This window comes from Saimiri boliviensis, chromosome 13 (genome assembly GCF_048565385.1).
Source record: "Saimiri boliviensis isolate mSaiBol1 chromosome 13, mSaiBol1.pri, whole genome shotgun sequence".
Taxonomy (NCBI): Eukaryota; Metazoa; Chordata; class Mammalia; order Primates; family Cebidae; genus Saimiri; species Saimiri boliviensis.
The window spans coordinates 46480940-46537610 of record NC_133461.1 but is presented as its reverse complement, the minus strand read 5'-3'; the positions used below and the strand labels follow the sequence as shown (position 1 = coordinate 46537610).

General features: G+C 36.6%; 1 protein-coding gene across 1 annotated transcript; it reads left to right on the top strand.

Moving 5' to 3' along the window:
- Positions 1-19385: 19385 nt before the first annotated feature.
- DSG4 (desmoglein 4) lies at positions 19386-55447 on the top strand. The gene is made up of 16 exons (XM_003924758.4): positions 19386-19433; positions 27595-27630; positions 29113-29244; positions 30801-30956; positions 31305-31449; positions 33079-33245; positions 33491-33625; positions 34495-34680; positions 39294-39565; positions 40944-41083; positions 43449-43667; positions 45982-46278; positions 49249-49388; positions 49539-49602; positions 51164-51372; positions 53043-55447. Exons 1-16 carry the CDS (start codon positions 19386-19388, stop codon positions 53808-53810), a joined length of 3114 nt encoding a protein of 1037 aa, XP_003924807.2. The 3' UTR covers positions 53811-55447.
- Positions 55448-56671: the final 1224 nt, after the last annotated feature.

Here is a 56671-nt window from a genome sequence, read left to right as displayed (position 1 = left end):
AGATCATATATATCATGTCATAGACTGAGAAGAGATATGCAAATCATTTTATAAGTGATTGCTACAATTAGAATTCAAGCTGAGTTTCAGATCAGCTTGCTCTCAACAAAAGGAAGAAAGAGATAATAATTTAATGCTCTGTATGTATGGTTTGAAAACAAATCATAATGTTTATAAAATATCTATCTGACTTTCTAGAGGTAGTCTTTAGGGGCAAAAATTAGTGCATTATAAATACTTTACCATTTAATATCAACTAAAATACTGTCTCAAGCTAATTTAGACACTGAATTCCAGATATACCTGCTATGTATTATTTACCTCTAAGCATGTTGCCTGATGTAATTGCATTTGCACTGAAAAATTAAAAGAAAACGTATATTATGAGTTATTTATATATCTTCATCTAGACATCTGTTCTATATTTGTGTATAAAGTTTTTAGCATCATAATTTTTATTCAAGAAAATGTTCTGACAAAATTTTAATTATATGTCCTCAAATTTTACATTTTTACTCTAGTAAATAGATGTTTTTAGTTATCTATGCAATTTATTTCTAAATTCATACCAATATTCGATTGTCATGGTACAAAATATATGACACCCTTTGACTTTTGCTGGAGTTTAAAGGGTGTTATAATCTTTAGCATAAATGCTCATGACTATTTTGGAAAGACATTTAAAACCCAAAACAAACTTTTAAAAGTACTTGCCACATTTTCCCATGCCTATTTCATAAATTCCAACTTTTTCAATGATTTTTGGCATTTTTAAGATCCGTTTCACATTGCACTGGAACACTGCAGTCCACAGTAGACTGCAACTCTTCATGAAATCTAATCTGTCTTCCACTTCCAGATTATTCCACTAAGTTAGGACAAAATTTGAACAGATCAACCTATTATCTATCCATCAGATAATTTTAAAACAATGTATAATCTTGTTTAATTGTCTACATTCTCTCCCCAATTTAGCTGTATGTGACTTACTAAACACTTGATCATCAGACGGAACCTCGTCTAACTTATTTTTCTTTTGCTGTCTTTTTTACAAGCTTTTTAAATATTTATCTCTGGTGGTGTTTGAAACAAGGTAGTCTTCTTCAAGTTTCAATATAAAAGTTTTTGGATCATTTGGGTGCTAGTTTCTTGCTTGGTCATCTGTTGTTTTTCTTTTTTTAAGTTGATTTGTAATTTCCAAATAGTTATGCATACAGCAATAAAATGATTAATATGCCTCCCTTATCTTTTCTGAATTGTGAGCAAGGGGGAGGTTTTAGACTGTAAGAAATAATTCCAAGTTATCAAATCTAGTTATTATTATCCTGTATTGGAGGAGATATCATTCTTTTATTTTCACAATGTTAAAATATGTTTTCATTCTCCATTTCTTAGATATCTTTTTAAATGTGTACTGAGGAAGCTACTCTCTGGACCACTACTTACAGATGCTAGAGCCCAGGCTTGACCAGGTGGTTAGCCCCACATGAATGAATGGATGATAAAAAGTTCGCATTTTTAGTTTTCATTTGATACTTGTAGCCTCTATATACTTTTACCTTTCTTTCTTTCATACTCTGCATTTTTATTTTTGCCTATACCCTCATTTGATTTCCTTTAAAATGGCTTTTCTTCTTTTTTGCCTTTAAAATCATACCCTTTGAGCTTTACTGGGCTGCTTCTCCTTTTGTTCTCCAGTGCCACTTCCAGACTATTATCAACTTCATCTTACGCAAAATCTTTCCTCATTCAGACTCATATGATCCCTTCCCTCTCTTCTCTTCTTTATAGTGTCTCTACTTTTAATGAAGACTCCAATATTTTGGCCTAAACTCTTTTGTGACTTTCCCAGCTTCTGAGAGTGTTCATAGTGACTTAAACCTCCACATGGATGGACCACCCAAGGCCCAGATTCTCATTTCTAGAGCCCAGATTCCACTTCTCCCCTCCACTCAGCTGCCATTTTCTTGTCATAACCTGGCATGCTTCTACCTTGAATGCCTCCATTTCTGTCCCTGCAGCCTCTGACCATGTCCCTCTCATCCTGAATTGGTTCACATTATTGTCATTCCCCCACATCATCAAAGCCTCAGTGTGTTGACTCCCACCACTTTTTCATTGTCAGCTTCACCTGTCTGTCTAATCTACCTTCAGGAGTCCAACTGGAGTCACCTCTTTGTCAATGCCTTCCACCTCCTTGCCCCTGCCCTCTTTCTCTCTCTCTCTCTCTCTCTCTCTCCCCCCACCCCTGCTCCCCCCAGAACTTTGGCCCTCCATCTCTATCTGCACACAAACAGCTAAACAAATTATCCAAGTGACCTGACCTTTAAATATTAAACACTCAATCTCAAAGCTCAGCATAACATTAGATACTTCTCTGGAATCCTATCTGCTTCTCTTATAGATGCCCCATCTCATCATAGTAGATTGCATCTTCTCTGTCCTCAAACCTCCCACAAGCCCTCTTCCTTTCTCATTCTTTGTGGATGGTCTAATCCTATCGTTCATTGAGCAAAACAAACGTCATCCATTTTGAAGGCATTCATCTTCCTCTGCCAAACCTCCATATCTACCTGCACTCACACCCATCTTCTCCTCCCTCCCATGGGCTTATTCCATAGAGTTGGTGGCCTACTCATATGAAAACACAGTCCTCCAGTTCTGCTCAAATCAAGGACTTTGCTTCTTCCCTAACAGTCTCTTTCTTATTCTTTTTCCTCTCTCTCTTTCTGTTTCCTCTCTTTTGCTCTTCTCTCTCTTTTTATCTTCTCTTTCTTTCTCTTTTCTGGGTCTTTCTCCCATCTTTCCTGTCTCTCCACTCTCCTTTTATCTCCTCTATCTCTCACTCTCTTTCTATGTCCTCTGTCTACTCTCTCTCTTCTTTCTCTATCTTCTCTCTTCCTTCCCTTCCCTCCCTCTCCCCAGAACATTTTCATCTGCACCCCTCCTTGTAGCTAATGCCTCATTTGTTTGCTTGTTTCATTAGTCTTCTTGAGGTTCATGTACAGATGCTGTCTTGTCTTTTCCATGTCCCATCAGACTTCAAAGTCCTCCCATCTGTTTGTCATAATGGTCCTTAACAAGCGTGTCTAAGATCTATGCATTGCAAGCACAAGGCCTGCTTTTCTGCTCTCCCTCTTAACCTCTGGGAAAAATCTTTAAAAAGGAACCCTTCTCTCTTCCTTGAAATATTCTTGTGTCTTGGCTTGTGTAACACGATTCTCTCCCAATATCCCCTGTATTTCATAAGCCAGTCTCACTCATTCTCTTTTCTTTTTTACTCATTTATCCAATCCAAAGTTTGGTCCCAAGCCCTCTTCTCTTAACACTTTACACTGACTCTATGAGACCTCATCAAGATCCCTTTTTAAATGTTCAAAATTTAAACTTATTTTACCTCCAGAGTTTCCCCATTCCAATAATTATTACTGCATCTACCCATTACTCAAGCCAGAAACTAAGTACTTTTTAATCTCATTCCTCCTCTCACTATGCACATTTTATTCATTAGGAAGTTCTGTTCATTTTATAACCAAAATATATATTGACCCATTTAGTAGTTTGTTTTATTCCATTATCACACTGCTATGAAGATACGATCTGAGACTGGTTAGTTTAGAAAAGAAAGAGGTTTAACTGACTCACAGTTCCACTTGGCCAGGAAGCCCTGAGGAAACTTACAATCATGGTGGAAGACAAAGGGGAAGCAGGGACCTTCTTCACATGGCAGCAGGAGAGAGAAGTGCAAGCAGGGGAAATGCCAGATGCTAATAAAACCATCAGATGTCGTGAGAACTCATTCACTATCATGAGAGCAGCATGGGGGAAACTGCCCCCATAACCCAATCACTTCTTTCCCTTGACACATGGGGATTATAATGCAAGAGGAGATTTGGGTGGGGACACAGAGCCAAACCATTTAATAGTTTTAATCCTTATCTGTCACTACCCAAATGGCAACTGCTTCCACGTCAGCCTTCTTCAAACAATTTTCTATAGATGAACCTATATGACCTTTTAAAATATTAATCAAGTTTAGTCAACCATTTTAAAAATTTCAATGGTTTTCCAGTAAATGTTCCAGAAAAGCCTGCAGGGAGCTGCCTGATGTATCACTGATCCACAGTGGATGACAGTAAGTTGCACTATGGTTGTTGTCATGGAAAAGTTGAAAAGAAATGAATTAAGAAAATGTTTTGGCTTTTGCAAATGGTATTCACTCCACATGAACCATTTGCCTACTCACTTTTATATGGCAGCATCCTTTCATCCTTCAGGTAGCAATTACAATTTTATTTCTTCATATATTCTTCCCTTGATCAATGTTTCCACATACTCATTCATTTATTCTGTGGATATTTATTGAATTCCAAATAGTTATACCAAGCAGTGGTGACATGACAGTGAAAGATAAAGTCCTCCTCGTGGAGTTTATGGTGAGGATAGAATGGAGATGAAGGAAGTCTGATAATAAAGAACTAAATCAGTAAATATATGGTGCCTTAGATAACTGTAAATGAACAAGGAAAAAGCAAGGTGGAATAATTTAGGAGAGGGATTGCAGGGCAGGAGGATGCACTTTGATGTAGGGTAAAGGAAGCAGGGTTCTATTAGAAGATAATATTTGAACAGAGATTTAAAGAAGATTAAGGAGCAAGCCATGTGTCTACCTGGGCACAGGACATTTCAGACAGATTGCTATTCATGAAAGAGCAAGATCTGTGTGTGTGGAGATAAAAGAAGGAACGCAGCAGGAGGTAGAATCTCAGAGGAAAGGGATTGAACTTGGCCTTGCAGGCCATTATAACAGACTTATTCTGAATGTAATGCAGAGCTACTGGAGAGTTGGGGCTGAAGAGTGCTTTGTTCAGGTTTTGAGTTGTTTATTTGTTTGTTTGTTTGTTTGTTTTGAGACAGGGTCTTGGTCTTTCATCCAGGCTTGAGTGCAGTAGCGTGATCACGACTCACTGCAGCCTCAACATCCCGAGCTCAAGAAATCCTTCCACCTCAGCCTCCAGAGTAACTGGGACTACAGGCACGAGCCACCATGTCTTCCTCATTTGTGTATTTTTGGTACAGACAGAGTTTTGTAATGTTGTCAAGTTTAGTCTTGAACTCCTGGGATCGAGCAATCTTCCCGCCTTGGCCTCCCAAAGTGCTGAGATTATAGGCATGAGTCACTGTGCCCAGGCCAGATTTCTATTTTTAAAAGAACATTCTACCTACAGTGTTGGTACTTTGGGAAGGAAGTCACAGAATCAAGAAGACATGTTAAAAAAAAGCTACTGAAATAATCCAAGTGAATGAGTGAACCAACCATAGCAGGTAGCAAAACAGTGACGAAAACAGAAAAGAAGTCCTGGACAGATCAATAAAGTAACACATAGAAAAAAAAATAGGAAAAAAAGGCACTGAGCAACAGATTAAATTTAAATCTCACTAAATATTGCCTTGAAAATACTCAAACATAGTAAGTACAAATGAAAGGCCAGGTGCAGTGGCTCACTCCTATAATCCCAGCACTTTGAGTGACCAAGGCAGGCAGATTGTGAGGTCAGGAGTTCGAGACCAGCGTGGCGAACATAGTGAAACCTCGCTTCTATTAAAACTACAAAAATTAGCCAGGCATGGTGGTGGGTGCCTATAGTTCCAGCTACTCGGGAGGCTGAGGCAGGAGAATCAGTTGAACCGGAGAGGCCAAGGTTGTGGTGACCTGAGATCACACCACTGCACTCCAGCCTGGGCAACAGATCAAGACTCTGTTTCAAAAAAAATAGATAACTAAATAAATAAGTACAAATGGAGAACGTTAGGTTGGTCAAAAAGTTTAGAAATGATGCCAGTTTCTAGTCATCTACTTGGTTACTGAGTTCTAATAAGACAAATTCTAGCTGACCCTGAGAGACTTACTTTTTCTAGTTTTATAAAGAAAGCTTAGCAACTTAGTTTAATCAGTCGTGTATCTTCTCTCTTCAGCTCTTTTATAAAACCTAGGGAGAAGATTTTCTACCTCCAGAACTTTCTCAAAACTACTCAGAATGTCAGGCTCTGATTCTTACCGAAGTTTGCATCTGATTTGACCCAGAATATAATTTGTCACATTTTTTTTCAAAGAAAAATGTTTTGATCCATTCAATTTATTGTCTGGCTCAAAGTATATGCCAGTTTCAGCTTAATAAATTATAGACATGCGATTCTCAGCTTATTTTGATAACTGCCTCATATTGGGCTCACCCAAACGCAAACTCTGAGACAAGATTAGAGAGCAATTTTGGAAGGAGGTAAAGGAACCACTGGTAGGAAACAGGGAGATGAAACGTGCAGGGGAAAGCTACCAATAAATTGTACCTATCACCCAGTTACAACCATGGGCAATCAAAGCTTAGTCCTCCTGGGGAAAAGACGGGGAGCCAGTGTAGTACATGCTCTGTGGTTAAGCCATCAGAGAAATAAGAGAGATAGTGTATTTATATATACCAGCTACCATCAGTTAATAACTAAGGTCCACTTCTGGAGATAGTTAATTTCCTGTGCCTGCTGCACAGGTGGGCAAAGTGGCTTTGGCATCAGTGAAGTGAAAAAATGCAGAAGCTGGCCCTTTGGGTGAATGGACACTGAAATTACAGAAGAAAAATATGGAGAAAGTCTTTCAAGATTTGTTACAGCTATTGGGATATTACATCACTCTGGTGATAGATGCCATAAGAAACCTCAGAATTTGTGAAAGGACAAGCCTTTCTTGAACATTTCCCAGTAAATAAAAATGGGTCAAATGCTGCTATATTGATAGATTAGGTAACAAAACCTGATGGTGTGAAATAAAAAAGTTTTTAGGTCCCTTGTGTCCTTAACTTGTGCCTTCACGGTTTTACATCATTTACGTTAATTAGATGCTTGCCCCCCACAGAGTGCTTAGACATATAATCATTTTTCTACAATACATGACTTGGCTTTACCGTTACAAACTTAGGAATGGCCTGAATAATTGGTTTTAGTATCTACTGCCAGAAGGAAACGCTATGAATTCATCAAAGTTATAATTTTTTGTAAACATAACCCCAATATTTTAATATGTTATTTCTAATAACATCATACCAATATGCCCAGTCTCTGAGACATGTTCTTGCACTTAATGTATATTAAAAAGCACAACAGGCCAGGTGCAGTAGCTCACGCCCGTAATCCCAGCACTTCAGGAGGCTGAGGAAGACAGATCACTTGCAGTTAGGATAACCTGGCCAATGTGGTGAAACCCTGTCTCTACTAAAACTACAAAAATTAGCTGGATGTGGTCGCAGGTGCCTGTGGTCCCAGCTACTCATGAGGCAGAGGCAGAAGAATCTCTTGAACCCGGCAGGCAGAGGTTGCAGGGAGCCAAGATTGCTCCTTTGCACTCTGGCCTGGGCAACAAGAGTGAAACCCTGTCTCAAAACACACACACACACACACACACACACACACACAATTATATTGCCATTAGTTGGGTATACAAATAATTAAATAAAAAATGTTGAATTAATGTGTGATGCACAGAGGTCAGCACAGTAGCAATAGAAACTTGCTGAACACATGAATAAATGCAGTCCCTTTATACTCACATGGTTCTAAAACCCATCCTTGCATTGACAGTCTGTAAGAGAACTGAGATCCTCAATTATATCATATTGCTTATCAAATTCTCACCATTCCAAACAGAACTACTTTTTCCAAACTGCTCATTGGTGTGATGGCACTTTTTTAAACTGAATGACAATATGTCTACATTTTGTGAGATTGTAAAATGTGTCTTGGCCAATTGTCTTATGTGCATTTTAGGAAAAGATGAGTTATGTAAAAATTTAGATGTAACTAGTTCTTAGATAGAGCTGTAGGGTAAAGAAAAAATAGTTCATTTTTTACATAAACATTTTTCAAATATTTGAAAAATAGAGTCCAAAAAAAAATTCTAAAATTGTGACAAGAATGGGTATTTCTTCACATTAAAAAAAAATCATCATAGCAGTAGAAATGACTCCCAGAACTCTGTGAGACTGATAAATAAAAACAACTTATAAATGATCACCTGATAGAGGATCTCAAACACGTGGAAAGATTCTGAACCTGCTGAACTCAAGAACAAGTGTTCTTCTCTGGGAAGATAAATATAATTTTTCCCTCTCATGGAGCAAGAATGTTTTAGCAAATATTCCTGCAACTTAGGTTAAGAGTATGTCAAAATATGTATTCATTTTTGCTCTCTATCCATGACCAGTGAATAATTTTTGGACTGCTACCTTTATTGCTGGGGCAAGCAGAGGGCATCCTTTACAGAGATGATATGAACTTCATAGTTATTGCCCATGAAAAGAGCTATTACTTACTGTAAATAAATTAATATTTTGCTTTATACATCATATTCTATAAACTTAACTTGAGAATTCATCACTAAGAAAACTAATCTGATTTCAATATTAAGACAGAAATAAACAAGAGACTGGAAAACTGGAATATAAGCCTTGCAGTGGGGAAACTCAAGACAAGTGACAAAATTAATAGGTTCCATTATTAATGGAGCTCAGTCCTCCTTAGAAAAGTCCTGGCAGCCTTCTGGCTGGTCTTCTTTTACCAACTCTTTTATCAAAACTAAAAGACTTCCTTTGACAACATTATGATTTGTGAAGTAAGAATAATGAATTCCATTTTTAAGATGAATAACATATTTAATAGTCATTAAAACCAAAATAAAATTTAGAAATTAATGTAATATAACACATCAAATACAGATGAAAAATTATCGCAAATTACGGGTTGTGAACCAGAGTAGCAAACAAAAAAAAGGAAAATTATATTTAGTGACTATCACTAAAAATTAAATATTATCATATAGAAAAAAATCAAGTCAATATATGTCATACTATTAGTTTTAATAAACAAGTTAAAGATATAAACACTAGGAATTCTGAAAGGCAGAACACAGTCAAAGTGGATAAATTATGTGCTATTTTCTTTACATAAAAATATCAAATTTAATCTCCCAAAATTTACTAGAGAGGGAAATAGATAAGGAAAGTATAATTTAGAGAGCTAAATTAACTCGCTTATAGAAACAAACCAAGTTAATAGATGTTTTGGAATTTGAAACATCTAAGTTTGTATATGTTTCAATATGCCTCAGTGACATAGTACATTTACCTTAACTGTAAATAGGGATATAATTATAAAATTCTTGACAAACTAGAAGCCATAATTAGGAATAAATAAGCTAACAAATATACATTTTAACTTCTACAAAATAAAAACTAACAAAGATGATAAAAATGAAAGCATTGAGAATGTGCAGTAAATGATATCAAAGCCAAAATATTCTTACTCCACTTAGCTCTATGAAACCAATAAATAATAAGTAAAACAAGAATAGAAAACAACCCATCTTCAAAAAGAACCTAAAAATGGCTATTAACCCCTCTACCCCAAACAAACACAAAGAACGTCTACTAAATACAGTAAAATTTGTGTCCAAATTAGTAACACTTAGAACGAGTTTTCCTTCAGATCTCTTTCAGAATTGCTATTGCTGGAATGTTCATGTCCTCTCAAAATTAATATGTTGGATTCCTAATCCCCAAGGTGATGTATTAAGAGGTAGGACCTTTGAGAGGTGATTAACTCATGAAGGTGGAGCCCTCATGAATATTATTAATGCCCATATGAAGTAGGCTTGCTACATCACATTATCTGACTTCAGACTATAATATAAGACTACAGCAACCAAAACAGCATGATACTGGTACAGAAATAGATACGTAGACCAGTGCAACAGAATGGAAAACTTAGAAGGAAAGCCACACACCTACAGCCATCTGCTATTTGACAAAGTTGACAAAAATAGCAATGGGGAGAGGGCTTTCTATTCAATAAATGATGCTGGGATAGCTGGTTAGCCATATGCAGATAAATGAAACTTGACCCCTACCTTTCACCATATACAAAAATCAACTCAAGATGATTGAAATGTAAGACCTCAGACTACAGAAATACTAAAAGAAAATCTAGGAAATACCAATCTGGACATTGGCCTTGGCAAAAATATGTGGTTAAGTCTTCAAAAGCAATTACAACAAAAACAAAAATTGACAAGTCAGACCTAATTAAACTTAAGAGCTTCTACATAGCAAAAGAAACTATCAACAGAGTAAACAAACAACCTACAGATTGGGAGAAATATTGGCAAGCTATGCATCCAACAATGTCTAATATTCAGAATCTAGAAGGAACTTAAACAGTTGAACAAGCAAAAAACAAATATCTGCATTAAAAAATTGGCAAAATATATGAATGGACACTTGAAGACATACAAGTGGCCAACACACTCATGAATAAATGCCCCACATCACTAATCATCAGAGAAATGTACATCTAAATCACAGTGACATACCATCCCAAACCAGTCAGAATGGCTATTATTAAATGTTTAGGAAAAGAAACAGAAACAAATAAACAGATGCTGGCAAGGCTGTAGAGAAAAGGGAAAGCTTATACAGAGTTGGCGGGAATGTAAATTAGTTCAGCCACCATGGAAAGCAATTTAGAGATTTCCCAAACAATTTAAAACAGAACTATCATTCAACCCAGCAATCTCATTACTGGATATATAGCCAAAAGAAAATAACTCATTCTACCAAAAAGACACATGCACTTGTATGTTCATCACAGCACAATTCACAATAGCAAAACATAGGATCAACCTAGGTGCCCATTAATGGTGGACTGGATAAACAAAATGTGGTATATAGACCCATGAAATACTACACAGCCCTAAAAAAGAATGGAATTGTTATTTGTAGCAACATGGATGCAGCTGGAAATGATTATGCTAAATGAATGAATTCAGGAACAGAAAACTAATACTATATGTTCTCACTTTTAAGTGGGAGCTAAACATTGAACTCATAAAGATGGCAACAATAAAAGACTACTGGAGTGGGGAAGGAGGCAAAGGGGCAAGGGTTGGAAAACTATTAATTTCTATCCTCAGACCTGGATGATGGAATCAATCATATCCCATATCCCAAACCTTAGCATCACAAAATATACTTACGTAGCAAGATGTACCCCCTAAATCTAAAATTAAAGTTGAAATTATTTTTAAAAAAGAAAATACAAATTAAAATTACAGTAAGATACCACTATGTACTTACTAGAATGGCTAAAATTTAAAAGTCTGCCATACCAAGTGCTAGTGGGAAAGTAAAATGATAACTCAAGTTTGGAAAACAGTTTTGCAGTTTCTTAAAATGTTAAACATAGATCTACACCATGACCCACCCATTCTACTCCTAGGTAATTTACCCAAGAGAAATGAATAAAAGAAATTAATGTATATAAATCGTACAAAGATGTGTAAACAATTTTTTTCTTTTGAGATGGAGTCTAGCTCTGTCACCTGGGCTAGAGTGCAGTGGCACAATCTCGGTTCTCTGCAACCTCCACCTCCCAGGTTCAAGAGATTCTGCTGCCTCAGCCTCCCAAGTAGCTGGGACTACAGGAGCACACCACCACACCTGCCTATTTTGTATTTTGGTAGAGATTGGGTATCACCATGTTGGCCAGGATGGTCTCAATCTCCTGACCTCGTGATCCGCCCACCTTGGCCTCCCAAAGTGCTGGTATTACAGGTGTGAGCCACCATGCCCGGCCATAAATTTTTATAGCAACTATTTTAGATAGCCCCAAACTGATAACAATGCAAATATTCATTAACAGATGAACAAATTTTAAAAACTGTACTATACTTATACAATTAAATATTACTCAGCAATAAAAAGAATGAACTATTGATGCACAAAATTCTGAGTATGAATCTCAAAGTAATTGTGCTGAGTGACAAACGTCAAACAAAAAGTGAACATACTGTGTAATGCCACATAGAAAAAAATAAACTATACTATGATAAATCTATAACATTATACATAATTCCATGAAGTATAAATTAATCTCTAGTGATAGAAAACATATTAGCGTTGCCTGCAATAGGGTAGCTAAGAAGGGTGGGAAGGAAGATTATACAGTTGTGTGGAGAAACTTTTAGGGATGATGGATATGTCCGTTATCTTGGTTGTGATAAACACGGATGGAAAATTCCTAAACAAAGTAGTCACAAACTGAATCCAGGAATATATCAAAAATACTAGTGACCAAATTTGAATTATTACCAACAATGCAAGATTAGGTGAACATTAGAAAATCAATTTATGTAATATACAGTAATAGATTGAGAAAAACCATACAATCTTCTCAATCTATATGATGTTTGCTAAAATCCAGCATGTTCTTATGATAAACATTCTTAGCAAATTAGGAGCAGGAGATTTTCTTAACCTTATACAAAATTTCTATAAATCAATAAAACGAATATCATACCTGATAGTGCAATATTAAAAGTTTTCTCTTTGAAATAAAAGAAGAACACTGGTGTTCACTATCATAGCTTCATTTAACATGGTATTAATTGTTCAAAAAGTAGGAAGGAGGCTGGGTGCAGTGGCTCACTCCTGTAATCCCAGCACTGTGGGAGGCCCAGGCAGGAGAATCACAAGGTCAGGACATCGAGACCATCCTTGGCTAACACGGTGAAACCGTGTCTCTACTAAAAACACAAAAAATCAGCTGGCCATGGTGACGTGCACCTGTAGTCCCAGCTACTCAGGAGACTGAGGCAGGAGAATCGCTTGAACCCGAGAGGTGGAGGTTGCGGTGAGTTGAGATGGTGCCACTGCACTCCTGCCTAGGTGACAGAGCAAGATTCCATCTCAAAAAAATAAAATAAAATAAAAGTAGGAAGGAAAGGTTATAGGGACTGGAAGAAAAAGAAAACTATCATCATCAGATTAAATGATTGTGTAGTCAAAACTCCAAAAGTATCTTCGGATATGTCATTCAAATTTAAAATATGGATTTAACAAAATTACTGGGCACAAAAATCAAGAGACTGAAATCAATTGTATTTCTATCTGCAAGTAAATGTAATTCAAGAAATATAACATTTGTACTAGCATCCAAGAAATCTCAAGTACCAAACTATAAGTATTTTAAATAGTCTTGTAAGTCTTTGATAGTGAAAAATAATTAAACTGTATTAAACAAACTTAAAAAAAGATACGTTCTCTGTTTATATATTCTAATACTTGAGCCAAAATTAAAATTTCATAATTCTTTCCAATTTGCTGAAACATATTTTGCAATCCTAATCAAAATCCAAGTCCACTTGTGAAACAGATAGCAGATTTTAAAATGTACAGGAAATACAATTGGCCAAGAACAGCCAAAACACTTGAATGGAGCAAAGCAGAACTTTCTCTAGAAGATATTAAGATTTACTACAAAACTATGAAATTAAAATGAATTAGCAATGGCATAAGAATAGACGAGCAGAAAAGAAAAAAGGGAGAATATGCAACTAAATAAGATACAAATTTTACAAACACTTATTTTTATTTAAATTTTTAATATTTTAATATCTTTATTTGTATATTATTTATTTTATGCACACATTTTGACTCATTACAGCTGGTATTATAAGCAGTGCAAAAAACACACTGTTTTCAATGAATGTGCTAGGACATTAAGGTATCCATAAAAAACAAAGATGAAATTGACCCTATACCATTTACAAAAATCGTCTCCAGGTAATTTAGAGATGTAAACGTGTAAGGCAATACATTATAGGCACATAAAAAGCTTTTTTATACAAGACATAAGAGCATTAACTATAAAAGAAAGAACTGACAAAGGAGTATTGAAAATAAGAATTTCTACTCAGATAAGAGCTCATTAAAAAATTTAAAAGATGAGCTACAGAATGAGTTCAAAAATGTTTGTAATGTGTGTAACCAACAAATAACACATCAATATACATAATGTAGAGCACAAAAATTATTTTTAGCAAAGAAAATAATTTAAAATGGGAAAAATAATACCCAAATATTAACTGTTTGTTAATATTTAATATTAATAACACTAAATATTAATATTAAAAATTAATGCCAATAACAAATGACAAATTCAAATGGCCAGTAGATGTATGCAAAGATGCTCAACACAGCAATAATCAGAGAGATGCAAATGAGATATAATACTCATCCTACAAATTGGCTAAAATTTAATATCTAATAGTGTTTTTGATATTGGTGTTGGTGAGCAAAGAAAACTCTCTTCAAACTGCTGATGGGAGCTCAGTTGGTATTCTCTAGCAGGTTAAAAAAAATTTAATTTATGACCCAGAAATTCCACACCTTGATACAACCTAGGGAATTCATGTGCGTTTGCTAACATAAAGGAGAAAAGGGGAAGGAAGTGGAGATGATGTGATTGCTGGATGGAGGACATAAGCCAAAGAATGAAAACAGCCTCTACAAGCAGGAAATAGCAGGGAAATACATCCATTCCTAAGAACCTCTAGCAGGAACAAACTTTGCCCGAGATTCATTTTGGAATTCAGACCTCCAGAATGGTAAGATAATAAATTTGTGTGGTTTTAAGTCACTAAGTTTGTGATAACTTATTACAACAACAAACTAATAGAGAAAGTAGAATTGTTTATAAAAACCTATCCTATGCAAAAACATAATCATTATCAATTGCAAAAAAAAGTCAAAAGAAATTCAAAAGAAAAAATCAAATTAGTGAAGCATAATTGTGACACAGATGACAGAGGCTCGTTTCTCTCATATACTGAGTGTTTGTAAACCAGTATTAAAGAGATCAGCAGCCCAATGGAAAACCAGGAAAAAGCAAATAAATATTCCAAATAAAAAGAAATACAAATACTCAGTATCTCTCCCCCAGCCCACCCCATGAAGTGATGCTAATTGTATTCACATCAGAAAAATGTTCTTGACTGGGCGCAGTGGTTCATGCCTATAATCCCAGCACTTTGGGAGGCAGAGTCAAGCAGATCACTTGAAGTCAGGAGTTCGAGATCAGCCTGACCAATATGGTTGAAACCCCATCTCTATTAAAAGTACAAAAAGCTAGCTGGACGTGGTGGCACATGCCTGTAATCCCAGCTACTCAAGAGGCTGAGGCAGGAGAATCACTTGAACCCAGGAGGTGGAGGTTGCGTTATGCCGAGATTGCCCCACTGCACTCCAGCCTGGGTGACAGAGGGAAACTCTGTCTCAACAAAAGAAAAATGTTCTTATTTATGTGGCACCATTTCTTCCTGGGTCACCCAGAGGGCCAGGTGATTACCCTGACTCAATAATTCTTCAGCCTGCCTCCCCAGAATTACCTAAAGACTCCATTAAGAATGAATAATTCTAGATCTCATCCCCAGGGATTCTGACTCACTAAATTTGGGGCCAGGAGATCTGTATTTTCTACATAATTGCCTAAGAAATATATTTCAAAAAGTACTGCCCAACTTTTGACCTTCCTATTCCTGGAGCTGACCACATTCCAGAGTCAAGGCTGCAGATATATAACTAACAGCATCAAAGGTTAACCATGTCCACGTTACAACTTTGCCATAAGAGGGGCACTGCTAGCGTCTCTGAAGAAGCCAGGGTGGCATATAAGCAATTATCACACTGTTGAATGGCTGCCACTGTAGTCATCAGGAGGCAGGAGGCAAACTAAGATGATATTTCCAAGATAAGCATATAGCAAGTATGCAATAAGTATGTAAGTAATATGCTTTTTTAAATATAGAGCTAGAAGCCATACTGTTCAGTCTTCACTTACTTGGAATACAACAACGAACCAATACAGAAAGCAGAATTGTTTATAAAAACCTATCTGTGGAGTCACAGAGATAATCAACAAGGCATCTCTGTCAGGATGTAGGTATGATTTTAGGGTGTAAACTAACATCATCTTTATGGAATTAACATATAACTCTCAGGAAACTGACATTTAATCTCTATAATTTCTAACACCCACTAAATAACCTGGTTGGCCAGCTCCTTGTTGCAATGCATAAGTTGCCTTTAATGAGGGGACTGGATGTTTATCTTCAGTGTGGCAGATGAACAGACGTATTCACAGCAATGACTCTAGGTCAAAACCTTGACAAACCTTGTTTACCTTTTGTCTACCCCTCCCCAGGCCCAGGTTAATGAAAACCCTTGGCTTGCATCCGCTCTGGAAACAACTTATGCTGCATTTGACAAACATATTTTAGGACCATAAGTATTTTTAAAATTTCCTTTCCCTTAACTCCTGCTTTCAAGAAATAGAATTGTCCTTGGCTATTTAAATGATATCCAGTAGTAACACTAGACTAAAATAATTTAATAGAAAAGTTTGCCCTAAGGTCACTTTGTAATATCTCTGTATAAATTACTTTTTTTCGAAGAGAACTTGTATTGGCACATATTGAATTTCCTGCTTTCTGTGGCATTGATTTGAAAAGTAGAGGTGTTAAAGCTCTCACTGTGTTCTACACAGATGTAATGTGAAGGATAAAAATGCCTTCCCACTTTGTACAATATTACAGAAGCATAAGAACAATAATTAAATATCAAAAGCATCCCTAAAAATCAATGTACAGTTTCATCTAAGCAAATGAAATGTCATTGGTTTAGCATCAAAAATAAATACTATAAATAATTTGCTAAAAAATATTCGGCTCATAGAACCAACAGTTCAGTAAACTCTAAAGTACAGAAAGGTTTTTTTTTTTTTTAAAGCTAATAGTGTTTAACCATCAATTATTTTGCCTTCACATATGTAGCTACTACTGAAAAGTGACTTGGTATTTTTATAAACTATGAAGGAGGAGATGGAATTCTTGCCTATCTTTGGCCCTAATAAACTGCACAGCCTCTCTGGATTTTCACTATAACATGGGTAAGAGAAGGAAGAGAGGAGAGATTGGATTATATGAGCTCTGTGGGATCTTTAAGCATTAACATTTTATGCTCTGTTTCTGTAATGACTGATACTCTTCAAGAGAAACAGAAGTAGTTACTCTTTATCTACATAAGTTTTGTCTTTGGGAATTCCACTGTAAAATCATCCCCTGCCAGGCACAGTAGCTCACATCTGTAATCCTAGCACTTTGGGAGGTCAAGGGAGGAGGATCACTTAATCCCAAGAGTTTGAGATCAGCCTGGACAATATAGCCAGACCTCATCGCTACAAAAACGTTTAAAAATTAGCCAAATGTGATACACTTGGCTAATTTTTAAACGTTTTTGTAGCGATGTAAACTCTCAAGTAAACTGAGATAGTTGAGAGGCTGAGGTGGGAGGATCACATGAACCCAGGAGGCAGAGGTTGCCATGAGCTGTGATCAGACCACTATTGCACTCCAGCCTGAGAAACAGAAAGACTCTGTCTCAAAAAAAAAAAAAAAAAATTCCCACAACTATCCAAGGAGTAAATAGAAATGAAATGATGGGGCTTCAGGGAGTTACCCCTTAGTTATTGAATAATTTTTAAAATATGCTCATGATTATAATCTGGATTCAAATTCTGGGTACCACTGAATTTAGGAGTTTCAAATGGAGAAAGCTAGAGGTAGCCACATATATGATCTAGTACCTATTTCTATTGCTTCCTGTTTCTTTTCTTTAAAATTTATCCTACAAATAGCAGTTAAGTAGACAGAAAATCTTTGTGTGTGTGATGGAGTTTCACTCTTGTTGCCCAGGCTGGAGTGCAGTGGCACAATCTCGGCTCACTGCAACCTCCACCTCCCAGGTGCAAGTGATTCTCCTGCCGCAGCCTCCTGAGTAGCCAGGATTATAGTCACCTGTCACACACCGGGCTAATTTGTGTGTGTTTTTAGTAGAGACGGGGTTTCACCATGTTGGCCAGGCTTGGTCTCGGACTCCTGACCTCAGGTGATCCACCCTCCTCGGCCTTCCAAAGTGCTAGGATTACAGTCATGAGCCACTGCGCCCAGCTGATAGAAAATCTTACGTTTCAGAATAAATCATCTATAGTGTAAACAAAATGTGGAAACCTTTGTGAAATATCTCCTTCAAACACAAACAATAGATAACAACGTTGTTTTTCTCTTGTGAAAAACGATGTCACATAAGGATAGACTTGCTTCATTAACTCTCTTAGGCAAATCAAATTATCTAATTCAAAATGACATGAAATAATGCAAAAATAAATTTCTTTCTCTGGATTCCAAAAATGTTAAAACTACTTTTCTCAAAGACTAAGCACTACGTAGAATACATTCTATTACCAGGGCCGATCTTGTTTCTGACTTACAGCGATGGGGTAATGAAGACAAGAGGCAGTCTCCCTTTGAAATTCTCCAACCAACATGTATTATCTATCAATCGGAGACAGTTAGCTGTATTTTCTTTTAAGTTTATTGATGCTGCTGCCAGCCTGCAATTTTTGTATCAGGAGACTTTATACTCTATTTCAAACCCATTCTAACAAAGGAAAAGGGGACATTAAAAAAATATGAAGGGAATAATATCCAGATCCCATTCTGGGCTTTTTTCCTTTAAATTCTCATGTTTCCAACTTCAGTTTCTCCTTAATTCATATTTGTGATTGTTTAAAAGGTGTTCTTCCCCACATTATGTACTTTTTAATCGATGATAATACCATGAGATATGAGAATGTTATTTAGTAGTTACTTTAAAATGATTTTGTAGATATCATATCATAGAGGTTTGACTGAATAATCAAGAAAGAAAATGCCAAAGTATGGAAACAAACAAGCTGGTACTAGTTAAATCGGAGTTTCTTCACCTTAACTTTGTTATTTTAGAACGTCTTTAAAATTGAGAGTGCAGTTCAACCACGAGGCATTTTAAAGAGAGAAGCAGGAATCAACTAAATTGAGATGAGCTTCGTTATTCTATCTTTCTTCCTATACCATACTTGAGGCCTGATGGCTTTCAACAATGGCTTCTGCTAAAAGTATCATTCCTTGAAGTTGGTTCTGTAGTGGACACCTGTGTGTATGTGTTGTCAGTATATGTAATTTTGCTTTTACAATGTTGGCAATAAGAAGAAGGCTTCTAATTTTATTCAGCATGATGATAGGCCCTAGCATTTTAATTATTTTTTATGTTGTGAGTAATTTATTATTCATTGGCTATCTTCCCTGTAAATCTCGTCCTCACTCTGTAAGGTTTTCCTTTGGTGTCCAACAAAGGGTTTCATTGCAATAAGAATCAAGGTGTGTCTAAATTCTTACCCAGAGCCTAAACAATGCCAGTCTTCCAGACCAGCCTGAGAGTTTGGGGTGGGGAAACAGAGTCATTATAGAGTATCTTCATCTCTCTGCCCAGAGAGCACCAGAGTTATCACCCATGCCCTCCTAAAAGGGCGTCTCAAAGCACATCTTGCTGTAGAGCGGAATTCAGGACCCAGAAGACGAGGGCTCAAATTGAATCTCACAGGATTTGTGTACAAGAGAAACTAAAGGAATGGATTGGCTCTTCTTCAGAAACATTTGCCTTTTGATCATTCTAATGGTAAGTAAAATTTAAAGACGTGGGAAGGAAATGCAGCCTCAAGGTTTTGCCTCTGTCAGCTGTTGGACTTTCTACATGGAATTTATTCCATTTTTAATCCCCTTCCTGGAAAGAGAGTTCTAGGAGTCCAGCCTCTGTTCATTTCCAACAACTCTCCGAGCCTGGAGGGACCAAATGCCATAGGGAAGTAGAGTGAGAATCTGGCTGAATTAAATTTATATGTCCTCAGAGACATAATCTACTTCACTTTAAGTGCTAGGACAATTCTAAAATTTTAACTTGGAAATAAAATTTATATTCTATGATCATATAAGTAAATCAGATAGATTGCTGTGAAAACTTCCAGTGCAAATTAGTTCTAAATTTGAAGGGAAGTGAATCAAGCCCATTTCCTTTCAATAGTTATTTCCCTTTGAATTTCTTTCAAAGTGGACGAATGATACATTGAAATTACACTGCAACTAATAATAAAATATTTAAGTCATGAGAATTTTTTTCAGTCAGATACTGCTAAAGAAAATTGAAGCTCAGCCATCAGGACAAACCTTTTCTGGAATTATTAATGCATTCCTACAGACCAGTAAAGAAATATTTAAATGATCTATTTCTTTACAGTAAACATGGCATTTTGGATATTATATTGCTTTCCTCTAAGCTTTGGGTGCCCAAGGTGTAACGTGACTTCCAGACAGGCAGCATGCATAGCAAGTATCCTACCCTAGCAAGAGAGAATTCCAAGTCCAAAGAAGAGCAAAGTTCCAGTTGGCCAATCACCAAACTACTGCCAATTCAATTAGAAAAGTTTATTTGAAGAATCAATTAAACTAGATTAGATTAGACTTAAGTCTACTGATGATTAAATGATAGAACAATTTAGTCCAAACAGCTGAGAAAAATAAGTGGAAAGGTAAGAGGACAGGATTATTAGGAAACTGTACAAATTTTTCAAAGTAAATTAAGACAAATGCACTACAGTTGGCCACACTTCAATCTCCCAGGAGTATCCACGTTGGTGCTACAACATAAGCTTGTAAAATGATCCCCATCCTATTCTTAGGCAAGTGGCAATTATACCAGACTCCTCTGGACATCAGTCTAAGAGACAGAAGGCAGCTACAGCTAGGAGAGATGGGAGCACATCATTGTCCAGTAGGCACAGTGAGAGGAGCTACTCTTCTGGAATTCACATTTCTAAACTTCAGCAGCAGTGCAGGAGCCAAACACTGCCAAAGGGCACACAACCCCAAGCTCAGAAGAGAACCTCAGAATGGTGGTAGAATACTGCATCCTCTGAGTTTAGGAGACAGATTATTAAACAAGACTATTTTTGAAAAATATTTTTAAACTTAAAAACACCGGACAGAAGGGCAATATTCTGTTACAATGATCGTTATTTATTTACTAAATAAAGTAAATGTCACTAAAAGAAGAGGCAAGAATCAGACTTGGTCCTCAATAGAAATAGTAAGTTACTAGGATATGCCTCTTGTTATAATTCTATGAGTATATTCATGCTTTGACTCAAATAAACTTTTGGTTTTCTGTAAGGAAAACTGTATGTGACAAGATTTTAGAGGCAACTTCTGAGCTCTAAATCTTGACTCCCATTGCCTTCTGCAGAGGCATGTTTTATGATAATATTAATTATTTAATTAAAGAGTTGATCTTCTTGATCTTGAAAGAGTATTATATTTCAGACTCTCGTGATCTTTTTTTGGTAGTATTCATTTATTTTCCCTGGTAATACTAGTGTTTTTGATACTTATTTCTCCTACTCCTCATTAATATTGAAGTCTTTGTGTTTGACATTTCATGGTAATTGTGAAAAAGTTACTTAAGTATTTTTTCTTTATGCATGTCTAACAGATACCTTACCATATCAATAATGTCTGAAGTTGAGAGGCAGAGACTTCTAGCATATTTCAAAATTGAAACAAATGCAAGGATTGTTTAAGAAGAATCTATATGATGTTACAGATACTATAGAAAAGTATTCATGCCTACTTGTCTTATTTTCCTGAACATAAACTCTGTCCTTCTTCATTAACTAAATCAAAGACTCTCTGGGGCATCACTGTAGCTTACACTAATGAGGGTGTGGCAGCTTCTCAGAGACTCACAGGTACTTTGTGTCAGCTATATCTCAACCACAAAGAGTGCTTTAAACAAAGTTCTGACTGGCTAACCAGTAGAAGGTACTCAAAACTCTGGGTTACGATAGGGCACTGATTTTACCACGAGTCATTTGGCATTTTGGTCCTAACACGATGCTCACCGTATTCTTCTCCTATAAAACAGATAGGGTGGTGAGGTACAATCAACAGTGGATCAAGACTAAGAAGTCCCAGGTTTGAATCAAGCTCCTCTTCAAAGCAGCTGTGTAACTTTGGCAAAAGCACCTAGCTTCTCAAAGCTTCCTTTTACCCCATATGAGACTACACAGTTAGACCTGATGATATTAAGTTGCTTCCACTATAGGAACTCTGCAATTCTAAAATTATCCCCACTGAATACTTAAGTAGTAGAAGTTCATTTCTGGCTCATAAATAGTTTTCATAACTTTGGCTAGAGAATCTGAAGATTTAGGTAATGCTATGGATTGTAAAGATTTTATTAGGAAGGAGTTACTTAAGGCACGACAGTTATTAGCTGGAAGAGGCCTATATTATATCAAGTTGATAAGATAAGAGAAGACAATCATCTATCAGATAATATGTGGCCATTCATGCTACATATAAGATGTAAACACTTCCATTAAATAGCCTGATTCTCGAAAGTAAAGAAGGTAGGTGGTTATAAATGTAGCTGTTATCTCATTGCAAGTTGAAAGCAGGCATCAAAATTTGAGAACATATTTAAAACTTACTTAGCCACTTATCTATTCAGCTCTCACATGCACTCAAATATGTTATTCTGAAGTGTCGAACAGAAATTTGCTTTTATTTGCTTGTCAGGCAAATTTCCAGAAATACAATGACAGAGAGAAAAACACCTTATCTGATTTGGTTTTATATTTGTACTAAACAGAATACTCTGGATTGCTTTAAATGATTGGTTTTGTACTACTTATTACAGAAAGGGTGTACTCATCACCCCAAAGGTTACATTGAAGCAAATCTCACCTCTATTACTGTTTTGTTGATATAAGTATCTAAGGAATTACTAAGTGTATTTTAAATAAGTAGAAAAATTTATATTTTTGCCTTCGAATTCCTGCAGAGTCCATGGTGAGAATGTCATATAAAAAAAGTTTCATATCTCAAGAGATATCTAGTATTACCATGATCTATAACTTACTATGGCTTTCTCAATAATATCTATTGACTCACAGGATAAAAGCCCAGCCCTAAGAATGTTTCATGGTTCTTGGGACTCTATGACCCTTTTCCTTTTTTTAAAGATACTTTTTTGCTGGGGTGAGCTTCTGGATCCTGAGTACTTAGTCTGATGACTCTTTGCTAGTTCTTTTTTTTTTTATTGCATTTTAGGTTTTGGGGTACATGTGATGAACATGCAAGATTGTTGCATAGGTACACACATGGCAGTGTGGTTTGCTGCCTTCCGTTCCCTCACCTGTATCTGTCATTTCTCCCCATGCTATCTTTTCCCACCTTCCCACCCCCCTGCCCCTCCCCCATTTCCCCCCAACGGACCCCAGTGTGTAGTGCTAGTTCTTAAGTATCCACGGTGGAGTTCCTTACAGAGCAATGAAACCATTGTTTAGCAGCGGTCATGTTTCCTTCCCTTCCCCAAGTGGGAGCACAGTTGGAATTCCTCACTTGTGGAAAGCAGCTCTGTTTACAGGGTGTGTGCCTGGAGGGAAACCTTCAGGTATTACTTGCATGAGAAATGTTTGCACTTCTTTTCTACCCAGAAAATTACATGGCTTACAAACCAAAATGCCATTTTTGATACACCTTCAATTATAAACAAAAGCGGTATAATTAGGCTTGAACTTGGCAACTCTACCATAGACCTGGTAGGATGGTAAGTGCTTTACTCAATTATTATTATAAGTATTATTCAGGCAATAACTGCTTATTAATAAGCTGGTCCTACTTATGCGGATGACTTCAAAACTGACTACTAACTCAAAAAGGTAAGTCATAGAGATGGAAAAATGGCCCTGTTCTGTAGGTACTACTCTAAATACATTCAGAATGTAAAAGAATAATACCTATTCCAATATTGCAAGAAGCACATACTATATAATGACTTAGATTCTCCACATCTTATATAAAATCATTAGAAGTAAGTATTAAAAGAAAAAACGAGACCCAGAAAAATTTCTGCAATACTTGTCTTGTGCACAGAGAACACTGTCTGTCACACGCGTTATCAATGAAAATGTTTCAACGAATGAATGAGTTTAGTTTCTAACTTATCTTTCTTACCAAGTCACTTCATCATATATTTTCCACCCTCACGTTGATGAGCAACTAATGTGGTTAGTTGGCTTTAAAGAGAGCGCGAGTGTTTCCATTTGAGACGAGGAGTCGGTGGTTCTCTGAAGCTGCCAGCCATTGCCTTGCCATCCCAATACCTAACACTAACAAAACATTTCACAGTTAACAAAACCATTGGAATAGATTACAAAAGTCCTGAAAGGTAAATGTTACCTAAATTTTTTTTTTTTTAGTTTCATGGGATAAATTAGTAGGACAGCTCATAATTGGGACAGTCAGTATGTGAACCCAAAACTCTTTCAACTCTGCCAGCATTGACCCCGTTCTCCCTCTGGGCCAATGCCCAATCCTAGTCATTCTTACTTTATATTGAATAATTCATCCCAATATCTTTTTTCATTTTTCTGCTTGCCTCCTGTTTGAACATGTCACTCTTTCTAGGTCTATGTCTTACTCTTCATTTCTTTCTCGAAATTAGCACAGACATAAATTTTAGTTTCTTAAGAACTTTTATACTGAAAGTCCTGTTCAAGTTTTTTTCCATTAACGCAACCTATCAAAAGGACATCCAAAAATAAAGGGAGACAGGAAACCCTCATCAACCAGGTCCACAGAGACTGTAATACATTTCGGATACCACACATCTTTCCGGGTTATGCTGCTCCCTCCACAGCACGTGCTTCCAACTCCCCTTTCTAGTACTCTACCACTGTGATGACTGGCTCAGGCATTTCCATCCTCTGTGTGTGTCTTTTACTCAGGGCCTCAGGTCAAGCCACATCAGCGGATGATGCCTGGCCCACACATTTCTCTGAAAACGTGACTTTCGGGCTGGTCCTAAGGTAGTGAGTTCTCTCAATTGATTGTTCACAGTCACTTGCAGATCAAACTCCTTGTTCTATTCTTTCCCCTGTCTCATCACTGCACTTGACTAGTCTCTAAAAAGAAAAACCTTTTAAAGGCTTTTGTAGGCAAGGAATTTCCACAATTACCTAGGAGTCCATCACTACTTTTCACAATTTAACTGAGGTTCATACAGTTATGCTACACTGTGCAGTTCAGGAGGCTGATGTCATTCCATGCTTCGTTCAAAACACTCATTAACAGGTGTCTCCTAGAAAGTGAGGGCTCCTGATGGGGCTCATGACTTCATAGGGCCTGGGAGTAATACCTGGCAAGTTCCTTCCTGGAGACTTGTACATAAAGTGACAGGATTTGGAGGGTTTGGCTTCTGTTACTCTCATCCTTAGAGCCAGCTGAGCAGGGAGCAGAAATACCACAAGTGTACTATGGAAACCTCCCTCAGCACAGCATAGGTCCTGCTAGATGAGAACCCTGGGCTCTATTCTTATTCCACTTCCCTGGCCTGAAAATAATTGAAAATAAAAAACTCAGGGACAGCAAAAGGATGAAAAGGGGCTTATACTCAGAAATTCTTGGAGTTACTTCAGTTGAGCTGGGCTCTCTAGAAAGGACAAGAGCAAGATAAAATGAGCTCAAAACTTCTCATCCCTTTAAACTACAGACAAATCTGCTTGATGTGGCTACTTTCAAGTCCTTAAAAATGATTCACTAGTACTTTTAGATGTCACGGGGCACTATGAACACACCCTCGAAAGCACAGAAGAAAACTCTACTGTCATTCTTCCTTCTTCACAAATGTACTGAGTCACTTTCACCTTGGCCATTCTATTTAGATCAGAGTCTGAAAGAGGGGGAAGCGAGGGGATTTGTCCAAAGCTACACTACTCAGTTCTTGGGCCTGCATGTCTCAAGAAATTTTTGATAAACCACATTGTTTTTTTTAAAGCCAAAGTATTATTTAAAGCTACTTATCCACTGTGGAATATAAAGCACTGGACTTTGAAATGTACACTTGATATCAGCTTGTTACTCTAATAGTCTTCAAATCAGGACACGTGTTTTGCTGAATGCATTCATTTTCCAGATCCTCAGCTTCTAGTCTTTCCTCAAGTCAATCTACCTTAACATGCACCTGAACCCGAGATACCAAGCTGGTTCTCCTCTCCCAATCCCACTTAAAAAGTCACACCTCTCAGCCATGGCAAACATTATTTTGTTGCACTGCAATATCAGAGGCACTAAACTAAGAATAATTGAAAACATTGATGTTAGTATTGAGAAAGTGAGTTCATTTCTTTTGAGATGGAGTCTCACTCTGTCTCTAGGCTGGAGTACAGTGGCACAATCCCAGCTCACTGCAACCTCTGCCTCCCGAGGTTCAAGCGATTCCCCTGCCTCAGCCTCCCAAGTATCTGGGGCTACAGGCATGTGCCACCACTCTGGGCTAGTTTGTTTGTTTGTTTATTTTTGTATTTTAGTAGAGACGAGGCTTCACCATGTTGGCCAGGATGGTCTCAATCTCCTGACCTCGTGATCCACCCGCCTCAGCCTCCCAAAGTGCCCGGATTACTGGGGTGAGCCACCGCTCCCAACTAAGAGAGTTAATTTCAGAGCACTTAAAAAATCCTTTTGCAAATTATGATTTTCAATTATTTGTTTTCGACAAAATTAAAAGATAATCTAAAGGAGTTGCCAACTTATACATCATTAAAACATCATTTTAAGCCTTATAGGTTTACGTTATGTAATTCAGAATAAATTTAAAGAATTTAATAACTCTGCTACCGGAAAAAAAATTCCAATGTTATCTATTAACATGAACAGGTTTTCTCAGTATTGACAACTGAAAGACAAAACCAAACAAACTAGAATTGGTTCTGAAACTTGTTTAATTCTAACAACAAGTAATATTTATAATTTGTGAGCTAATTTTTTAAAATTTCATCCCCATATTTGCAATGCATTTCCGATGAAGTTTTACTTTCATATTTCATTATATTGCATTGAAATTTCAATATTTGCATGCTGTTTGCTCAATTATGATGCTAAGTATAATTGTAACATTAATCCAGTTCAGAAAAAAAAAAAATTTCTTAACACTTAGAGCCTCATAATGACAGAAATTCCAATAAAACAAAATTTCTATTCATATGCATATTTTCCTTACAGACAAGTATGCTAGGCTGCTCAGTAAAAACCTTAAAATATATTAAAATATATTTGAAGCTTGAAAATTATTCTAGTAGGATGAACCAATGGAGGGGATAATTCATCAATAGAAATACGATATCAGAGTTCAAGGAGAAATAGGAGTAGAATAAATTCCAGCTGACAAAGAACTTACTCATCTATTTTTCTGATTGATGGCACTGGGCATCAGAAGACAACAGCATACAGATTCTTGCGTTTCCCATAGCTCTTCATACGTTCCCTTACCTTCCACCAAAAATATTATTGACCATTTCTGGAACACCCACTGACTTAGAGCCTTCACAACTGTGTTCTTGTTTCACCTTGGCTGAAATGCTCTTCCCCAACAAGTCCTCTTCTCAAAATAGCGTCATTCTGCAGAGTCCTTTCAAATCCCTGCTCTCCTAGGAAGCCTTCCTGAAATTCACTGGGATAATTCGAGTTGCCTGCCCTATCCTCCTTCAAGCCCACTGAGGTATCCTAACCTACTGTAGACTTATGTGTTTGTCTTCTCTAAAATTGAAATCTTTTTGAGGGTAAAATTCTATTATTCATTTGTGTTAGCCATGTTTATTCCATATTATCAACAAAGTGTATATTTTAAAAATGATTTAATAAAAGAATATTGTCAATGTTTTTATGACTTGGCTTCCCCTGCATTATGCAAATTTATGCTAATGTTGTACCTTCTATTAAAACAGGTGGTGATGGAAGTAAACAGTGAATTTATTGTTGAGGTAATGTATAATAAACTTATTTTTTCAATTTAAAATTAAAACAAAAACTGAATTTTATAATGTACTGTATTACATATAAAAATAAGAATATTTGAAATTGTAATTATCCACATAAAAGTTAAGAGACAGAATCTCTGGTGAACTGAAATAGCATACTCCCAAACAGTGAAATCCATACTCCCAAATCTCTGTTTCCAACAGCTTAGTTTTTAGTAACTCCTGTTTACCAAACTATATGGTAGTTGATTTATGTTTTGCAAAAGAAACAAAGTAACAGTTTAGAGTGGGACCCAGAGATTGTTTAGGCACATTAGACAGAAAGACAATTGATGGTTCATCAATGAGAGAAAGTACAAACATTCAAACTGTATATCACAACTAAATGGAAAACATATAATCTGGTGCCATTCAGAGTGCAACTCAGGAAATACTGCTGTCCTCTCTCTGGCAGAGCTTTATTTTAGTATAGTAGTTAGATTTTCCTTGTGATCCTCTCAAATCATTGGAAAAAAAAATACTTTTCTCATCTTTTTGGTGAAATAGGGAATAGGTGGACATTTCAGGAAGTTGTATCAAAATGGGGAAATAATGTAAATACTCTGATTCTAACATACACTTCATTCAGGGGAACACCTCCTTTCTCCAAAATGGTAATTAAAGGAAGCTTAGCCTAAATAAACTTATAATCATCTGAGTTTCAGAACGTACCTTTGGACTTACAAAAATAAATACATGCATATTTATAGTTTATGCATGTATACAAATATGCTTGCACATGTAGTGACATTTCTAAACTTATTAATATTTAATTCTTAAGTATACTTCAACAGTAGCAACTTAAGACTACAAAAGAAAAAGCATATAGCAAGCAAAGTTACAAATGACAACATTGCAAAGCTATATAGGTGTCCATGGGATTATTGGAGAAATCATCAATTCCTCCAATATTAATATTTTTCTAATTCCTCAAAAATATATTTGAGTGCTTAGCCACAGTGATGTCCTTATCAACAGAAGAGAAAAAAATGTTTTCTCTCTTTTAGGTGAGCACGACTCACCAGCTCAATATTTATCTTACGTGGGATGTGCATGCATGGAACAAGGCTGATGTTTAAACTCCTCAGACCGTCAAGTCTGGTGAAAGCTCAGTGAAGGGTGAGGTAGGCAAGGCTCCCATATGATGAAGATAGATTGAAAAAAGAAAAACTGTACAATTTATACAGTATAGTACATCATGAACTCCTTAGCTAGCTAATGAAATGTTTCTCTAGAATCAAATAGTTGGAAAGATAATTCCAAAAAATGTAGCAGGCAGAAGTAATTAAGTTCTACATATCCAGTTGTGAATTCGTGAAAACTTTCTCTGTTCTTCAAATTCAGTATCACTGTTTCTTCTAAATGCACCTTACAATGTTAAATAAATGTCCTTTCGAAGTAAAATCGTTCTAACACTGTAAGAAACATGAACTATCTTTGCTTAAGGTGAAGGAATTAGACATTGAAAATGGCACTACAAAATGGCAAACAGTCAGAAGACAAAAGCGGGAGTGGATCAAGTTTGCCGCAGCCTGTCGAGAAGGAGAGGACAACTCGAAGAGGAATCCCATCGCCAAAGTAAGTGACAATGCAAGCTGAGGACAAATGCTTTTGCAGAGCAGGGAAGCTTTCAAATATTTCCCAGATTTGCAGCCTTCACTGCTCCACAGTTCTTTAAGAAGACAGCACTTGGTCATTTGCTCCAGTTGCTAAGTCACTGATTTGAATATCACGTGCAGGGAGGCTGACATGGGGCAGGCAGTCAATGGCGAGTGATCCTAGAAGAAAGAGTTGGATCTCCAGCACAGCTGGTTTTGTTCATCCATTTGTGTTCTGCTCATTATTGCCTGTCTACATCATAGGAAATATATTCACATAGTGACAGTCTGATGACCGACCCTCCAGAAAGTCAAGCTAAGTTTACTGCACTTGATGAATTCATTCCAAGAAAGTAACGACAATATCAAAAGTTCCCACCAGATCGCTAAATCCAGAAAATAAGAGAGTCTTAAAAGATCTTCACAAATAATGCCTACGGGGGAAAAAAAAAAAAGGAAAGTTAAAGAATGTGTAATAAATTATCTAAGGATGGGATCCACATTAATAGCTTCATTTGCTCTTTCCGGGCATCTTGATCTTGAACAGTAAAGTGATCTGCAGAAATTTCTCCTTCCAGCTTTACATTAAAAATATAGTAATCATCAGCAATGATGTTACAGATACAAGCTCAGCTCAAGAAAATAAATTTATCCTCTCTCAGATGTTTTTAAATTGGAGGGATGTTTTAAATTTATTATTTCCATTCAACTCGTAGTGATAGCTTTATGTTATCCCACTTATATTGCACATTCTTTTTTTTTTTTTTTTTTTTGGCATTTTGGGAGGCTCCTGAGTTTTCTGCTCTGTAAAAAAGACATTTGGGTTAGAGTAGAGCTAACCAAACTTCTGTTTTCAACTGTATTTATTTCACTGTGAATGGGTGGGCAACAAATATTAATATTTTATGGAATTCTCTTCTCTTTATAGGTGAAATTTCAAAACTGTTTCAGTTTAAATTTATCAGCAATAGATAATAAAACTACTAAAGTAAAATCTATGTGGCAGAATATTTACTATAAAATCTATTTGGCAGAAAAGTGATGCAGTATGTTTACATTTATAAAATTATTACCAATACAGTATCTCTAACCATTATACTTCTCTGATATTTTCAATTTATCTACCGTTTTGACTAAATCTCAGACTCCAGCCTAGGTAGAATACTTATTAATATGACACAAGTTTTAAAAAAATAATAAAGATTGTGATTTCTTTTGGGAAACTCTGTGTATGTCGAAAAGTCAGAGAATATAAAAATGTATTATTAATAACAAAGCTAGCATCAAGGGTGTATGTTGTATAATTACCTCATGTAATTCCCACAACAAATTTGTGTGATAGGTGGTATTATCCCCACTGTAAGCTGATCTGGGCAAAGTTAACTAAATTTTCCAAGGTCACACAGGACTGTCATGGTGCCAGCTTCAATCCAAAGTCGATTTGGTTATGAAACCCATTCCCTTCTCATTCCACTACAGTCTGAAGTTTATTATCTGTTCTAAATTGGATCACAATTCTAGCTATTTTTCTCATAGATTCGATCAGACTGTGAATTGAACCAGAAGATTACATACCGAATTTCTGGGGTAGGGATTGATCGACCACCATATGGGATATTCACCATTAACCCTCGCACTGGGGAAATTAACATCACTTCAGTGGTAGACAGAGAGATAACTCCACTTTTCTTGGTAAGTCATAGCCATATGTTTGGATTTGTTCATATTAGTTTTCTGCCCTTTTTAAAAAAAATATCATCTTAAAACAATGGATTACTTTTGATAAAACATGGTAGACTGAACCCAAATGGAATGAATGGAAAGAAGGAGAAAATAAAAGTTTGTAGTTCAGGATTCTCTGGTATATTGCATGTGCATGTGGTCAAGTGTCTTGATCATATTTAAATTATTTGACTGTACTATCGTCTAAATTCACCGGAAAAAAATTGCTTCTTTGCCTGTTTTCTGATATATTTTCAAGCATGTTACTTAAATTCCTTTGGTGGAAAAAGACACTTTTTTTTTTCCAACTTTCCACAGATCTATTGCCAGGCTCTGAATTCACGGGGTGAAGACTTAGAAAGGCCTCTTGAGCTTAGAGTCAAAGTTATGGACATAAACGATAATGCACCAGTCTTTTCACAAAGTGTGTACACAGCCAGTATTGAAGAAAATAGTGACGCCAGTAAGTAAAATGACATTCCTTTTCTACATCGCCCCATAGCTGCTTCTCTCGGTCAAAAGCTTTAGAAGACTGACGTACAGGAAATGGAAAGGGCAGAAAAAGTCACATTTGTATTTTGAATAAACCCCACATATTTTAACTTTGAACTGAGCAAGAAAATGAAATCATGTCTAAAATGATCAAATATCTTTTTACTTGAGGAAGGTCCCTACGGGAATGTAGCAGGTGCTTAGCACCTTCCTTAGAGATTGTCACTGGGCTCATGAACAACTGAATCCAAGTGAGCAAACCGAGGAAGAAACCAGGGATGTTTAAGAAGGCTCTGTTGTGGTCTATTACTCAGAATGTTTGACTGACCCACACCAGGTAGAGAGTGATGGTGGAAGCACGCAGTAGTACCCATCAGATCAATCACTAAGGGTAATCATTGATCTTCACAGACTGCATAGCAAACTACATGCTATTCTCTCATTTTCTTTCATTTCTTTCCATTCCACTTAATTCCATTTCCAGTTCTAATACCCTTTTGTCTTTCCTTTATATTTGTTCTCCTGAACTCCTTTCCTTCCTCCTCTTACGCTTTTCCTATACATCTACTTTCCTATCTCTCCTCTCCCTTTGCCTTCTGACCTTGATTTTACTCACAGCGCATGAATATCAGCTTGTTACCCAATCTCCTAAGTTCCCTCTCCCTTTCAAACCTGTGTCACCCATATACCTCTGAACAAATTTGGGGGGAAATAATGGGAAAAATAAATCTCAGGAGAAAAGGCAGATAAACACAAAATGTGTTTTTTGAACTAGGATAATCCTCCAATAGAGAGGCAAAGAGGTTTTACCTAAGAGAGGCAACACAAAGAGAGAGAGACTTCGAAGTCCATTTTTTGCTTCCTCATCAACACACCTCAGGACAGCACTGGTGAAGGAAAAAATGGTGAAGCCCACAGCCAAGTCCCCCTGCCTAGGAAGCAAAAGAAGATCAGGGACCGACAATTCTGAACAATCTGTCCTGTAGGCTGATGTCCTTGGGGATTGGCGTAGAACACTGTTCTTTCTACCTATGAGTGGAGAACTTCTTATATTGCTATGGACAAGTCCTCTTTTCAATGATTATATATTTGTGACTGTTTGTTCAAATGCTACCTACCAGTGCAACCAAGAGTAATTATCTGCTTTCTGGATAAGTGGCAGTTAAGAATATAGATGTTCAATAAATAATTACAATGTTATATTTCATTAAACCACAATCTTCCTTAAGCATTTTAAAATAATTTCACAGGACCATGGCAGATAAATAAAACAGATAAAAATCTGTTTATTCAACTTTCTGATGAAGAATCTGTTGAACTTCTTTTTCATACGTTAAAGAGAACTATGTTTTGCTACTAATTTAGCATTTAATCATTTAAAGAGTGCAAGTGCTTTTAAAACAGTAAAGGGTTTTATAAAGCAAATCACAATTATTTTTGTTATGACTGGTAGAGCTGAAAGTTATGGTACTATATTCCCACAGAAAACTCAAACAGAGAGAATTTGGGAAAGGCCAACCCCTCTGTCTTCTTATGCCTAATGATCTGTTGAGTTTATTCTAGAGTCCCAACCATTCTCCACCTCCGTTTCTATTTCTAGATGCACTGGTAGTAAAGTTAAGTGCCACAGATGCAGACGAAGAAAATCATCTGAATTCCAAAATTGCCTACAAGATTGTCTCTCAGGAGCCTGCAGGTGCACCCATGTTCATTCTGAACAGGTACACTGGAGAAGTCCGCACGATGTCCAGTTTCTTGGACAGAGAGGTAAAGCCTTGTGTGAATGAATAAGAAATAAAAAATTCAATTTTGAAAAGACAAAGATAAAACAATCCATGTGTACCCTTACTCCAATATAAAGGAGGGAAGGAAAATAATACATTTTTAATAAAAATTAAAAGCTTAATTATATTTTATTTGATATGTAAATAGAAGAAAAATAATAGCATGAAGATATTGGATTCTATTCAAGACAAGACCTAAGTCTTACATTCTTTTTCATCTTGATTAAGCAACACAGTACGTACAACCTAGTTGTGAGAGGCTCAGATCGGGATGGAGCTGCAGATGGACTGTCTTCTGAGTGTGACTGTAGAATCCAGGTTTTAGATGTCAACGATAATTTCCCCACCTTAGAGAAAACATCAGTAAGTTTGTGTTTTTTAATCCTTTTCCATAAGTGTCAATAATCAATTTGCTTTCATGCTGGTTCATGAGCCTGGTTCTGTCCTATGTATGGACATACTCACCTTGTTGTAGAAACTTTGGAATTTCTTATGTATACTAATATACCTTCAAACTATGTTTGCCTTTGACTCACTACTCCAAACAAACCTTCTTTATGAAAGCAACAAACTGTCTACTCTGTATTCTCTATTCACAGAAACACAGAAATCTATTGCTCTAATTCTAGAAATAATATAGCAACATTAATGTTTTTGTATATGTCTCATGATTTGCTGAATAAATTCTACTAGAGTCCCAAGCATTCTCAACTTCCATTGTAAAGATGCATAAAATCCAAAGTAGCAGGGCCAAATCCAGCTTCATGTCTGTTTTGGTTTAAAAAAAGAAAATGTATTATTGGGGCCTAGCTGTCCTCATGCCTTTACATGTTGTCTGTGGGGGCTTTGTACTTTGTGCTGCAACAGCAGAGATGAGGGGCTGAAACACCAATTCTCTGGCCCACAATATCTAATATATTTACTATTTACAGAAAAAAAAAAATCTGATCCCCTATTTGAAGGAAATGAGTAAAGAAAATTAGCAAGAAGCAAAAAAAGAAAGAAACAAACAAAATCACAGTTTGACCTTGATTTTACATATAGCACATGAATGTCAGTTTTATTATCTTATATATTTTATTCTTATTTTTTCTGATTGGACAATGGCATTTAATAAGGCAAAAATCACTGACATAGTTTGTTGTTAGTATTTTAAATAATAATTATATCTTCTTAAGTACATTTCTCCTTTTGAAAATTTGTTGACTACACAATTGATCTCTACATTTTAGTACTCAGCAAGTATTGAAGAGAATTGCTTAAGTCCAGAACTGATAAGATTACAAGCAATTGATCTTGATGAAGAAGGCACCGATAATTGGTTGGCAAAATATTTAATTCTCTCTGGAAATGATGGGAATTGGTTCGATATTCAAACAGACCCAAAAACCAATGAAGGCATTTTGAAGGTTGTCAAGGTACAGTATAAGGATCTGCAATATTTTCTTCCATAGAAGTTTTAAATGACCTTAGAGATAGAATCTGCCTTCAAACAAAGTACTTCATAACTTTGAATATTGCTTGTATCAAGGACCCTAAGTAACTGCTGTGTCAGTCTGAATCGCTCAGCTAGCAAAACAAAATTTATTACCAAGAAAAATAAGAAAGTTGTTTTGTTCTGACAGGGCCCAATATTTAGTTGTGAAGATAAAGCAAGCATCCCCAACTTAGATGACGCATGGGAATTCACAGTGTAATAAACAGCACAAATGTCATGATATACAACATAATTAATTGCCAAGGGAGTGAAATTTGAAATAATGAATGAGATAAAAAAATGGTGAGATCCTTCTGAGCTAGATTTGTCTGAAAAGATTTCATGCAGGGAATAAAGTTTAAGCAAGATGTTATAGCTAAGATTACTAATGCGGGTAACAAGATAAGCAAACACACAGAGTAAGAAAACATGAAGCATGGTCAGGGCATGGAGAGCAACCCGGTGGGGCTGCAGTGGAGCATTCAAGCAGGGAAGTAATGAGAAGTGAGATCAGAGAAGTCAAGCTGGAGTCGATCCACGGAAAACCTTGAATGCTGAAACACAAGGTTTGATTTTTTTTCTAGAGATTGATTTTTCTTAAATTATTTACTTTTAATTCACAGACAATGATAAAACTGAAAAATTTATAATTAAAAACAAAACTACGAGCCAGTAAGATTCAGATTAACGTTAATATTAATAGGGAAATTGTTATTTTTTATCAAAGGAAATTGCTGCTATTAACCTAAACAACACTTATAGTTAGGAAATATATATTATGACATATACATACACACATATTTTTAGTTTGCTATACAGTGTGATTATGGAATTTACAGTGTGATTATTCAGTTCTGTTACTACTTTTCTCTACCCCAGTGCATAAGGATGTTTCTGTGTTGCTATAAAGGAATAGCTGAGACTGAATAATTTATAAAGAAAAAAGGATCAGTTGAATCACCATTTTGCAGGTGGTACAGGAAGCGGTGGCTCATGCCTGTAATCCCAGCACTTTGGGAGGCCAAGGCGGCAGATCACTTGAGGCCAGGAGTTCAAGATCAGCCTGGACAACAGGGTGAAACCACATCTCTACTGGAACATGGATGTGGGGCAGGCACCCGTAATCCCAGTTACTCAGGAGGGCTAAGGCATGAAAATCAATTGAACCCAAACCTAGGAGGCAGAGGTTGCAGTGAGCCAAGATTGTACCACTGCACTCCAACCTGGGCAACAGAGTGAGACTGTCTCAAAAAAAAAAAAAAAAAAAAAAAGATTTATTGAGAATTACTATGTGTTAAGGACGTGAAGGTGAATAAGATATGGTCCCTGTTCTCAAGGAACTTACAGTTTAACAAGAGAATGATCTCAGAAAAATGAAAATATCTTTGTCAATAACAACTTCTTTTTGGTATTTATTGATAAGTATATATGAAAATACAAGCAATATAAATATGTATGTGTGTATATATATACATTGATTATTTCAACACTGAAGAAAAATGCTACCCAATTGTAATTCTAACCAAAAAAAAAAAGATTCCCTATTTTTATAATAGTTCTAAAATTTATTAAGCAATTACTAAACACCAACTATTCTGTTTTAAAGTATATTCAGAGGGTTCACATATATCATCTCATTTAATCCTTACAACTCTGGGATTTAAATACAGTCTTTTTTTTTTTTTTTTTTTTTTTTTTGAGACAGCCTCACTCTGTCACCCAGGCTGAAGTGCAGTTGTGTGATCATTGCAACCTCCTCCTCCTGGGTTCAAGTGATTTCTGTGTCTCAGCCTCCTGAGTAGCTGTGATTACAGTTGTGTGTCACCACACCCAGCTGATGTTTGTATTTTCAGTAGAGACAGGGTTTCACCATTGTTGGCCAGGCTGGTCTCAAACTCCTGACCCCAAGTGATCTGCCCACCTCAGCATCCCAAAGCACTGGGATTATGAGCCTGAGCCAACGCACCCAGCCAGTAATTCCATTTTTAGAGAAAGTGAAACAAAATCAAAGAGGACAAATAGCTAGTCTCAGTTTACCCAGATAGCAAACGTCAGAGACAAGATCCAGCCAGAACTCTCTGATCCCAAAGTCATATTTAACTGCCACCTTCATGTCTCACTGTGTAATTGGGAGCCAGTGAAACCGATTTTAGGAAAGATCTAACACCCTGAGACTTTTCCTCCAAGTCCGTTCACCACTACACGCTCCTTCCCAGCTACGTGTGCCCTGCTTCTCTCTTCCAGACACATTTGTACCAGATAATGAACCTTCCTGGAGAGCAGAACACACACACTTGGGCAGATATTTGACCACTTCTTCCCTCCCCTGCTGTAAAAAACTGCTATCTCATCCTCCTTTTCAATGGAGACTTTTAACTTCTCTCTCTTTCATACTTAGTACTAAAATGAATCGGTGTCCCCACTGAAATTAGCAGTGTTATATATATTAAATTAGAACAAAAACTTGAATGTGAAAATCTAAGCTTAGCTTTTATACGACAATTTACAGAAGCCAAAAGCCTGCCAGAAGCCAAATCCATTTCCGGATGTGTTATCTTCATCCTGAGCCCTTCCAGAGCCTCACTCTAGATCACTGCAGGTCATGCCCCCACCCACTCTAACACATGCCTGTGGACCTTGTTAGGTTGTTACTCCTCATTGGTTGCTTAAACTGCAGAGACTGAGTTTCCCCAGACTTGCCCTTTACTCTGTGAAAAGACTCCAAGGTAAACCATCATTTCCATTGCTCTTCACAATCCCTGACCTCTGGACACAATCAGAAAATCCTGACTAAAGGGTCCCAATTGCAACGAATGAATGAATCACTTTCTGCCTTTACTCTATTTGGCTTTCCCTCCTAGAGGAAAGGTTGACCCCAGACCAATTCCTGTTCCTAGATTATGTGAGATCTTTAATTTATACCACTTTAGATACATATTAGTATATTTCATGACACTATATTCAATGGGAAGAGAACTATTGATACTCTTACAAACAGAAGTGCATTTGTGTATATACATAAGAAAAGCACAAGAGAGCTCTCCACCAGAGGAGAGGTTCTCAGGCCGGACACTTCTCAGAGGTTCTCATGCCTATAATCCCAGCACTTTGGGAGGCCAAGGCAGGTGGATCACCTGAGGTCAGGAGTTTGAGACCAGCATGACCAAGAGGCAAAACCTTCATCTCTACTAAAAAATCAAAAATTAGCTGGGTGTGATGGCACATGCCTATAGTCCCAGCTACTTGGGAGGCTGAAGCAGGAGAATCACTTGAACTTGGGAGGCAGAGGTTACAGTAAGCTGAGATTGCACCACTTCACTCCAGCCTGGGCAACAGAGCAAGACCTGTCTCCAAAAAAAAAAGAGAAAGAATAGAGGTTCTCAGTTTTCCATATTTGAAGATAGCATGGAATTCTATTAAATAAAAAATGATTTGTAGAAGAGAGATCTCCTCAAGTTGAAAATTGATTTTTGAGTACATAATTTATATTCAGTTCTGTGCTATCATGTGGACCAGTGGACTAGGTATTATGTGCATCTGTGAACAGACGTGCAAAAGGAATCAAAATCCCAGACCTCAAGGGTTTTAGCTGAAATTCAAGTGTGGCATGCTGAGCCATCTTCAAAGAAGAACCCAAGTAAATTACTGTAAATGTTTTTCTTATCAACTCTTTGAAAAAAATGTAACTCTAAAACCTAAGGAAATATTCATGATGTCAGGGAGTTTCCCTGAGAAGCAGAGATTTATCTCAGAGTCCTGTTGATGGCGAGTCTTGCAGATATCTTGACTTCTGCTGTTGGAAATGCTTTGTTAGTGATGCTTACCTCAGCTTCCGGAACATTTCTAAGTAGCCATTGCTCAGCAATTCTTTTTGTGCAGCTACTTTTTCACTTGTGACTTTTCATGTCACCACATCAATCATTCTGGATCAAAAGATTCTATTTTTTATCTAGACACCCATTTCAAAGGTGACTCTTCTCTGGGCATGGTATTTACTCATTTGAATATGCCCCATGTAGTCTTCCTGTCTACCAGGCCCAGCGACTATAATCATCGTAAATTCTTTAGAAGTTGTTTATATCATTAAAAAAAATTACATGTTCAGTGACATCATATATATTAGTGCCTTTATTCTGCTGATTATACTTTCAAAAGATTCTCAGATGTTCTATATAAGAAATGTGGGTACTATTTATTTATTCAATAGTGTAAACATTTTTATATCATTCTAAAGTTTTTTTCATAAACACCTCATTTGGAAAATACTGTTTTTCATTTCAGCATTTTTGTATAACAAGTCCAAAACCCAAAATTTGATTCAATTTAAAATCACAGCCTTAAATTATCTACATAGCTGATTATGCTGAAAGATAAACAGAATAACTTATCTAAGACATCTAAGGCAGACATAAGTAAAATTTTTTTCAATATAAAATCTAAACAGCATATCTCCTGGACTTTATTCTAGTTTGTGGTTCACTTTACCATGGCTTCTTACATTAGTAAAAGAGAGTTCTTTGCTGTTTCAGAGTTTTTTGTTTTCTTTTATTTCAGATGCTGGATTATGAACAAGCACCTGCTATTCAGCTTGGCATCGGAGTTGAAAACCAAGCTGATTTTCACTACTCCGTTGCTTCTCAATTCCGAATGCACTCAACCCCTGTGAGAATTCAGGTTATTAATGTGAGAGAAGGACCCACATTTCATCCAAGTTCTATGGCTTTTAGTGTGCGGGAAGGAACAAAAGGAAGCTCCTTATTGAATTACGTGCTTGGCACATATACAGCCATAGATTTGGACACAGGAAACCCTGCAAAAAATGTCAGGTATGGCAAGTATTTTCTTAATGCTCTACGCTTCTATCCAGTGTTAATTTGTGTAGTATGTGCTAGTATATGTGGGTTGCAATACTTTTGGAGGGTTTTTTGCTTTTATTATTCCTGTGATTTAGAAGACTATTAGAGCATTTGAAATCTTAGAATTTTAACAGTGTTGTAGCGGCTCCAATAATGTAAGGACTCCAACTGGCTATAGAGGTAATTGTGTCCAGCAAGCAATTGTAAGATCAAAGCCACCCAAATTACTCCTTGAGTTTCTTTGATCTTTTGTGGCCAGTTTATACTACCCTGGACCTGGGCCGATTAAGCTATATTGAAGACAATAAGACACCATAAAAGCTGAGTCACCACTTGTTTTCTCAAACCTATGTTATCTATGGCTTTGAGGCTAATGTCAATCCTCTGCTTAATATAATAGAAAAAACATAATGGTAGAAGCTAAAAACAGTGTTTTAAAAATTTGACAGGCATAAATAGAAGTCAGGAGAGGAGAAATAACAAGGTAGTATTACGGGCACTAGGTACATAAATTATATGTGAATTAGAACTGTGTAAAATAATCTAGAAATAACTACAATTAAGTACACAGATCTTCTCTATATCCTGCCCTTCTCTATCTCCTTTTCTTCCTCCCAATATTCTTGGAGTAAACAAAGTCCACTGACTAATAAATTACTTTGATGTTCACAGTTTTAATTATTAAATCAGTTAACAAATTGACAGACTCAAAAAAAAAACCTGTGAATTCAGCCAGAATAGGATATAGGTAAAAGCAGTTAAGATAAAGGAACTAGAGACCTGAAATTGTGCCTGGTAGAGACCCCATCTTCTTCCAGTGAGGTCAAGAACTTTAAGTCTATTATCTGTAACAAGAGCCAGATAGACACACTGAAGAGAGGAAACCATAAGCCCCCAATAGGCCATCAGTGAGGTGCTCTGAAATCAACATGGCTGAAAAGCCACAGAAAAATCCTAAGTATACCACATGTGAAAATAAATAAGCAATATTTGTTTCTGAAAATGAAAAAGGATGTTTTATGTTGCTATGATTTAATAAATAGAATTGAAATAAACTCATACATTTTATTAACATTATACTAAGAGCTAGAAGAGTAAGAATGATGAAATTTTAAAATTTACAGACCTGTATATTAATGTATTTATCATTGAATTTGTATTGATATATATACATCTTACATATATACATATATAAATACATTTTATATATATATACATATATAAAACACAATCATCACTATAAAACATACAAATACAATATTTAAGTTTACCACATTGTAGCTCTTATGTGATTTGATGTACTAACTTTCACAAAAGCACAATAATGATTTTTTTTATTTAAAAACAGATATATCATAGGGCATGATGCAGGCAGCTGGTTAAAAGTTGATTCAAGAACTGGTGAGATACAATTTTCTAGGGAATTTGATAAGAAGTCAAAATATATTATCAATGGAATATACACAGCAGAGATCCTGGCTATAGATGGTAAGAAAATTTATTGTTAATATTTTAAGAAAATTAGTACTATTATATTAAATATTATGTTATTCTAATGCTGATATTTGAGTGACTCAAACATGTTTAATGGCATATGCAAGACTTACAGAAAGTTCTAAATACTTTAAATCAAGAATTGAAGTCAATTAAAATCATAATTTAAACTTAAGCCATAGTTTATTTTACCTACTTCCAAAAATGAGCTGCATATGGCTTACAGCATGAAAGTTAATATAATTTAGTTTCTGTTTATGACTTTGTCTCTTGAGTATGGCTAATCTCACTTGTAGGGTATATTGGGAATGTTTACTTAAAGTAAGGGCTACATGCTATACCAAGTTCATTTGGGGATCACTTTCTGGGGAGACAGTGTCTCCAAGAATATAATTATTTTAGAGCCATTAAAATTGAACTACAATGAGAAGCCTGTGTGAGTGTTGCTTGATTAGACATATTTCCATAGTAAGATGCTATGGACCAAGAAAGCACAAGTTATTCCAAATATAAGATTCATGTTAAAAGTCATAAATGCAGATGCACAGACTTGACTTGTAAGTGAGCCACTTCTCATATGGAAAAATCTATTAAGCAGTCTTCTTGCCGAGTAGCAACAGGATTTGCTTATTTATCGATAGTTAATGATTCTGTGAAGCAGTGCCTAGGAAACCAGCTGCTATAGAACAAAGCAAGAGAGAAAGGTCAGAAATCTGAAAGAAGGGGAAGGATACATGTCCAAGATACAAGCCTAATGTAAGATAGATACTGTAGGTTTGCACTGAGTTTATATCTGATCTTTCCAGTAGCAAAACAGAAAGAAAGAAGCAGCATAAAATTCAGAAAGAAACCATGAGAAAAGCAAACCAACTATCGTCCATACAACCTGGGCTTCATCCTGTGGCGGGTAACTTTTAATGCCTGGGTCAGTTTCATAAATCACGTTGTCTTATTTATTATTAGTATGCTGGAAGATCTATTTTGAAAATGGATTCTAACCATGTTGATTGCACCCTATGTTTGCATACTGGTCATATGTAAAAATCTTCAAATGCTAGAAGAAAGAATTGGTTGTTCCAAGCAAACAAAGAGAAAGAGCTATCAAAATGTACCAAGAGAAATCCAAAAACAAAGCTGATTGTTTATTCACCTAAGCAGAGTGTCTGCAGTGGCACAGAGCTATCTGGATGGTTGGAATGTTTGCTTCAGCATCCACCATCATCAGGTGAAGAGACAGACCTCTGTGAATAGCAAACTTTCTTGGGGAGTGAATGTTCTAAGCAATAGTTTGAGCTTTGGTTGCCAATCACAAGGTAACAGAAGAGCTACCAAAGATCAAAGAATGGCAAATAAAATGATCTGTGTAATAATCTAATGCCTCTTTAATGAGAAAATAAGTGAAATCAGCTCTTTCATCTAGGAAGTCCAATGCTGAATAGGGTATATAAACATATTATACAAAATTCCATGGACTATGGATAGGTTCTCAGTTTATATCATTCAGTTACCTTAGTGACTACTACTTAGGCACACAGAAAACATCTGTAAAAGGAATTTATTGCTTTCTCAGAAAAAAACCTAGTAAGGTACCCAGAGATGATAGTGTTCTATTTTAAAAGTGAGAAAGCTAAGATCCTTTGCAAGTTAAAAACAAGCAAAAAAAATCTTTATTTATTGTAACAGAACATAGAGTCAAAAAGTGAACTAAAAAGTCCCTGGATTCCTAATCTTTGATCTTCGGCCATTTCTAATAAATTATACTATTCAGAAACTTGTTTCAAGTGGATTAGGGAAAAATCTAATAAACTCATACTTGTTTTCGAAAATGCCATTTCAGAAAGAAATAGCCTGTAACAGATGCAATTAAAATAAACAGTGAAAACAGAAGAAGAACACAAACAAGTATTTAATTTCAACTGGCTATTTCCACAAATGCTGGACTCAGTGAGCATCCTGAACAGACGTTTGTAACTGATCTGGGGGTCTAATTTATGGGAACAGGATAAGACCAGAAAGAAGTAAACCTTCTCTGAGGAAGAACATTTGATTTTGTGCCTTAGGATGTGTCGGAATTAGCAAAATGAGATGAAGATGGAAAAGATTTTAGGAAGAGTGAAAAGAATGTGCCAGAGTCCAGAGTTTTGAGTCTACTTTAAAGAACTCAAAAGTAGTAGTGTGGCTGGAAGGTGGCACACAAAGGCAAGAGTAACTTCAGGTGTTTGAAGCAGGCAGGAACGTGTCAAGCCTCCCAAGTGACTTATATGCTTCCTACAAGCCCCATGGCATCATCAGGGAATATGAGAAAGAGTTTTCTCCCTGACACCATTTACCTCAACACCTGTGACTCTTACTCTTTCAGATGGCTTTGGAAAAACAGCTACAGGAACCATATGTATTGAGGTTCCTGATGTCAACGATTACTGTCCAGACATTATTCCTGAAAGAAGAGCCATCTGCATTGACTCTCCCTCGGTCCTTATCTCTGTTAATGAACATTCTTATGGGGCTCCTTTTACTTTCTGTGTTGTTGATCAGCCACCAGGAACAGCTGACATGTGGGATGTCAGATCAACAAATGGTAAGTGAAATATAAGCTTGCTTTTTGGACTTTAAGTCCAAAAGCAAAACAATTACCAAAAAATTTGTCAAGTCACTTAATAATACATTCTACCTGTTTCCACAATTCTTGCCATATTAACATTAAATGAAAAAAGTCTTTCATGTACACACAGGATATTTGATAAAATTTTGAACTGAAATAAGAGTCAAAATGTTTCATCAGTATTGCGGTTACAAATAGTAGTAGAGAAATACAGTTTAACCATCATTTTTGAGTAAGTAGGGCACTAAACCCATATTTATTCAGTTTAAAATAAACAGAATCTTTGACAAACTCATAAATTAAAAACATCACAATTCCCTATTCTGAAGAAATTCAGGCAAATCACATAAATGTCTCTGAAACTCATATATCCCTTTTATATATTTAAACATTTACTACTCATTTAAGAGCACATAAGATCAATTAAATTGTTTTTAACAAGAACTATGAGTTCAGAATTATTTCTAAGGGTAAAAATTTAAATCCAAATTGCTCAATATTAAAGGAATAGTTAAACTATAGTACATATTATTAAGAGGTGCTAATATGCAGCCATTAAAATTAGAATTATGCAAAGTATATAGATACAAAAGAATGCATAAACCAAAGAAAGTAAAGTGAAAAACAGATCACAAAGTCTATCTATATGTATCCTGACTTTAGCTACATGCAATTGAATGGTGGACATCAATAAAAATTAAGAATAAGTTTCAGATAACATAACATTTTATCTACCTTGGGTTCTTTTTCCTAAAATGGTAAGTTAATAATAATAAAAAAAAATGCTATGAAAGGATCCCACTTGGGTTAAGATAGCTCTCTAATCTCATATTCATTTGGATCCACAGGAAAAACCTCATAGTTTTCCATGAGGCTAGTCAGTGGTCATCAGAGCCCAGGGTGAGAGGAAATACTTCCCACCTCTTTGAGGCCACCAAGACCCTCCATTTACAGAATGGAGAACCCCTAAAATTAGATGGGAAAAGACTTGGTCAAAGTAAGAAATTAGGCCATTTGTTTTTACCATCAAACCTTTAGCTCTTTTCAACAAAACCACTTTAGTATTTTTTAAAGTTAATCACATTAAAGCAATTCCATTAATATCAAGACAACTCTGAATTCACCTTCTCCTATAAAGCTCAATATCCCACTCACGAATAATAATTGCTAACCACTTTTTTCCTCATTCAGATCCTAGATATTATGCTTATACCCATAAGAAAAACTGTTCTGCATGGAGGTATAATATTATAGATATTACAAGTTTGCCAATAAAAAAGATAACTGCACTAGAGATAATATTCCTAGACCTGTTTCAGTGCTGGTGTTTTAGACCAGAAAGAACCTCACTCAATGTGCTGTGACATTGCCTTATCTCATTTTTACCTTGTGCACAGGCTAGATTTTGGTAGATGATATAGCTGGCTTGTCATCTAGCTAACTGAGGGTAATAAGCCATCATAATAAAACATATTGTGTGCTATGGATCATTCATTTACTCTTCATGGTTTAGCTGTAAATTTAGCTGTAAATCATCTCTTAACCATCCTTGGATTAATAAATAAATTCCAACCAATATGTTATGCAATACTTTTATACAAATCTGTAGGCAATGATAGAACAAAGAAATAGGAGAATTTGAATTTGAATTGAATAATTTTAAATGAAAGAGCAACAATTTTGAATAAGATATATATCACAGTCTTAAGGAGGGTATTGTATAAACTGTAATCCTAAATAGAAGACTTCCAGTATTTTCTTTCAGCTCAATATTATTTATTCACTAAACAAGTATTTATTTGTATATTATACATGTAAATTATATGTATAATTTACTGTTGCTCTGGAAAGATGCAACAAGATCCTTGCCTGCATTGTAGAAGTAGCAATCAAACAGTAAGCAATACTTATTAAGGCCAGGCATGGTGGCTCAAGCCTGTAATCCCAGAACTTTAAGAGGCCATGGCAGGTGGATCACTAGAGCCCAGGAGTTCAAGACCAGCCTGGGCAACATGGCAAAACCCTGTCTCTATGAAAAAAAAAAAAAAAAATAGCCAGGCATGATGGGATATGCCTGTAGTCCCAGCTTCTCAGGAGGCTGAGGTGGGAGAATCGCCTAAACCTGATAAGTCAAAGTTACAGTGAGTCGTATTCATGCCACTGAATCAAGACATTTCAAGAAAGCATGAAAAATCAAGTATTTTAAGTAAGGGTTGGGTATTAGGGAGAGTTAACTACCCCTCCCCCAAGGAATTTCCATTTATTTTCTGTTTCCTCTCTTCCATTTCAGCTACTTCAGCAATCCTTACGGCTAAGCAGTTTTTATCTCCAGAATATTACCAAATCCCAATCCTAGTGAAGGACAGCTATAACAGAGCATGTGAATCAGCACAGATCGTGCAGTTGTATGCCTGCGATTGCGATGACAACCACATGTGCCTGGACTCTAGTACTGCAGGCATCTACACAGATGACATAACTGGTGACACGTATGGGCCTGTCACTGAAGACCAAGCTGGAGTTTCAAATGTTGGTCTCGGACCAGCAGGGATCGGCATGATGGTTCTGGGCATCCTGCTACTGCTTTGTAAGTACTCAATTACATCCTTCTTTTCAACAGTTCTTCAAAATAGGACTGTAAAGAGGCTTGCTGGGATAGTTAGGTTCATGTCGCCATTTCTTTTTGGTATCTCTAGCAATTTTTGAGTGCCTTAGAAATAAACAATGGGACTGACAAGGATATGTGCTTAATCCACATGATAACTAAGAAAGCCTAGGGTGAGTGTGAGCCCTAAAGATGATAAACACACACAAATCACTAAGTATATTACATAAAAACACAAAATAAATCCCATCATGGAAATTTCCTTAAAATGCTTTAAAAGTAGGGAGGAATTAAGTCGAAGTTGGAAAGTTAGGGCAATCTTTTTGGAAAAGCAGATTTTGAGGTGTGCCCTGAAAGCTGAGGATTTTTTTTAAAGGAGGATGGTGTCTGGGAAATTTTGAAAGATAATCAAAAGCAAATGAACAATACGTATAAAAGGGGGCAAGATATGGAAGGGCATAGCACACCCAGGAAGCAGAGATGCTGAAAGAGAGGCATGTTCATGATGCACCAAGAGCTCTGGACTCCAGTTCTGTGGCACAGAAGAGTTGATGAGGGCTTGTGAGCACAGGTGGAAGCTGGCAAAACAGACTAGAACAGAGAATTAGTCTCTGGGCTCTGGGTGAGTGGCTGAACTAAGCCTATTGTCACAGAAATGGCAAGATCCCAAAACAAAAATTTCCAAGGAAGGGCCCTCCTTTGCCCATAGTATTTTTTTTAACATATAGATCCTCAGAGGAAAGATACTTCGTACATTTTAGGTTGCCCTTGCAATACTTAGGTTTCATGGGGATCAAAAGCTGGGTTGTAAAATTAAAGAGAGTTAAATTTGTCAAACTGTATTGTTATTACGTTTTCAGGGATGAGCACTAATTAACACGGAATCATTTCAAGGCATAAAAAATAACAGCTGACTTTTGGGCAGGATTTCTTTCTTGAAATAATCTGTGACTTTTCAAAGCTATGCAAAGATCATGAGTGATTCTCACAATGATATTAGACATATTTTCCCAGAATATAACTCTATAGCAGTTGAGTAGTGGTGTCAGGTAAGCTTTGAGTTAGTGGTTCTCAATCCTAGCTGCACATAAGAATCAGTTAAAGATCTTTCAAAACTACTCATGCTTGGGTCATACTCAAGATGAGACCAAGCATCAGCATGTTCAAGCCCTTTGGTGAGACTAATGTGCAGTTCAAGGTTAAAAATCCAATGCCAGCTGCATTTCCAGAAGGTTAGCACTAAGAATTTCAAGACTTTTCCTGACCCAGTCAAAGAAAGCATGAGAGCTGTTCAACTGATTGATTGTGGAACAGGAGAGGAATACCCCTGTGGACACTTGTTTTCAGCGAAGAAGCCCATGGTCTATTTTAGGAGAGGGGGTTAGTGTGATGGTAGTGAGAGGGATCTGAGCCCAAACCTATGTTTCCAAAGGCCCTCAGATTGACATTTTTGATGTTAACTTCTAATGCCATTATACATACAGTAATTGTACTGGGTATGTGCTAAAAATACTTCATTTATTACTGCCTTTGTTAGAGTTCATGCCTGCAATGGTACATGACCCAGCTCACATTTAAATTCATAGAAATATAGAATAGGTGGAACCATGGCCTAGGGGCTACCAACTCTAGTCTTAGTCCTTTTCCAGAAAACTTTCTGGAAATGTGTAACTTGACCTTTCACTGTTCATAGCGCAAATGGCAAAATTGCCAGCTTAACTGTTGTAATAAGATTAAAGCTAATTTTGTGGCTTTTATATTCTCTTCTTTTTTATCTTTTTCTAATTTTTAATTTTTGTGGGCACATAATAGGTGTGTGTATTTATGGGGTACATGGTTGATACAGGCATGCAATGTGAAATAATCACATCCTGGAGAACGGGGCATCCATCCCCTCAAGCTTTTATCCTTCTGTTCTTTTTCTTTTATTAACCTGCTCAACAAAGCACATGCTGTGCTAGAGAATTAGGAAAGTGTGAAGAGCAACTAGAGTGGGCCAAAAGAACTAAACAGAGTGTTCTAGAATCTTAGAAAACTTAAGCAGTATGAATATTTATGGATTAAAATATAGAATTGAGGTGATTATTAGGGTAAAAAATAGGAAATTTCCTCATAGAAGAAACACTTGGATAGCTAAAAAATTTTGATAGCTTTAATTTTTCATTATATTTTTAGACAAAGTCTTAAAATAATTATAAATATCTCCATTAAATTTAGTGAGAATTATTTGACTTCCATTTTAAGTGTAACTGTAATAAGGATTGAAGATAGGTCATATCTCCAGGTCCTATAGCTGAATCCTATATTCAGCCCTCTTAATAACATATAGTGATGATGTGTTTAACTTACATGTGTGTGTATTGTGTCTGTCTAGTGTTTATATGAGTTTCTATATGAATATGCAAATACATATCCACAGAAATGTTCTAAGTGTACACATATACAAATGCATGTACCCACACATAAATGTGTGCACATGAAGCTATACAGACTTATGCATGTGTATGCATATGTATACAGAGGTTTACAAATACATATGCACAGACAGTTGTACGTGTGCATATACGTATATCAATATGCTGCATGTACATGGGACACTGGAAAACAGGAAACTATTTGAAGCCTGGATCTGCCCCAACCAGCTCAGGAGTCTTAGACTAAAGACTGGACCTTAATTTCCTAATCTGTCAGTAAAGAATTTCAATTACCTGATCTCAAACTCCTTGCCATCTAACTCTAAAGTTCTATGTGATTTGGTGGTGTTGTATTTATAAACTTGGATATGTATACTCAATCCTCCAAAGGAAAAAAATACCTTCTTACATACATTTGTATTTTTTTGTTCTAAATATAATGTCACCAAATGCCCCCTCCCCCCCAAAAATGATTCATTCAGTGACTTCCTAAACTGAGCAATTTGTGTTAACTACTCATTATCACTTTCCTGGGCAGCGGCTCCACTCTTGCTGCTCCTTTGTTGCTGCAAGCGGAGACAGCCAGAAGGCCTGGGGACAAGGTTTGCTCCTGTGCCTGAGGGCGGAGAAGGAGTGATGCAGTCTTGGGGAATTGAAGGGGCCCATCCCGAGGACAGGGTGAGTGGACTGTCGCTTTCCAGAGAAGTGTAGAGTTTCAATGGAAATTGAGCATGTCTTAACAATTACATGCTGCACAAAAAATGAACAGATGTCCATTTTTAAATGTTTAACATAAAGTGTTTGTTTTTAAAATCTTTGTCTTTTTAGGATGTGTCAAATATATGTGCACCCATGACAGCCTCAAATACCCAGGATCGTATGGATTCCTCTGGTCAGTAGACACCAAAATCTGTTTGTCTTTTTAAATTTTTCACAACTATTCAACCAGACAAACTTCATGTAAAAGTACCTTATGGAAAATTCTGTCAGTCTCTTTGGGTGATAGTATAATCAGAAGGCATGTGACCTGTTTGAAGTAGCCACTTAATTTTTCTATCTGAAACTACAGGCAGTGAAGAATGACCCAGGAGCTAAAACAGCAAATTCTGGAAGCAGAACGCTTGGGTTCGATTCCCAGCTCTGCCACTTGCTTAAGGATTGCATATCTTTTATCTGAAATGCATAGGACCATGAAACTTTTTGTGTCATGGTGATCAAAAAATTGCAGACTTAGGAGCATTTTGGATTCTTGATTATTCGATTTGGGATACTCAACCTGTAGTAATAAGTCCTTAGTCAAGATATTTAACTGTACTGGGCCTCAGTTCCCTGTCTTTGAAATTGAGCTTATGATAGTACCTACTTTAAAGTGTTGCTGTGAGGAGTAAATGCGTAGTTATGTATGTGTGTAAATATGTACATATTATATGTAATACATAAGACATACATATATTGTATATTTTATTATATATAACATCCATGTATATGTTATGTTATATATACATGTATATGTTATAATATATATACACATATATACATGGATGTTATATATAATAAAATAATCTATACAATATATGTATCTATTATGCAGATATACACACTCATACATATGTTATGTACACACATATGCATGTGTGTATATGTGCATATATCACAAAATATACATTAGAATAGTACCTAGCACAGAGTACATGCTACTGTAGTAATTATTTATAAGCTTTTTTAAAAAAAGAGCTAAAGAAAAGGCAGTAAATGAACTCTAATCATACAGTGAATAACTTTTCTTATATTCAGACAAGCTTTTGCCTCAGGAGAGTGTCTTAAACTCTCCTATCTTACCAGCCCCATGCTCATCTAAGAATACTGAACACTATCTGGCAATGATTGCACCAAATAGAGAGGGTGCTTAATTCTGCAGTGGACGTGAGCTTTCTCTGATGGTTCCTTAGCATCCCAAGCTTGACCCTTTGCGTGCAAAGAAGCTCGGTGACTGAAGCATTCCCGTGAGCCCAGCTCCATCCTGTTCCAGGATGAAGGAGGACTGAGCTCAATTTCTGCAATCACGCCACTGGCCTTGCTTTGGAGGGCTCCTGGGTGGGTCAAGCCTGCAGCAGCCACGGCGGGAACAGGCGCCTACTTGCAGCTCCTCTTGGCAAGTTCTACACTTTAAGTCCAGGGCAAAGTCTGTGCAAACGTGAGAAAGCCACGTCCCACTGCTGACTCCCTCTGTGTCATTAATTTCCTTTTTTTTTTTTTTTTTTTTTTTTTTTTTTTTTTTTTTTGGTCAACAAGCCTGGAGATTATGGGTGTAACTCGTATCGCTCGTGGTCAGCTTTCCAGCGCCTACGCCTTGCTGGGTGGAGGTGACACCTCACCTAGCAGCGGCAGCGTTTTAGGTGGGTGCGCGCTGCGGGCAGCTTGAGCGCTGTTACAACAACGCCCTCCCTTTTCAGAAATCTACACAAACACTTATGCAGCCGGGGGTACGGTGGAAGGGGGTGTATCAGGAGTGGAACTCAACACAGGGCTGGGGACAGCTGCTGGCCTCGTCGCCGGAGGGGCCGCAGGGGCCACGAGGAAAAGGAGTTTTACCGTGGGAACCCTCAGGGACTACACCGACTCCGACGTCAACATGGCTTTCTTGGACAGCTACTTCTCGGAGGTAATGCTCTCACCGCTACACACAAAATCGTCTTGAGACTGAATAATAATGATAGTAAAATACTCACAATGGCAGTAGGCCTCTTCTGAAATATATTGTTATTCTCAACCCTATCCCAAACCTGAATAAAATATATTTCACTACTCCTTAAAACACAAAATGCTAATTTGCATCAGGATTTCATATTCAACTGCCATAGCGCATCTTAGTACTGTGAACAAGGCCACGCCCCTCATCATTCTCCACTTCCCTTTTCCATTTTTCTGTCTCGTTTCCTTGATTCCTCACCTTGTTTCCCATACCACAAGCAAAGCAGGAAAATGCTCATCAAGGGGAAAAAAAATGTGCATTTATGACCTCTCTTTTTGATGTCCTTCATGTTCTCCTGGAGCCTCCAACAGAAAAAAGAAAACAAAAAGACAGAATTGGGAACAAAAGGAGTTAAAACTCAGGAACACAGCATCACCACAACATGTGCTAGATTAAGGCCTAAAAGATAGGTCTCCCATTCTCAGTCCAGTGACTTATCTACTAAATTCCCTACACTAAGAAAACGGGTCCAGCAATAGCACTGCTGGGCGTATATCCAAAAGAAAGGAAATCAGTGTATCAAAGAAATACATGCACCCCCATGTTTATTGCAGCACTAGTCATGCAGCCAATACATAGAATCAATCTGTGTCCATCAACGGATGAATGGACTTTTAAAATGTGATGCATATACACAATGGACCATTACTCAGCCATAAAAAATGAAATTTTGTCATTTGCAATAGCATGGATGGAACTGGAGGACATTAGGTTAAGTGAAATAAGCCAGGCACAGAAAGACTACCTTGACATGTTCTCACTTATTTGTGGAAGCTAAAAGAAAAAACCGAACTCTTGGAGATAGAGAGTAGAATAATGGTTACTTGAGGCTGACAAGGATGGCAGGGAGGGAAAGCAAAGTGGGGATGGTTAATAGGTACAAAAATACTGTTAGACAGGATGAATAAGTTCTAGTATTTGGTAGCACAACAGGAAGACTATAGTTAACAATAATTTGTTATACATTTTAAAAGAACAAAAATAGTAGAACTGTAATGTTCCTAAAACAAAGATATAATAAATGCTTGAAGTGATAGATACCCCAATGATGCTTATTTTTTCATTACACGTTGTATACCTGTATCGACACATCCCATGCTTCATAAATGTATGCAACTATTATGTATCTATAAAAAAAAGGTTATATGTATAGCAGCATTAAAAAAAAAAAGCCCCGTAGACACTGAGTTAGCCTAATAGAGTAGCATAAAGAATAAATAAATCCTCCTTTGAATTCCTATCTGATGAGTTTACTTGACTTAAATAGCAATCCATTTTATCTCATATTTCAGTTAGCCTGCTTTATTCCCCATCTGATGATACATGTATTTCACCATTATTCTTTACAAAAAAAAATGCTGAAGATATTGCAATTGTAATCTATATCTCAAAATTGGTAGTTACAAATACTATCACAGAATGTGCATAAATAGTATCAATTTTTTAATAAGTGATTGATACCATTATTCAGTTTATACCATGACTTCCCTCAGAAGTCTCGCTGAGGGATTGCTGTTATTCTCCCTTCATTATTTTAGGGAAAAAGAAATGCCTAATTCTGCAATTTCTTCTAATTTTAGAAAGCATATGCTTATGCAGATGAGGATGAAGGTCGACCAGCCAATGACTGCTTGCTCATTTACGACCATGAGGGAGTAGGGTCTCCCGTGGGCTCTATTGGTTGCTGCAGTTGGATTGTGGATGACTTAGACGAAAGCTGCATGGAAACTTTAGATCCAAAATTTAGGACTCTTGCTGAAATCTGCTTAGACACAGAAATCGAACCATTTCCTTCGCACCAGGCCTGTATACCAATCAGTACTGACCTCCCTTTGCTCGGACCGCATTACTTTGTTAGTGAATCTTCAGGATTGACTCCCTCAGAGGCTGAATTCCAAGAAGAAATGGCAGCATCTGAACCCGTGATTCATGGGGATATTATTGTGACTGAGACTTATGGTGCTGCTGATCAATGTGTGCAACCCACTACAATTATTTTTGATCCTCAGCTTGCGCCCAATGTTGTAGTAACAGAAACATTAATGGCACCTGTCTATGATATTCAAGGGAATATTTGTGTACCTGCTGAGTTGGCAGATTACAACAATGTCATCTATGCTGAGAGAGTACTGGCTAGTCCTGGTGTGCCTGACATGAGCAATAGTAGCACAACTGATGGTTGTATGGGACCTGTGATGAGTGGCAGTGTTTTAGTAGGGCCAGAAATTCAAGTGATGCAAATGATGAGTCCAGACATTCCCATAAGCCAAACCATTGGTTCCACATCCCCAATGACACCTCGACACAGAGTTACACGATACAGTAACATACATTACACCCAACAGTAAGTGCTTTATGATCAGAATTCTATATGGGGCCCTTGCATCTTGCAATCACCAATGCATCCGCCAAAGATATATAAGGTACCATATATATTGACAGTCAACAAATATTCACATATTCTAAGGTCAATGTCATTATCTGATTATAACATTTTGAAGGTGAATATGGCTAAGCACTTTAGATAAGCCTTTTTTTAAATTCTTTCTGATTTTAAATAATGCGTCAGAAATTGTACAGAAAATGTATTGCATCCTTTGATACTGTCTAATGAATAGCACATAACTCATATTGTAAATCCTATCGGTTCTGAGGCCTGTAGCACCCATCTTGCAAACCAAGATGCCTTGTTCTTGGAAGTTGCAAAAGAAGGCTTGTCTACATCCACCAGCCATACTTTTTAGAGAAATATTTATATTAAAATGTTTAGTTGGAACATTGTATGAAATGTACATTACTGAAAGGAAATTGAAAAGGAATGTAGAGTATCTGTCAGTATCTTCAGATGTCTGAAGTCATTTGTCTCTTCAAAAGATTTTTCAAGATAATGCTCTATTAAGCAATAGGCATGTTTAAATTAATTTTAAAAAAGAGTTTGCAAACTGAAAGCATCACTGGAAATGGTTCATCAATGAAAAAAATATATTTTTATTGATTTATATGATTAGCTGTAAATTAATGTAGAATAGCAAAAAAAAAAAAAAAACTTATGACAATCCTAAAGTAGAAAGAGTTATTAGGGGGAAAATTAGAGTTTTTTCCACTTACAGGGAATTTTTTTCCTACTGTTGTCAATTATGTCAGAAAAATACATGAAATATGGCTTAATCAATTTCATTGATCTGAATCATAAAACTTTCAATTGGCAACCAGATATTCTCCAAAAGCACTCTGTTATTATTCATATATTCAGCAATGTTTACTTAAAAGCAGCTAGGTGTTGAGTGCTAGTCTTGGCTCTGTGAATATACAGGTGAAGAAGACAGACATGGTTTCTGCCTTCGTAGAGCTTCTGTTCATTTCTAGGCTTAAAATAAAACTCTGGGATATGTCTTTAAGTTCCTAACAAGAGTAATTAACAAACTATTTAAGTCCATTACCAACTTGTGTTCCTCTTTGCAACACTACTGTTTTTTTGTTTTTTTTTTTTGGTTTTTTTTTTTTTGAGACGGAGTTTCGCTCTTGTTACCCAGGCTGGAGTGCAGTGGCACGATCTCGGCTCACCGCAACCTCCGCCTCCCGGGTTCAGGCAATTCTCCTGCCTCAGCCTCCTGAGTAGCTGGGATTACAGGCACGCGCCACTATGCCCAGCTAACTTTTTGTATTTTCAGTAGAGACAGGGTTTCACCTTGTTGACCAGGATGGTCTTGATCTCTTGACCTCGTGATCCACCCGCCTCGGCCTCCCAAAGTGCTGGGATTACAGGCTTGAGCCACCGTGCCCGGCCAACACTACTGTTTATGTTGAATAAATAAAATGGAAACACACACATAATTTGCTTACTTTTAGGAGGAATAAATCTGACTTGAGAAAAAGACACTCTAGAAAGGTAATTTTACTTAATTCTGTAAAATATGTATACAGCAGCAGTGATAATGTGACTGAGAAATAATGTAAATGAAATAAACTTATTTTCAAGGCTTAATCCTTTTGAAAGGAGATCATTGTAGTGCTTCTTGCCTATCTTTTGTTCCTTTATGAATAAAACTATTACAGAATTTGAGGCATCTCAGATAACCTCTTACCCACTTCTCTAAGTTTCTAGACAAGGAATCTAGAAATAAAGTTTAAATGATCACAACCAGCTAGTTGTGATACAAAGCCTCGAACCTATCATTCAGACACCCTAGCCTTTATTGCTTTTTAATGCTGTAACTTCATCAGATATAAAGAGGATCCAAATTGGTCTGCTGCATGATCTTTGCTATTCCCTAACTGGAAGAAAAATTTTCTCTCAAAAAATTACGTTTTATGATGTGCAAGCACAGAGCAGCTCAAACATTGTAATGCTAGAAGATTATTAACATATTTCCTAATATTTTCCAAATTACATGTACTGCCAGTGGCTACATCCATTTTTTACTTTAGAAAATTTGACTACTCTAAAATTCATGAACTCCATGGGGTAGCTAAGGAGCATTTGTCTCATAGTGTTTTAACACTCAAGCAACAACGAGCCACATAGCATCTGGTACACATTCCATTCTGTGGCAAATCCTGACACAGACATTTTTCTCTTAAAAGTTTGTATTGAATGGCTTTTGTTAAAAAGTCTAAAACTAACATGTTAGTGAGACTGCAGAGAAAAGGGGACACTGATACAATGTTGGTGGGAATGACAATTAGTCCAGCCACTGTGGAAAACAGTTCAAAGAATTCTCAAGGAACCGGGAGTTGAATAGCCATTTGACCCAGCAATCCCATTACTGGGTATAATAAACCCAAAGAAAAACAAACTGTTCTACCAACAGGACACGTGTACCCATATGTCCATTGAAGTGGTATTCACAATAGCAAAAACATGGAATCATCCCAGGTGCCCATCAACAGTGAACTAGATGAAGAAAATGTGCTCCAGAGATACCATGGAATACTAGGCAGCCATAAAAAAGAATAAAGAATGAAATCTTGTCCTTTGCAGCAACACGGATGCAGCTGAAGGCCATTATGCTAAGCAAGTTAATGAAAGAACAGAAAACCAAGCACTACACGTTCTCACTTGCAAGTAGGAACAAACTTTGAGTTCACGTGAACATAAAGATGGAAACAATAGACACTGGGGGTCATTAGAGGAAGGAAAGAGGGAGAGGAGCAGGGCTGAAAAGCTGTCTATTGGGTACTATACTCACTACCTGAGTGACAAGTTTGG

Bases quoted from the DNA above. Each gene is read 5' to 3' on its own strand.
- DSG4 (XM_003924758.4), top strand. From the start codon at position 19,386: ATGGATTGGCTCTTCTTCAGAAACATTTGCCTTTTGATCATTCTAATG. The intron at 33,246-33,490 runs GTAAAGCCTTGT...ATCTTGATTAAG, and splicing joins CCAGTTTCTTGGACAGAGAG to CAACACAGTACGTACAACCT. The intron at 34,681-39,293 runs GTACAGTATAAG...CTTTTATTTCAG, and splicing joins GCATTTTGAAGGTTGTCAAG to ATGCTGGATTATGAACAAGC.